This window comes from Suricata suricatta, chromosome 2 (assembly GCF_006229205.1).
Source record: "Suricata suricatta isolate VVHF042 chromosome 2, meerkat_22Aug2017_6uvM2_HiC, whole genome shotgun sequence".
Lineage (NCBI taxonomy): Eukaryota > Metazoa > Chordata > Mammalia > Carnivora > Herpestidae > Suricata > Suricata suricatta.
Window position 1 is genome coordinate 174,227,900 of NC_043701.1, and position 72,089 is coordinate 174,299,988.

Below are 72,089 nucleotides of genomic sequence, written 5' to 3' on the forward strand. Positions count from 1 at the left end.
AGGCTTACCCGGCCACTGAGTGGGGTTCTCGCGGGAGTTTCCGCCGCACAAAATGACTTGAAAATGAGCCAGTCAATGACAAAGCACTGTTGGCCACGGAGCCCTTGCAAGTCCGCTGAAAACGGACTCTTCCTCCTCGGAGAGAGGCCTGGCCACCTGGGTCAATAATGACGGAGTTGCTGACTGGAAGGACTTCGCCGGGGTCACCGGGCCGGTTCCCATGCACCGCGGCGGGATCCGTTCATTAGTTCAAACAACCTGTAATAAAGAGGTCCCTCCTCTCGCCCAGAATAGCTCCAGGGATAGAAATTCCACTGTCTTTGGCAGTTCCTTCCCTGTTTAGCTTGTTCTCTTGTTCTGTACATTCCCTGTGGGTTTTTTGTTTTTTGTTTTTTTTTTTTACTTCTTCAAGCTCTGAGCCCATGTTTTCCCTCCTGTAACTCAAGCCACGGGAAGCGATTCCCCCGATAACACCTTCTCACCCGTCGGGAGAGTGCTGGGGACCCCTTCTCCTGTTGTCTTCCTGAGGCAGAGCACCCGCTCGGCCTCTGCGCAGTTCTGTCTTCCAAATCTGTGTGGCTTTCTTCTTCGTTGGTTTGGGGTTTTCTCCGCCCCTTAGACAAACTCTCTAAAGCAGCTGCATCTTTTTTTTTATGTTTATTTATTCATTTTTGTGTGTGAGAGAGCACAAGTTGGGGAGAGGCAGGGAGAGAAAGAGAGAAGAAGCGCAAGCAGGCTCCGCACTGTCAGCGCAGAGCCCAATGCAGGGGCTCGAACCCACAAACCGTGAGATCATGACCTAAGCTGAAATCAAGAGTGGGCCGCTTAACTGACCCAGCCCCCTAGGCGCCCCTCTAAAGCTGCTGCTTTTAAAAAAAAAAAAAAACAAAACAGCTCACAAAAGCATTTGCTGGGGGGCGGGGGGCGTGACAAAGATGCTTCAGATTCTTGGCCTTCAACTCTTCGGACATTTTCGGGGAAACCTTTGAAGTAAAAGTGCAGGAAAGGGTTTCAGGTGGAATTCTCATGAAAACAATTTCTCTGCATGGATATTCAAGGGATTATCAAGATGATCTTACAATTCGGTGTTGATTAAAACACAAATGTGGAAGACATTTCCAAGTGTGCCCACTTGCTTCATAAATAAGGCCCAAACCCGAGGCTGCTCATTTCCTCCCCGCATCTCTCCCCCTTTTCTCTCCCTTCCTTTTCTCCCGCGGCGCTCCTCTCCGCTCCCCTGGGTGCCCCACCCACACATCCACAGCTGCCCTTGGGTAAACCCCAGGCTTCTATTGAAGTCCAGCTGTTTCTATCCAGGCAGCTGGAGGGCAGACTGAGGCGCCCCCCTCCTGGCCAGTCCAGAGCCCTGACGTGCACCCCGGGGACCTCGGGGCTAATCCGAGCCCTGTCTCATCTTCCCCCTGCATCAGCTCCCAAGGCAGGAGGCATGACTTCATCTTGTCTCTGCTGCCCCTTCCGGGCACCCAGTCCTGAAGAACTGTGCTTTTTGTTCCCAGAAAACGTGGGGCTCCCATTTCAATGGATTGCAATCCCATTTTTATAAGGTGAGGAGTGGAGATAAATGATCTTAGTTGTGACAAAGGTCAGGGCCCGCTCAAAACCTCTCCCTCCTTTGGGAAGGCCGCCCCCCCCCCCCAACACAACCCTAGTCCACTCTGACCTGTCTTCTCAGGGGATTTGTTTCTCAGCATGAGGTCAGGGCACAAGAAGCACCTGGAAACTTGGTAAAAATGCAAGTTCCCTGGCCTACTCCAGACTCGGTAAATCAGCCTCTCTGGGGCTGGGCCCCGTGTCCGCCTCTGTAACCCCCTCCTCAGGTGCTCCGTGGCCCAGAACCCCTGCGTGGAGCTGAGAGTGTGGGGGCGTCCGTCTTTGGCATCTACCTTACGCCACTCCTCTTCTGCGTGTCTGTCGCTCTGCATCTTCTCCCCCTCATCCTAAGGTGAGGTCTCCAGGGCAAGGCTGTAGCCCACCCACGTCTCCAAATCCCTTACAGACTGAGTCAACCCAGTGCAACACGCCAGGCGCGGCAAGGCCTGCAGTGTGAGCAGCCCAGCACTTTCCACAAGGATGTTGCTCAGGTGTTCGGGGAACTAGCGTTGATGAGTCAGTCTTGAGTGGGTCCGTCTTCTTCCGACGGACGGCTCCCATACAAGCGTATGGTACAGATGCCGGCCACGACCGTCCTTCCCAGAGCTCTTTTATCGGGCCAGCACTCTTCTGCCCAGGACCTGGGGTGGACATGGCCCTACTGCACAGGGTGATTGGAAGGCTTACATGGCATGCTGCATATAAAGTGCTCAGAAAGGCACCCTGACTGTGGGAAGCTCTCCCTATGGTAGCTTCTACTACTGCTGTGACTGCAGATGACAATGGGGAGGAGGAAGAGGACGACAGTGGGGAGCATCACTCAACTGAGTTTTTAGAGAACATAGTTCAAGGTCTTCATGCAGGTGTGCCTGACAGATGGAACCGGAGCCTCTGATCAGGACTTGGGCTCCTGCAGTCCAGTTGCAGAGGTGCTATCTCATCTCCTTTGCTCCTGTAGGACCTCGGAGGGGCCAGGAAGAGGTATGCAGGGCCACATGCCCACAGATGAAAAGGCAACTGATGCCACCTCTGTCCCCACCAGGAACACAACTCTCCCCGGGCCTGTCCCCACACCGGTGGGTGCCATCTCATTTCCTCACCAAGCTGCCAACCAGTTCCCCACCCCCTGTCCCAGCTCCTGGGCCCCCAGCCTTCACTGGCCCCCAAATGGTGTTAATCTCCTCAAGAATGTTATTTTCTCATAGAGAGATGGGAACAGTGTCAAAGTTCCAAAGAGTGCACCTCTCTAGGTAGAATTCCAGTAGATATTCCTTCTATTTTTTTATATATAAATGTTAACTTTATATATAAAGTTTTACTTTCCAAGTACTAGCAGAGGCTCACTATAGGACACATTCAACAGAACTTTAAAAATGAAAGAGAAAAGAGTAAGATCTTACAGTGCCCGGGGGCAAAGGGGGGAAACGTGGGAATGTCCCTAACCAGGCCGACTTGGTTGGCATAGCTAAGCATTCTGCTGAACCCCCCCCTTCCCAGTGAATGGAACAATTTATTGGGGAAAGAGACCTACTCCCTCAATTCCTGAACACATGGCCATTGTCTCCCAGCAGAGGTGGTGCGGAGAGTTTTAATAAGGCATGAGGCTGGGTGAAATCGATAGCTCGTACCTCCACCTGTAGGCGCTAGGGGTGCTCAGTGTCCGCAGATGGTGCTGGAGAAACAAGATTCCCCTGAAATCGGTTTATGGAGCTGTGCTCTCTGCCATGCGGCGGGACCTGAAAGTGCTGTGGACCCACATGGGCAGCTTGCGTGGATGGGGGACGAGGTCTTACCTGAAACAGAATGAGGACAGCAGATTCCTCCCTGGAGAGAGAGAGAGAGAGAGAGAGAGAGAGAGAGAGAGAGAGAGAGAGTGTGTGTGCGCGCGTGCACCGCACTCATCTTCAGCATGTTTTTTCTGTGATTAAAACAAGGGCTGATTTCAACGCTGAAAATGCCCCGAGCCCCCACTGGGAGGCTGGCCGTGGCCCTGTGTGAAAGCCACGGTCACCACGGCGGTGCTGTCCTCTCCCCTGCAGACATCCAGGACAAAGAAGACACACAACTTAGGAAGGTGAGATGCCTTTTAAAAATTAGACAAAATCTTAGAGGGTTTATTTCCTTTATCTCTAGACCTACATCCATTAACCCACAGTCGAAGACAATCAGTGCTACTGTCTGGGAAGGCAGCTCAAATGGGTCGAAACTGCCATTGTATATCCAGGAAAGATAGAGACACGACACAGATTTTTTTTTAAATGCCCGTTTCCAGGGAACAAGCTACTGCTGAATGCAGCCTGATAGAAATTCAAGATAAAACTCTCACGGATTCGGCTGAACCATAAAGTGCCACTTAACAGTTGATTTACACAGTCTATGAACTGCTTCGATTCGCTGAACTTCTTTTTTAGCCATTCTAAACTCCATCTCATCAAACTAGTATCTTTTCACTCTACAGAGCAGCATTTAAAATGACAAATTTCAGGGAGCAGGGAAGAGAGAAGGCATTTCATGAATAACTGGGACCAGACAACAGCCGGGGAGGTGTCTGTCTTTCTTAGGAAGAATCCAAACCCTGAACCGTGACTTATTCTAGGCCTGTCTGATCCTCGGCGTTCTCCTAGGACCTCTCTCTCCGCTGATACACTTGCAGATTTCCTGGTTGCGTTTCCAGGATGTTGTGAATATCCACCTTCCTTCACCAGAGACTGTGTCTTTGAATGCGTATAATACACATGGACTTTACTTTCTGGCTCTTATCGTGTGTTATTGTCTATCAAAAAAAAAAAAGATTTATCTTTCAGGAGTTGTTTTCTTATCTTCTGTTGCCTAAACAATCATCTTCTGTCTTGTTGAGAAAAATCCAAAGCTGTCAGCTTTCTTGGACATACCTCTCTAGCAAACTCCACCCCCCCAACTCCCATCTGCTTATAATTTAATGCTCTGTATGTTTTAATCATTTCATTAGGCATGTCTTTATTTTGAAATGCAACTAATTCTTCAGTTCAAACAAACAGCCAGTAACTCTAAAATGAGACCATTCTTTTCTTTTGGTTAGAGGCTCACTTAGAAGCAATATCACACCTATTTGGAGAGAGTTTGAAAAAATCCAAATGCTCATTTTATTTAAAAAAAAAACATCATTGCTTCTTAAAAGTGGAGAGGATCTTAGAGATTCCTCGATTATCTCCACAAGTGTGGCGCTAACTTTTGAAGAAGTCTTCTCACGTCCTTTTGAACACTTTGCAATAAAACCAGTATCATTATTAAAGCCCATCAGCAAACAGACTAAAAAATATAGATGCCTTGAAATATCTCATTCCTATACTTGGTGACAAAGGACACGAAAGAGAAAACTGACCCCACTGTAGAACTTGTATATTTTATTAATGTATTTTCTTTACAGGAGTTTACAATTTATTAAGGCAAGGGGGGTTATGTTTTGCTAGAAGGGGAAGTGGATTTACAAAGTGTTTCGTATGATTTTTTTTTTCCTGTCCCTGACATTCAGATTTACTCAACATCAGGAAATGGAGCTGCTGAAATTCTGGCCCATCTTTCTCTCTAACATTATATCGATGGCTCAACTGTGCCACGTGGAATCGGTGTCTTTCTTTGGTGATTACTTGTCTTAATTTCTGGTAATAAAATGTACTTTCAACATTTCAGAAGCGCAAGTAACATTTTGCATACAATAGCCATTTAATAAATGTGTGTTGAAACATTGGTAGATAAATGGGTAGGATACACAATGACATATTAACATTTATGTCTTAATTCAGCTCTAAGTGCCAGTGTTTATTAACGTTGATACATAGCATATACACCCAGTTGCTTTCTGATATAATCTCTTGTGAGGATTTCTTCTGCTCCCAAAACATAAGTCAGAACCATTTAAATTTCTGAATAAAGGTTGAAATGATGATAATAATCCAGTAGTGAAGTTGTCTTGGAGGAATTGTTTAGGACTCATTGGTGAGTTATTGACAGATGGGAACCAGAGTGTCGCTGATACAAATGGTTGTCATACGCCATCTAGTGGCGATATGTGAAACTGTGCTCATTCCGGAGGAAAGGCTTTTGGAGCAAGCCTGTCGGCTCTAAATTTCAGTGCCTGTCGGACCGCCAATATACATCTGTCCATCTTTAAGGCTTTCAACTAAGCTGCATAATTATCTTCCAAAATCTCTGTATCCTTGGGAACAACTAAGAAGTAACTAGTGGGGGAAATGGTTTCTTTCCGGATCCTGACAAGCTAAGGTACAAAGCAGTTGGAGAACACTCTGCCTGCAACAAACATAGTACAAAACAAGGTAAGTAGCATGACATTTTCCCCACAGGAACTTTCACTGGTTATAGAAATCTTTGATCTGGCCATGACTTCTAGAACTCGCAGGACTGGCTTACCATGGCCGAATTTGCACGGGGGTGGGGGTGGGGGGAGATTCTGCGGCAGGTGTCTAATTTTATACAGCATTTAGTGCTACTTCATAAGACATCTTAATTCTTAGATGTGTGCATAATCGTGATGTTTTCACTGCATTACAATGTCAAATTTCACAATTTCCAATAACTTGATATTCAACCGTCTAATTTAGGTCTATTATAGTAAAAGAGTTAAGAAATCCAAAATTAGTCGTGGAAAATAAATGTTTTCAGCTCTCAGTTTGCATTGCCAACTAGTCCAAAGCAGAGTGAACACTTTGAGTTCTTCTTCCAGTATATCCACGTTAAATGGCCTCAAGACAAGTCAAAGTGAGACAATAAGTCATTTAGGAGTGGATTTTGCAAAAGAAAAAAAATCGCAAAATAAGTGTGTGTGTGCAGAGTGGAATAGTTGGAAGAGCATTTGATATTTGAGAGTCAAATTAAGACAAAGTGTTTAGGAATCTCCCAGACCACGTAATTTTGCATCTGTCTAGTTTTCTACCTTAGCAAGTTTACCGTGCTTGAAAAATGCTGCTTTCAAAGTAAGTATTAAGATCATCAAATACAAAATGATTTAGCATATCAGTTCCAAAACTGAAAATACTACAAGATCCTTTCCCCCGCGTGTTGAGGTCAATTTCCACTATAAATAAATGCTTTCAGTATACAAGGCTCAGTCTAAAAGAGATTTGAATTTGCCTGATCTCTATGTTGTGATAAAGTTTCAGCTACATCTCAAACATTTATTTTTCACTTTCTTTGTCAAGGGAATCATTGGTTGATTTCAGGCACATATCATTTATTGTTAGAAAAGGCTGTGAACAAGTTAGCAACCTTAAAAACCCAACGGTTACACAGATGAAGTCACCAATCAAAAAAACCCTGAAATGGCTCATTGCTTTAGTAAACTAACCCTAATTAAAAATCCATTGTTTGAAAGCTAGAAGTATTAGGAAAAACATACTGATATGTAAAAACAAATCAGATCTGTGGGCTTAGGTATCTATGGTTGCCTACATTTTGGGATGTCTACAAAGAATTTTTCCCCCAACCTTTCTGCTTTCCTTAATCTTAAATGTTCAAAATGATTTGCATTATCTGGAATATTCACCTAATAACCAACATTATCACTTAAAAGGAAATCAGACTAAGTTTTGGCTGTGCTGGGCCTCACTCTAAATCCTAACTATTATGAGGGAGCAGAAAAATAAAATTTGCAAAATTCCAGTCTCTGGCCTTTGGCATTTTACTGGGTTCCCTGTTTTCTACCGGGTCTCCTGTGTTTATGTAACACAGCTCAGCTAAGGGCTGATGCACACAATTTTCCTCACATGCCAACACGACACCTCTAAGTGTACCTGAAAATAAAAATAAATAAGAGTTTGAAAATTCCCTGTCCGTGGCAAGGTAGGAGCGTGTGGTGGAAGCCATCTGGGATTGCCTTGATGTCCTCGGCCATCCAGCGAGAACCACGCCGTACTTTAAAATATCTGACTCTCTCCCCTGTCTGCTTTATGGAGATGTTGCTGGGATAGATGGAGACAATTTCGGGAAGGTTCGGGGCTCAGGAGGACATCAATGCAATGCATTGTTTTGCACGGTCTGGCTGGAGGGTGTAGCACAAAGTAAAATTAAGACCGCCTCTTTCATTGTGAAGCACAGTTGGGCTGTTTGATCTCTAAGTCCACGGGTAATTGGAGTCTACACAGCATGTGGAATCAGGGCCTGAGCAGCTCACCCGCCTGCCCAAAGCCCACTGCAGACCTGCCTGGGGCACCGTTTACCCCCGGCCAGACCGAGCCTATATTCACGGTTCTGCCTGGACACAGGCAGCGATTTTGAACCGAGAAAGCAAAGAGGAGGGTGTTAAATGGAAGAACCGGTGTTTGTTACCAGGAACACAATAGAAACCAGAAACTACCCGAGGTCCGGGGATGCGTCACATTCCACGACCCCGTGTCCTGATTCAACTTCACCACCGCAGACTGGTTTTTCACAGTGAATTGTCACGTCATCTACCTGCCGGCCCCAGATCACCATGGCTCTTTCTCCTCCCATCAGGTGCCATGGTTGGTTTCCACACCCCTCTTTCAACAGATAGTTACTGGGCACCCACCAGGCGCCAGGCACCCAGCTGCCTGGGAGCTCTGCGGTGAGTGACAGCAATTTGTCGTCCTCAGCAAGTAAGGTGACCACGCATCCCAATTTGCCCAGAACTGAGGGAGTTTCTGGGACTCAGTGCTTTAGGCACTAAAACTGGTACCCTCCCTGGCAAATCGGGCCGAGTTGGCCACTCTGTAATGAGCCTAGCATCCGCTGTCGACTATGGGTCCTTGCCCTAGAAAGAAGTTTATATCCCTTTCCACAGAGGAGGGTCCTTTACCCTTGTCTTCATGTCCAAAACACAGAAGCTTCGCCTTCTTGAGCAAGGCAGGACTGAAGCAGTTTTCCAAACCACATGCTTCCTTTCCTAAATAATCATGGGGTGCATCCAGGTTTTGAGGAGCTTGAAGTTTGTCTGAGACCCTCTTTAAGAAAAATAGACAAAATGCTGAATATGAAATATGCTGGGAGGGAATGTACAAGACAAGGGGCCCAAAAGGTTAAGAGTCATTTAGCGTCACGGTCAATCTGCCTTTGCATATGATCACAGTAATCAGTGATTAATGTTTATTAACTCGCTTAATCCTCACAGCCTATGAGGAAGATGAGGGCACCATTCCCATTTTACAGTTCAGAAAGTTGGGACCAAGGAGGTTGGGTAACCTGCCTGGTGTCATCCAGCAAGGTCTACCACTCAACTTCCTTCTGCCAGAAATGGTCAATGGATAGTGGGGGCAAATGACTCCGCCTCCCACTGGCCCAAAACTTGCAAAACAAAATCACCTCGGCTAAGCAGTTCCACAAACTCAACTGATTTAAAAATTAAATCCTTAAGATAACAAGCCAGTCAAATTTTGTGGACCCCAAGAGGTTCTGGGTGGCAGGAAGCCCAGGAGAAGGTGCGTGCTTCGGCGGTTCTCAGAGAAGGGATTTATCCTGCAAACATCACGCGTTTCTCTGGCTGATAATGGGAAGGCTGATGCGTGCCTCGCTAAGCATGATGGTCGTACCCGGAAGTCTACCGTCCCCTACTAACGGAAGACAGTGGATTCTCCCAAGTGTGTTGGCAAGTCTCTAAGAAACTGCTTTCTTGCCTTGTTTTTCAGCATGACCCTTTCCCTACTCCCCCCCCCCCCCCCCCCCCCCCCCCCCCCCCCCCCCCCCCCCCCCCCCCCCCCCCCCCGCCTTGAACCCAGCCTGTGCCAGATACACTGTGGGAATCCCGTGGTCCCCTAAGGAATCCACGGACCAAGAGCAGCAGACAAAAGATTAAGTGTGTGCACTTTGCCACCAAACTCCCGGTCTTGGAGTCTTGGTCCTGTGACCTCAGATGAGTCACTTAACTTCCCGTGCCTCAGTTTCCCCATCTGTAAAATGAGGGAGTTAAGAATATCTATCTCACTGGGCTGTTGTGAGGAGTAAATAAGTATATACAATGATTCAAAAGGGCCTGGTGCATCGTAACACTATATTGTTAACTATTTTTTAAACATTTTTTTAACGTTTATTTATTTTGAAGGAGAGAGAGACAGAGCGTGAATCCAAAGCAGGCTCCAGGCTCTGAGCTGTCAGCACAGCACCCCGTGCAGGGCTCGAACTCACAAGCCATGAGATCATGACCAGAACTGAAGTCAGAGACTTAACCAACTGAGCCACCCAGGCGCTGCAAATGTTAACTCGTAGTATCACCATCAAATTATGATTATTACTGGTAAGTGGGCCCTTCTGTGCAGAATCCCAACTAGGATGAAAGGCAGCCAGCCACAGCTGCAGGCCTACAAGCAGGGCATTTGAGTGGCCACTTCTGTTTAGAATCAGCAGGGACTTGTTTAAGAAAGTCTCCGTGCCCCGGACCCTCACAGAAGCAGGTCTGGGTCTGTCTGCAGGACACACACTTCGACTAGAAATGGCGCATTAAATAGCACCAGTTAGGCGTCACATCAATGGCTAATTAAAGTGGCATTAACCCTAATGGGCTGGGAAGCAGGACTCCCGTTTCGCCACAGTGGGTTTGCACAGGCCAGGCCGGGCGTTCCCCCATCCTGGGCTCGCACCCTGTGGGGAGTGGGGCCCTTGGGAGAGAGAAGCTGGGTGCGGGGGCCAGAAGTGACGCAACTTCAGAATCTGCTTATTGTTCCCGACAAATAATAATATAATCAAGCCAGAAATGTGCTTGTACCAATCAGTCACAGGTGCTGATAATAGTTCACCTAATTACTTCATTATTTTTTGCCACTCCAGCGAGCAGTTTGTATTTACGTCCTGTATATGGTTCTATTACTACCACTTATTGTGACGATTCCAGCAATTCCGAGGAGTCTCTGAGGGCCTGGACAAGTAGAATCTTGTTTTTCTTGATTTCCCCGGAGGGGAGGAGCTGTGGGGGGAAGGGGGAGGGGCCGGGGAGGAGTCTGGAGGGAAGCATCAGCATCGGCCTACAACTGCTCATCTCAGATGAGTGATAAATGATGGGTGATTATTGAAACACTAGAATTTTAAAACAAAACCAACAATCCGTATCCTACGAGTTTCAAGGCCGGCCGTGGTGAGGGACAGCTCTGGGCCCACACCCATGACCACGGAAAAGTGCTTGGACCCCAGCCCCGCATCATTAGCTGAGAAGCCCCGTGGGGCCGCAGTCCTGGGGGGGGGGGGGAACCTGCTGTCCTAATGAATACCAGGCCACAAATGAAAGAAGTTGGTTTGGAAAAACACTGTGAATTTTAGTCACTCAAGCATCAGTAAATCTGCTGGAAGTCAGGGCTGGCTGTTTATAGCTCGTTAAGATGTTGATTGTTTACAAACTGCATTTTCCCTTTGAAAAAGGGAGCACCTCTCAGGGGCTTCTTGTCACTCCTCACTTGCTGGGGCGCCTCCTGCCAGGGGATATGGGTGGCCTGTCGCGGATCTAATTGGGGCAGCTCTCCACTGTGGGGCCCTTTCTCCCCTCAGTTCCCTCTCCTCTCCTTCTATGTTTACAAATCATTCTTTAATTTTTTTATATATATTTTTATTTATTTTTGAGAGACAGAGAGAGACCCAGTCCCCGGGCCCTGGGCTCGGTACAACCGTCTATTTTCTCATTATTTGCAAATACCTAGAGGAGCCACTGCTGTCACTGGCTGTCTCCCCGTCCCCCTCAAGCCTCCTTTCTTTGCAAAGGGTCTTCAAGGACCTGACTGACACACCTCAGCTCATTTGCAAGGTCGGGAGCCAAAAGAAAGGAGGAGAAAAAAGGCACAGTCCAAAGAAAAGTGACCAAGCTATTAGACTACTGGAGGGCGTGCATTCTAATTCTTCCTTTCACGGAGATGCAGGGGAGAGGTGAGCAGGGGCTGCTTACAGCCAGGAGAGGAACTTCTATGTGCAAAGTGCCTCTCGGAGCTGCGTTTCGGAGTTAAACACGTCTGTGTTTAAACCCATCCATTCATTTACTCATTCGGCAGGTAATGGGCGGCTGGTCCACAGCGGACAAGCCCTAGACCTACAGAGATGGATTTTGGCAAACCAGGGACCCACGGGCTCCTTGAAAGCCCCACAGGGGAGACGGAGCCGTGTGGTGTTCTCACCGCACTCTGGTTTGCAGCTGAAGCTCCTTCCCAAGACATTTTCCCTGCGTGGTCCCTGGGACCCCACATCCCCTCTTCTGTGCTTTGCATGAGCGGAAGTCTGCTGATGTCACCGGAAGTCAGTCAGCTGCGCTCCGCTCTGGGAGGTGGGAAGGAGGGGAGCACACCAATTTCCTTTTGTACGTTAACCTGCTCAATAACGTGGGTCCTCATGCTGACCTGTCCCTTTACAGTCCTGCTGCTGCCTGGCCTGAGTGCTTTCTGTCCACGTAGGCCCTTGGTAACAGTTGTCACTCCTCAAACAGGAGCTTGGGTTGGACTAGAGTCTAAGGGCAGTAAATGAGTGACCGATCTCCGTTACAATCACCCTAGTCCCAGGGTGGGTGTGGATCTCAGGCAGAGCTCCTGATGGGTGATTTGCGGCCAGTACTGTGCTCAGAGGACCATTCCTCAGGAAAAAGTGAGGACTGATAGGAGATGTCACTCCTCAGCTGTCACCCCGGGGTCCCCTATGGGAAGTGTGGAGGGTGTCACACTGAAGGTGGCCCAGCAGCAGGTGAGCAGTCCACTCCTACTGCTCTTCTGGTGCCCTCTGCTGTGGCCTTCGGGGATGGCACAAGTTTACTTGGAGGGCATGGGTTCTCACTGTGTCTAGATATTTACATTGTGTTGTAGACACTCAGAGGAAAAAGCACCAGACACGCTGTGTACATTTTCTAGGGCTGCTGTAACAAACCCTCACAAACTGGGTGTCTCGAAATAACAGAAACTGACTCTCTCAGGGTTTCAGAGACTGAAAATCCAAAATCCATGTGTCAGCAGGCCCATGCTCCCTTTGAATGCTCAATGTGAGGATCCTCCTTCCCTTGCCCCTTCCCAGCTTCTAGTGGTTTCTGGCAATCCTTGGAGTTCCTTTGCTTTTAGACATGTCACTCTAATCTCTGCCTCTGTCATCACATGGAGTTATGGGTTGAGCTGTGTCCCCTCAAAATTCATATGTTGAAGCCCTACCCCCCAGGACCTCAAAATGTCATTATACTCGGAGACAGAGCCTGTCAAAAGGCAATCAAGTAAAAATGGACCATTGGGGTGAGCTCTGGTCCAGTATGACTTGAAAAGGAGATTAGGACCAAAAATATATCACCCAAATATGACCATACGAGGGCACAGCAAGAAGGCAGCCATCTGCAAGCCAAGAAGAGAGACCTCAGAAGAAACTGCCATCTGCCAACACCTTGATCTTAGACTTCCAACTTCCAGAATTGTTAAAAAACAAACTTCTGTTGTTTAAGCCACCCTGTCTATGATATTTTACCCTAGCAGGGTGGCAGCCCTAGCAGGGTAATACCCACGGCTTTACCCTCCCACACATGCCTCTCTGCACCTCTTCCTATAAGGATGCTGGTTACATTGGATTAAGGGTCCACCCTACTCCAGTATGACCTCATCTTAACTAATTGCCTTTGTAACAACATTATTTCCAAGAAAGTCGGCCTCCCAGGTTCCTGGAAGGATATGAAATTTGAAAAGAACACTATTCAATACAGTGCACTTTGCCTAAAAGAGTAGCTCACCTTAACCCACTTTTCATGGTGACTATGTTTTATTGACCACCATTTTCTTTTCTTCCTGGAGGGAGGTCAAGGGACAATGCACACCATGATAGTGGCTTTGCAAAGGACAAGAGGCTAGTAAGAACAGTCCATGCATCATTATTGATCCTTTATAGGCTGGGAGAACCAGTCTGAGAAGTAAAGAGATGTCACGCTAAGTCCTCCAACAGCCCATGCTTACCCACTAGCTGGGATGGTCCATGCTGCTTTCTCCAGCTCTGACCACCAGGAGCCTTTATAATCTGTGGTTATCTACACCTGTGATCTGTCGCTGATTCCAATTTTTCCTGAGCTGTTTGCCAAGAAATGGAATATGAGATGTGAGGCTGAACAACTGGTTTGATCCCTTCCCATCAAAAAAAAAAAAAAAAAAAAAGGCCAGATCTTCTCAAGGATGGTGGAGGCCGGGGGGTGGGAGTTGTTTACATAGGTGTCTCTTGCTCCTATTTATTAGAAAGAATAAGAATTTGGTGGTCCTCAGTCTTGGCCACCTGGAGTGGAAACACCTGGAGATTTTTAACAAATACTGATTTTTGGATTCCCCCAGAGATGTTGATTGAAATGATCTGGGACAGGCCTAGGCATTAGGATATTTAAAAGGTCCCTAGGTCATTGTAATGTGCAGACCTGGCTTGGCAGTACCGGCTAGAACACATACAGAGTTCTGAGTTACCAGGTAAATGGAATCGAGGTGAACTTTAGATCACGCATGCCAAGTCCCTGACAAAAGAGACCAGGAAACCAGCCCCTGATTGCCCAACCAGAGAACCCAGGGGGCTGAGATGAAAATCAGTGTTGGCTGAGGCTCCCCTCAGCCCCTGGCTTCTCCCAAAGTTTTCATTTCCTTGCTGTAAATTAACATATTTAATGATTTCAATCCATCCTGCTGATCCTCCTTTTAATGAGGTCTGCAGGCTTTTATTGACCTGATATTCCTGACCCAGATATCTTTTTCCATCCACATTTGAATATGGGCATCAACTTCCCTATTGCTTTGGTGCCTAATCTAATTGGCTTCACATGGAGAAAAGCAACACAACAGAGCCCTAGCCAGCCTTCATCGGGTTGTCACCAGTCACCAGGAGGCCCAGGTAAGAACATAGGCCTGGTTTTCAGCACACTACCCTACTCCACAGACATCCATGAAAAGCCTACATTCTCCCCACGACCTCCAGTGAAAATCTGTTTATAAGTTCTAGGCTCAGCTGGCTAACAATTACAGCCATAGGATGCCTCATTTCTCCCATCCAAACTTTCAACCTGTCTACTTTACCTCTACAGACTGAAGAGCTGTGATTTGCTTTCATATGCTCATAACCTGTTGCTTCAGGCCCTTTGGGTTAGCTTAATATTGGAGAGCAAGAAAATGGGAAGAATAATTAAATATGGTGTTCAATTCAGTGGGGATAAGGAAGTCAAGGGTCCGCTTTGTTGAAACCGGGAAAGAAAAGAGATCTTTGTGTCCCCTAAGGAAGGTCTTTAGAATAAGAGAATTTTGCAAAGTATATTTTTTTCTTAAATTTATTATAGCTTCTTTATTTTTTTTTCAACGTTTCAGACTATCTTCTTGTTGTTCCTTTGAAAACAGTGTTTGGCTCTCTTTGTCACTGTCTCTGACTCTTTCTCTCCTCTCTTTGAGAAGCACCCACATTCCTTGAAGAATCCGGATTCTTACAAGGTATGTTTCCCTGTGAATGATTTTCATACAATTTATTGCCAAGTCCTCAAGGATTAGAAAAGACTATACTTTTGCTGTAGTTCTCTAAGGAATTTCGTAGAGATCCGTGGCTGCAAATCACCCACTTAAAATAATGAAAGCCCGACCTAAGTGTTTCCTCGCTGGGGGTAATACACTCTTCTGCTTGCTAGAAGGCCTGGGGCACCGGGGTGCTGGGACCTGCCTGCTGGGAGAGGAGGAGTTAATTAAATTACCTTGTATTTAGTGTTAATTTCGTCCTAGGCTTGTCAGATGATAGACAACAAGCCTAGACTTGATGGGAGCATCAGCCTGGGCCTGAACAGAGTCTCCTCTCCTGGGTTGTCCTACTGTCAGATTAATTGAGTTGACATCTTGGTTGCGATTAGTTACAAATGTGGTTCCAATATTACTTCAACAGGTGTCAACTTGGGGGCTGTGGTCAAACTCACACCACCAGCTAAGGGAGAAGGACAGTTCGGCCACCCAGGGCCTGACCGGACTGAGTCTTGTCCAGCTGGGCGAAGGGAAGGGAAGGGAGGGGAAGATTGGGGATGTTTCTGGAGAACCATCACTTGCAAGTGTTTTTAAGACTCAGACAGGTTGGAGCGCCTGGTTGGCTCAGTTGGTTAAGTGTCTGGCTTCAGCTCAGGTCATGATCTCACTTCATGGGTTCGGGCCCCACATCGGGCTCTGTGCTGATGGCTAGCTCAGAGCCTGGAGGCTGCTTCAGATTCTGTATCTCCCTCTCTTTCTGACCCTCCCCTGCTCATGCTATCTCTCTCTGTCTCTCAAGAATTTAAAAGAAAAAAAAAGACTCAGGTTAAGATGTCAATTTGGCACACACCTGATCTGGGTTCAGCTTGCAGCAGGGAAGTCTTTTGGCCATAGAAGAATGTATCGAAGATGTTCCTGCATTAGGAGTGAATGCTTTTGATTACTGATTAAAATTTGCATCCGGAAGTGGTTTGTAAAAAGTCCTAATTAGCGTGAAATTGTATTTCCCTGTAATGTTGTGGTCCCCGATCCTTATAGACCAGACCTCTAAGGCTATAACTCCCTAGGTCAGGCAAGTGTTTGGATCATCCAGGCCCTCTGATTGCCAAGACCTGGACTCAGATAGCATTTCCCACCCTCACTCCCAAGTCCTGTTCCCTGATTCAAATGAGAAAGCATCCGGGGTGCCTGGGGGCTCAGTCAGTTAGGTGTCTAGTTTTGGCTCAAGTCATGATCTCATGGCTCATGAGTTTGAGCCCTGTGTTGGGCTCTGTGCTGACAGCTTGGAACCTGGAGCCCGCTTTAGATTCTCTGTCTCCCTCTCTCTCTGTCCCTCCTCCACTCATATTCTCAAAACATCTCTCAAAAATGAATAAATGTTTAAAAATTAAAAAAAAAAGAAATGAGAAAGCATCCTCACTCAACCATAAAGAACTTTCAAGGTTATCTCCCCTTGTTTTAGACAACTAAACACAAGGCACGACCCAAAAAAAGTACAGTTGACCCTTGGACCATGTGGGGGTTAGGGGCACTGACCTGACGCCCTGCAGAGCCAAAAATCCATGTATAACTTTTCTTCCCCCAAAATTTAACTACTAAGGCCAAATGTTGACTGGAACCCTAAGAAATAACATAAACAGTCAATTAACATGTATTTTGCATGTTATATGCATTATATACTGCAGTCTTACAATAAAGTAAGCTAGAGAAAAGAAAACATTATTAAGAAATCATAAGGAAGAGAAAATACTATATTTATATGTGGAAGCCCCCACACTATGGAAGAACGTCTGCCATTTGCAATTATTACTGAACCCAACAATGCCGGCTCCTCACTGTGAGAATGAGGAGAACGAGCCCCTGCCTGTTGGAAATTCAACTTGAACCAAGCATTTTCACATACTGGTTGGTATACTTTCCACACGTTAATGGTCCAGTAAGTCCTGTCCTGCACAAAGGTCTCTGCAGGAGCGCAAATCAAAGCATGTTTTCCGTTCCCTGATAAGCCAACGCCAAAGTTAACACAAAATATAGAGGGATTGTTTAGCTCTTCGCGTCTGACAGATCAAACAAATGCATGATGACGATCAGGCTGTCACAGAATACTCTGGTAGCCATAGGTCTTGAATTGTCCAACAGAGACCCACAGAGAGAATATGTGTGAGAGCCTGTGGGTCATACAAGGGACCACAGAGTCAGTGTGCATTCCCTGTCTAGCCTCAGAAGAAAGGCCTCAAGTCCACCCAGCGGGCCCATCAGTAGCAAAGATGTGCAGCAGGCATTCAGGCCGAGGCCCCAGTGCCCTGACCACCATTGCCTGCCCACCCTGGGTCTCCGGAACAGCCTGCTGCAGCCACCACAAGCCCAGGGCGGCTGGCAGAAGGTGACAGGGAGGGGAAGGGAGTGGGCATGGCCGGAGTGAGTAAATTACCACCCAACACCCACCCTCGCCACACCCCCACTGATGTCTCAGCAATCAGTCCGCCAGTGAGCAAATAATGATGGCCAAACACCTGGCTTTGCTACAGTTTTACACGCCTGCCTCGGGCGCTCTGCACACGCAGAGTCACATGTTGGGTGGAGGGTGGGTAACCCTCCTGAAAATGTATCTATTCATTATAGTAAGACAAGGGGAAATCGGGACGTGGTCCCTAACATTTGGAAGAGCTAAACTGGGGCCCAGATCTTCAGAAACAAAATGCCATTATACACAAAGACTGAAGGGTGACAGGTGGCCCCATTAGGGGAGAATTCACGAAGCTTCATTTCTGATAATTACCTGGAGACTGAAATATAATGATCCCATTTATTCCATCAGCAAGACGTGTCACGGTCTTGTAAGAAGAAAGGGTCTCCACCCTTTGGAAATTCAACATGGATTGAGCATTTTCACATACTGCCTGGTATAGTTTCCACATGTTAATTGTCCAAGAAGTAACTTCCTGAACAAAGATCCTTTTCCTTCCAAGCGTTGGAGCTGATGGGAGGCCTCTGAATAAGAGGAAATCAAAGCATGTTTTCTATTCCCTGATAAGCCGAGGACAAAATTAACATAAAATATAATGAGGTTGTTTAACTTTTCTTATCTCACTAATCAAATAAATCTAATATGGAAATAGAATCTTCACAAAATGCCCTGGTAGAGAAAAATCTTGAAGTAATAATCTGTTTCCTGGCTAATGAGTAGAGACCTTCAGAATTAACATCATCTCCTATGTAAACTGCATATTATTTATACATATAAAATTACACAATCATGATATAGATATTATATCCATTATAGAAATACATATAGATAGATAATAAAATAATAGAATTCTATTCTTAAATATTCTGAAGTCAGATTTTTATGATTAAATTATTTTCTGGCATTTTATCATTTATAAATGTATTTGTTTAGGTAGGATTTTTAACTCCTATAATTGGACATTTCATTGTACAACATGGAATCCTCAGCCCCTCTGGAATTAACAAGAAGATAAATGAGCGAGTGAATGAATGAATGGACCACAGGTGCTGCCCACTGTGATTACTCTCCTGGAAGGGGACGGTCTCAGCTTTGAGGGGCCTCTTCCGGAGAGTTAGGGTCCTATCCCGCTTCCTCCCATCTCCCTGTTCTAGACTGATAAGTAGACATTTTCCAAGAGCAGAATATGTCCTAGAGAAAGCACTATTTGAAAAGTATTTAATGATATTCCCTAAGTTACTTGGCCAAATACAACTGAATCTTTAGAACGCAAAGAGAAAACAAAATTATTTACTCATTCAGTATTCATTAGTTTGGAAACAAGGACCCAGGACCTGCACGCAGCGAAGGGCTGATGTTTGCTTTATCAAGGTACCTGCTCGTGCTCCTTCAGAACGCAAGAAGGAGAGGCTTACAGTCTCCGAGCCGATGTTGGCGCTTTGCAACACACTTTCTTATATTTTAGGGAGTGATAATTCTGATCGTTGATGCTGGTACGACAGGGATCTGAAATGATTTATATGTTTTCTGTCTCAATACAGGCTACTCAGTAGAAGATTCTAAGAGCATCCTCACCCATTGCTGCCACACCCTGGGGAACAGGGCCAGGCACAAAGGAGATCAGAGGGCTAGCAGAGATGACGGACGGGAGCACCACGTCTGAGCTCAGGCTTGGGGACATGCTAAGCCTGGGGCCACACCAGCCTCATCCACAGTCCGGAGCGAGTCACACACGGGGCAGCCCCAAGATGGAGTTTCAGTACAGGATGTGAGTGAGACCAAGGAGCCGGAAATGGGGCTTCTGGCTATGAGAAGTTAAAGTTGTGAGGTTCTGCCCATTCCAACAGAGCATCCGTCTGCCCAAACACCAAGCACACTGCCTATCGCTCCACTGCTCCTGGGGATTTTGAATGAATGCTTTAGGATTCCCTTTCAAAAGCCGAAGACATCTAACACTGGTAGGCTTTGAGCTGCTATACTTTGTTTATGTGATTAAGACCTAACTAAGACTAATTATGAGGATTAATAATGGGACATGGAACAAAGGAGAGAGGGAGGACAGGGAAGGACACAGGGACCTGTATGTATTGAACACCTACTATGTGCCAGGCACTGTGCTAGACCCTTTAACTATTTATTGTTTCTAAGTGTCCACAAGAACAGTGTAAGGTGGATATAATTATCCCAGCTTACAGATAAGGAAATTGAGGCTTAAAGAGGGTGAGTAACTTGTTACCACTCGCATCTCCGGAAGTAGGAGTGCTGGCCTTCCCACCTGATAGAACCTGACACAGTACATGTTCCTTCCCTTCCCCCATGAGGACCATCCAAAGGCACCCTTTACATTCCCACCTGTGATCCAGCCTGGGTCCCCCCCACCCCGGCCTCCCTTGGAGGAGACATGACTGGGAGATGTCCAGTGATGACCCCAAGAGAAAAACGGGTGCTACATTTTTCCCCCCACGTCTCTGTCCACCACTCCAACACAATTCCGTGTAAGATACAACAGAAGTAAGAAAAATAGTGTGAGAACTTGCAAAGCAAGCACAACCTCAAAGCAAGACCTCTGGAATCAGCCTCTAACCAGATCGCCAACTCTAAGCCCTCTCCTATGGGAAACTCAGGGACTTCCTCCACCTACAGAATAATGTGTTAATCTCTCTCAGGCTGAATAAGAATTGTGTCTACTCAACTTTGTGTTGCATGTGATCAGGCCACACTTAGTACCCGACCTATGCTAATTTCCCAATAAATATTGGTAAAATGAGTGAATGAAGACAAATCTATACCTTTTTCAGCCTTAAGCCAAAAAAGCCTGAGATCACTCACTGTGAATTTTCCAGGGCCCTCCCCTGTAGATCCTGTCCCCAAGGAAAGAAATGTCCCTGCTTATTTCTGATAGCTTCTAGAACATTCTGTACCCACCTGAGCCAAGAAAGGCCAGTGACATCCTTAGGACACCAGTGAACTACCAGAGTAGAACAAGTTTAATGTTCCACCGATTAAAAGAAAAAAAAAAAAGGAGACACTTACAGCCCCAAAGGTCGTTGGTATCGAATGTGTACGTGTTAACTGAACTGCTGGTTCTAGGGGTGGGGTGAGAGCCCTTCTCTCGCTTTCGAGAAAGGTACTGGTAAAGGAACACAGAGAAGCCCCAACAGCCTAAGACTGAAAAGAGAGTCATGCATAATTTATTGCTTCTCTGACTAAGAGCTGTCTTGGACAGACTGAAGTCATTAGCTGAGCAGGCTCAGGCGGGGGGAACCTCTAAAGTGCCTGGTACAGTGAGTCCGGAAAGGGCAAGCGAGTCTGACATGGGCGGCTCCTAAATCTCTAAACTGAAATCACTAAGGCAGAAAACCTCTGCACATTCAGTGCTGTCCTTCCCTCCCACCTCCTAGGAGCAACGTGTGCCCTTAAAAAAAAAAAAAGTGGCACAGATAAAAATCAAACCCATTTACTGCACTGTCTTTTCGAGAGTTGTAAAAGAAAGGCCTTTATCATCCCCTGAATTAGATCTGTGATTTTTTTTGAATGACACGTATAATAATTAGACTGTGAAGGTGTGCCGTTAATCCATTTAAAGGTGTAAAGAAGTCCATTTAATGAACATTATAGTCACATTAGACTTGGAAACATCCAACTCTTTTGTTGAATAAAAAGAAGTTCAATGAGATTAACTTCTCTTAGTTGGTTTTAAAGAATAATCAAACATGTCTCCTTGTGATAGTGTACTGCGCCTTCTCGCATGGATTCTGCATACCAATGTCTGCCAGCCCGGAAGGGTGAGAATAGGGCCACCGGACCTCACATTTCAGTTAAATAATTACAAATTAAAGAGGATCGCTCCTACTTCCTATACTCACTATAAAGTGATAAGAGGCTGAACTCCTTGAACTTGCAATTATGTAACAGAAATGTTAATCTTCTGGCTTGGCATTCTCTCCTGCTGCATTAAATGTATTCTTACAATTATCAAGTTTACTACTTGACACGTAGATATTTCTTCTGGGAGCCCTAGTAATGCTTGATCCTATCAGATTGTGACCACAAATCGGGTAATGGATTCTGTTTTCCAATCTCACGCTGTTTCACATCTCCGGATGAGGCCGGCCACGACGCCTGCTTCACTGGCGTAAGTGGACAGGTGCCCCTCTGTTCTGATTTAGAGCGGATCAGCATCCAGATGTCCTCGCTGACTCCTGGGGCTGTTTAAAGGAGCCACTTTAAAACAGAAATGGAGAAGTTGGGAATAATCCCAAATTGGATGAAAAACAAAACGCCAAATCTCAGTTGCTAGACTGTCTTCGGAGAATCCCCATTGTGGGCCCGGAGTTTATCCAGAAGATGGGATTGGTCAGATTTAATCTACTAATTAGTTTCTTCTCCCTCGGGCATCTGACTGACTACCCTCTTTTTAGCTCAGGACTATATTTTACCTTATACATTTGCTCCGTCTCTTATCTATAGTTGTTAAGGACTTAAAAACAGGCAAACAAATGATTGAGACGTACAACAGTCTGCATCAGATTTCAGAAGGCGGAGGGTGTAGATTTCCTCTTGCGAAGGAAAAGAAAGCTTCAGTAGGAAGGAGGGACACGCATAAGAAGAGCCAGTGTAAACGTGAAATTAGAGAGTTTGCTTGGGGAGAGCATGTCCGCTGCATCCTGTCCCCTCGCTTCGTGCCTCATGCCTCCCACTAACCAGTGACAGTGATGGATGACTCTGGAGAATGTCTAAGCCAAACTGCTAACCAGCCCTGCGTTAGATCTTTTTGTAGTTTAGGAAACAAAGCTGATAAGATCAAGAGGCAACGTAATCCTGGCTAATGTAGTGTGATCTGTCTTGTATAGCGCAGTTGGGCATTATGCAGACGTCGTGCCTTAAAGCAGCCATGGTATTTCATTTGTAAGATTGGAAAGGAAAACATCATGCAGTTTAAAAGAAGGTTGGGTTACAATAACAGTAACAATAATAATCTGATGGGCCTTCCTGATCCGCTGAAACTAACTCAGAATTCAAACCTGGAGGTGAGGACGCAGGCATCTATATAGTTTCACTTTTCCCTTCTGTCTTGCTCTGGCTTATTTATAATCCTCAGAGACGAACGCCCAAAGGGGACAAAACAGGGAGATATTGTACCAAAAGGTCACCATTAGATCATTGCCCTCCACCAGCCTCCCAACAGGACCAAGGAAAATCGTGCCTAGGGCCTTCCAATGCCCTTGGAAAGGAGGTAGGAGAACATTTTGTCTTGTTCCTTGTTGCTGTTGCCTTTCTTTATCCTGAGGTTCTGTTTATAACACATAAGAGTCATACCAGGTAAGACAAAAGGGCAAGAGTTCAGTCTCCAAGTGAGCCGAGAAGGACAAACACAGAGGGAAACTTGGTGGATGCAATTCTGGGATGATTGCCTGAGTGTAAAAGATGACGTGGTCTTTTTCAGTCCCTGTCTGGGTGTTTCGTGTGTAGAAACTGATGGAGAGGTGTGGGTAGCCCTAAGATATTCACCTAACACCACCACAGTCCGGAGCTATTTGGTAACTGCTTTCACCAGCCTCAAGGCTGAAATTACACTTCAGTGAAGAATATCTACAAGGTCTTCAGGGAAGGGAAGAAAGGGGGGGGGCGCAGCATACAAGGTAGTATCCATTCATATGCAGAGAAAGAGTCAAAATGGTTTTACTGCAGACAGCTCCCAAAGTAACATGTCCCTTTTCCCCCTTTCACTGAAAGGATCATTTAAATGTGAATACATTTTTGGGGAGTTAGGTTATTAGATCCTGTTCAGATGGTACAAGTAATTATAATACTTGGGTCCGATTAAAAGCCACTCTAGATGTCCCTCGACTGGATAAAAACGTTATGAAAATTAAACAAATGCGGAGGAGAGTAAAAATAGTTTGTCAATATGCTTGCCAGAGATAATTATCCTTGCTTACAAATACATGTTGGAGGTTTGCTTGAAAACGTGTTTGTGAAAAAGAGAAAAGTTATTATCTTGAAAGGAAGTAAGTAACGCCTAGAAATCGCTATCATGGTCTGGAGCGAACTAATCACTTTATCCTCATCCCTGAACACATTTATCCACCTCCTAATTCTTCACCTAATTAGAGGGAAATGCAGAGCCGTCCTGGTCAGGGAGGTAGGGATTAGGGTTAAGAAAACACTTGTATTTGGAACCCCCTACCTCCCCTGGTCAGTGTGAAAGATTCTCAAAGAATCTCCCAGCCTAGCTAATCCGTGACCCTCAGCGGGGAGGAAGTGTTAACAATTTAGTTTAAAACTCACACTCTCAGACAAATGCATCAAAAACAGCTTTTCTCCTTTGATTTGTAGGTATTAGTTGTTTTTCCAGGCCCCATTAAGGACTCTTCATCCTGTAGGGAAGGGGCATTAAGCCTTAGCAAGTTAGAGTTGTTCCCAGCTCTGTGTTATTCAAAGGCAATTTACACTAATTATTCGAGTCCACAGAGCTACCCATATTAGTGGAATGAACCATCTCAGCAGGTAAAAGTACTTTTGAAATGTTAATTTATTACTAAGGTATACAAAAAATCTTGAATTGAAGTAAAGAAAAAATAATAGCCATTTTAAAGGATGAGACTGAGCCATTCTGTACCCCCCTTTTTTTATTTTCACCAACTCCTACATAATTACTTGTCTTTTAAAAACTCAGGTTGTCAAGGCAAATGGCAATGCATTCTCTGACATTATGGTTAATACAAAGCTCTAGCCTTGTTCGGTGCCTTTTTCTATCCAGTTTTCCAAGAGAAGCCAGATGAATCCCCTGGCCAGGCCACATTCAGAAGCAGCGATGTGATTTTATGCCTCACAAAATCTGCTCATGGGTGTGGGTTGCTGCTTCTCAGTCATTGACGTTTTCAATAGCCTCCTTCATATTCCATTGCTTGTTCCAGAACAGCCTCTCTGGTCTGGAAGAAGCAGCAAGGCAGCATCAACAATTTCTCCGGTAGCATTTGCGAATCCATCCAACAAAGGCAGACTATGTGCCAGAGGCTCCCAGGGGACCCGGGGTATGCCAGGCTTGCATTCCAGCTCCATCTCTCTCCCCTTCCCCTGTGAGTGAGTGAGAGAATGGGGCAGGGGAAGGAGGTTCAGAAGTCAGACTGCACAATTGGGAGAAAATTGTCAGAAAAGACCCAACAGCTGGGCTCTTTCCGTTACAGGAAGTGCCAACAGCGACCCCTCCTGGTGACCTAAACAAGTCACAGGGTGCCGCTTCTGGTCCAGCGGGAAGATTTTCATGTCCTCCTTTCATTCACTCATTCCGCAAGCATTTATACACAAATGTATGAGAAACAACCTCTGCTCTCCGGCCGCTCTGAAGACAACACGGGGTACACTTGAGCGGCTGTAACAGAGATATGAGAAGGGGGTGGTAGCATCCGAGGGAAGAGAGATCCATGCTACCCAGCAAATACAGGAGACTGCTTACAAAAGTAAAATAAAGATGCACTGAGCAGAAGGAGAGAGAATCCAAAACTGAAAAGAGAGGAGGCCCTGAGGGACACACGGCACAGCATATTCAGGGACTTCCAAGTTGGGTGGGAAAATGGATGGAAAGGAGAAGGAGACCTGAGTGACGAGGGGCAGGAGCCCCCCGACTCAACTGTCCTGGACAATGTGGTGCATCTACTCAAAGACTACAGGTCTCCAGACTTTCCCGGTCAGGGATCCCCATCCCTAAAAAAAGATTCGACCATCCCCGGTATATGTATATTTATGATTATACGTGTACTGATTTCAACCCATTATAATAAGTACGAGCTATGCTTATCTTATCTTTTTGATCCAAACATGTTACACTAGTATTTTCTTTCCTCATCCCCATGTAGCGTTGACAGTGTCAAATGCCCCAACATCAATGGGCCCATGGAAACCCAAGCTCTGCCCTGAGATCCTCCTGTCTGTCTCAGTAATGCATATGCGCATCCACTTTCCTAATGCATCAGAAGCCTGGTCACTTGCCGAGAGTTCTGACCTACCTGTCAGAAGCAGGTGGTGTGCAATGACAGTACAGCCTGTACAGCCACTGGATGGACAGATGTGCTCTCAGCATCCACGAGGGAAACCGAGCCCTGTACCTCCTAGCATCTTTACCCTCTTGTCTTGGGGTCAGTGCATTCATGGCCCATAAGTCAGCACCCCAGGGAGCATGTTTCAGGGACCCTCAAGCCTTGAACACGCCACACAGGAGGGCACGCATGGGTCAAATCTAACATAAAATCATAACCAAAAAAGTTTCAGCATAAATTTAAAAAATATATAGGCCCCCATGGGGCTGGAAACTAATTTCTGGATTTGAATTATCTGTTAAATGCAGTTTTGCCTAGATTCTTTACAACCCCCCCCAGTACACACACCTTAATTTTAACCACGACCCACGCAGTTCTAGAGCGATCAGGAACCCATATTGGATGCCCACAAGAAACACGGTAGAGCAGCTACTGCGAGGAGCCATGAGCCACAGTGACAAGGCTCCTTGTGAAACTTGGCCCTGGAGCTAGGATTGGTGCTAAGGTCACTGGAAATCGTGTGTTCCTTTAGACTCCAGAAATGGCCAATGAGTCAGGATGTCTCATGCTGCCACGCCCATCCATCCACCCAACCAATGTTTATCGGTATTGAGTATCTACAGTGTGGTGGGCATTCACACACAGCATTTATAATTATATTTTATTTTAGCTTTTAATGTTTTATTTTTATTTTTGAGAGAGAGAGAGGCAGTGTGAGTGGGGGGGGGCGGTCAGAGAGAGAGGGAGACACAGAATCTGAAGACAGGCTCCAGGCTCTGAGCTGTCAGCACAGAGCCCAATGCGAGGCTCAAACCTACACACCATGAGATGGTGACCTGAGCCAAAGTCAGACGCTTAACGGGCTGAGTCACCCAGGTGCCCCCACACATGGCATCTATCGTGATAATAGGGAGGAATGTATGTCACCTGGGGTTTAAGTGGCACTGGGCAGGCAGCAGAAGAAGGTGGAGCATCTAAAATGATTACACAGAATGACTGTGCTTCAGTAGAAACCTCATTCCCCCTCAGTGCTCTCTTCACATCAGGTGTTCAAAATGCCAGGTGTTGTTTTTTTTTTCTGTTTATTTTGAGAGAGAGAGCACACATAAGTGAGGGAGGAGCAGAGAGAAGGAAAGCTAGAATCCCGAGCAGGCTTCACACCACGAGCACGAGCCGGATGCAGGGCTCGATCCCACGAACCGTGAGATCATGACCTGAGTGGAGATCAAGAGCCAGACGCTTACAACCAACTAACTACCCCCCAGGTGCCCCCAAATGCCTTTTAAATCAAATAGTCACATTATGTCCATCATTATGTCCATTTCTACTTGGAGAATATGGTAAAAAAAAATCTCATTTATTTGGAAATGATAATAACCCACTGTTCTTTGAACTAGCTCTACTTTTTTTTTTTAAAGAAATGTGTTCTATTTATAGATCATGTCAATGAATAGTGTATAAATAAGGACGTAGGGTTTAAGGAGAACATGAAATGCTTAGAGAACAAATCACTTCCCATAGTTTCATAATACACCTTTGCCGGCAAATAAGGGATATGAAATCACAAACCAATTGATTTAATCAAGTGCCCTAAAGATCTTTGGAGACACAGCCCAGTGTTAATTACAGAACGTCCATAGAAATAAGAATAGTACATTCCCATAAAAAATTTCTATGGTTCAAAGTATTCACTAGTTAATCTGGCTGCCCCCTCGCCACCACCATCATTTAGTTTGAATTAATGAGGATAGATCCACTAATGAAAGCCAAGATTTTCTTCATTCCGAAGAGACAATACGGTCATGGGGAAGAGCTCTGTAACACCAGTCACCACGTATGCTGAGAAGTTGGAGTTCTAAAGGTGACAGTGCCTGGCTCAAGGCTTCTGATCAGAAGGGGATGAAATTAAGTTAGGACTGAGAGTTTTTTACTTTAAAAAGCATAAAGAAGCAGCCCTCTCTTTTTCAGATTGAAAGACTTATTGAAAAATGTACCATGAAATTAAAGCGCTGAAAATCTTTAAGCAATCTTTCATTATCTTTGGACCAGTGCAAAAAATCGAAGCCTCGCGTCTGCAAGAAACAAAACATATGTACACAAAATATAACGTGTGTTGCTAAAGGTTGTGTTTATACCATGCATTTTATATACGTAATACGTATCTGGATACTTTTTAAATGGCTCGAAGTGGTAACCACATAGGATTTCTGTGAAACTGGAATTACTGGCCGTTGGGTCTTGAAGCTTCATTCATATAGGAAGGAAGGCAACACAATTCAGTCAAAAACAGCACGAGGCTTGAAGTCTGGAGTCTCAGGCCTCCCAGACTCCGCTCCAGCCCCGGCCGCTAAGGTGACTGCGGGCAGATCTCTCTATAGCCTGGCTGGAAAATAAAGCTCTGATCGGCTTGGCCTCCGAGGGCTTTGTCGGCAATGAAATCGTCAAAGTCCATATAGGAGGCATTTGATACAGCCCTCAGACAGGAAAGCGGTGTGTGAAAGCAAAGCTTTCCAAAAATAGACATACAAAGGGTTTTTTTTTTAATTTAGTTGAAAGAAGGGAAAACAGTTTTGTTTCAAGTACACAGACACACACACAAACATGCGCAGGGCTCTACGGTGTACATTTTGTGGGACGTGGCAGTATTTTCCCCCAGTTGAATAAAATGTGGCTTTGCAGGCATTCAGATCACATTGCATTTGTGCATCCTGCACAAGGCTGTTGGCTCTAGACAGCCCTTAATTCTAATTAATCCAAGTCCAGCTGAAGCCGTGGGTGGAGGAAGAAAGACCAGAAATGAAGAAAGAAAATGAGACGTTAGCACGAACGCCTATCACATTGTGAATATCTATTCATCTGCATAGTATTAATGATAGCGAATATGCAAACAGATGTTTCTCTCATTAAATTGTATATGCAAATACTACTGGTAGGAGTGGTAATGTTGTCTCGGGGTTGAGAGATCGTTGAGGGTAATTAAAGGTTAATCCAGTTTTCAGTTCACAGACTATTCGACAAGAGTGGTTGTAAAGAAAAATTGTCACTTAACCTTCAATTCATTACCAATGGCACATGGATTTTCGACTAAAATAACATAAACATATGCGCTAATCATCACTCCCTCCCTCTACCCCTCTGCAGTGGCTGATCACCAACAACCACGGGCCAAGACTTGTGAGTTGAGCTAAGTTGAGTGCCGCTGTGTGAGGCATTAATAAAGAAAATTATATTCCCTCAAACAGTGTTGAGAACTCATCCAGAGTCATAATCTCTAGTTTTTAATTTAAAACATCTGAGGTGGCTTACATCATTACCTCTTGAACAGAATTAAAAACCTCGTTCTAAGGTGCTGCTCGTGGTCCATGGGGCCATGAGTTGACCAATCTTGCCATATCTCACTCTCTCTTACCGCGTGAACTGAAAAGGGTGAATGGTTTGGGATTTTTTTTTTCACAGAAATATTTAACGTGTCAGCTGGGAGATTTCACTTCCTCTTTTGAGGAGGGGGGATAAATGAGCACTTGGGTCAGAGAGTTGCACACCGACAGGTCTGTGAGAAGAAATGCCAGGTCCATATAAACCTGGCATCTGCACGAAGACTTGAAGAAAAGCAGAGGGAGAAGAGGTTTCCCTGTGGAATAACAAAGAGGATTTCTTTTCTGATCAAGAGTTACAAAGGGCTTGCCTTTGGTTAGTGGGAATTGGGGTTCTGAAAGCGTAATCTCCTCTCCCCTTCACTTCTTTAGTCCTTGATTCTACGAAAAGTGCACAGTTATTCATTTGGTGGCATAAAGGCCCACACAAAGCCAGCGAGCTGAGTACCTGAGGCCACCGCTCCTGAAAATTAAGTGTGCACGGAGTGTTCAAAACGCCAATCAAAATGAAATCAAAAGTTGCATGGGCAGACAGATCCCTACCATTAATCCTCATTATGCATTGAGGATTTTTAGTTAAACTCAAATTTAATTTTAGTTCTTATGCCACCGGAAAAACCAAAGCTCCTTTCAAAGTTGCGATCCTACATTAAATCTAAATCAAATCTTGTATATAAAACTAAAAGGTCTTTTTTTTTTTGGTGCCCCTTTCTCACAGGAAACAGTGCTTGTTTAAGATTTTAGCAACTGCACTGGGAAGGAATGTACTTCTCAACCAAATAGGCTCTGCTTTATTTGCCCAAAGTATCGTCTTCATAAAATTTTGACAACATCTGCTTATTGACAAACCCCAAACGGAAGGTAGCTACCATGATTCCAAAGGGATCCAATCCAGTTTTCTTTGTCTGTTTGAGTCTGCACATTGCCAGAGGATTTCACTTCTTTCCCCTCACTATTTCATTTATTTTTTTTTAAGATTTTAGCTTTAAGTAATCTCTATATCCAATGTGGGGCTTGAACTCACAACCCCCAGATCAAGAGTCACACGTTCTACCAACTGAGCCAGCCAGGTGCCCCTCTACTTCATTTACTGATTTTTTTTTTCTTCTCACTTTTTTTTTCCATTTTTGCCAACTATTTGGTAGTCTGCTAGGTTGTGAGAACAGCAAAAGGGACTTGACCAAATCCTTTCCGGTGTTACCCATATCTCTCTTAGCAGAAAGTCAGAGCCTAGTGTGAAAGGGCAAACACCTGAGTGATTAGTGTGTGATCTATGCATTTTCCCCTGAGGAGGTACTAAAAGGGCTGCCCTCTAATTCTGGGAAACATTTGGAGATTTCCAGTCCTACTCTCGGGAGACTCTTGAAATAACATGGCCCCGTGCTTCGCTATTTGTTAAGTAATTGAAAGATAATGGCAATTATTACATATTAAGAAGGAGCCAAATTCCCCTTGCACCAAGCAGCCCCCACTAATCGTGTACTGCTCAAAACAGCAGATAGGTGATGTTGACCCTGAACCTGGGGAGCTAGACTTTGGTTAGAAAATTTCCAACTGGGCCAGATGGTTTATTTTGCTAAATGCAGTGGAAACACACACACACCCAGTGTGGAGGCTTTTGCTTCTGAGTGACTCCTGACCCCTCTCCCCCAGTGCCCTGAAATTCAAGGGCTACCTGGGGTTGATTTGGGCCACACCAAAGACCTGAACTTCCTTCTGACTCATTCTCACTGGCCGTCTTGGCTTAGCTTTGGCTCTGGCTTGACAGGGCACAATGAGGTGACTACATCTAGATCTCAACTGGGCAGAATCATGAGGACAAGCAAGAAATCTAGAACAACCCAAAGGAAGTGGCCGGCGGAGCTACCTCAGGCTGGTGCGGTAGGAGACAGTGTGAAGAGTGGCCACAGCGCCTTCAGAAAAGCCATTCAACTGCTCTGAGCTTCTAAACCTTCTTTTGCAAGCTAGGAAAGTAATTGTACTGGCTCATAAGATAGTTGAAATGATTCAGTATCATAAACACAAGACGTGCTAAGCATCCACTACCAAGCAGGCGAAAGTGATGGTGATCATTGAGACTAAAACATCAACCTGAGGCGCGGTATTCTAGGCCCCCTTGAAACACACCCTCTCAGAAGATGTCTCCAGGTGTCCCTAACGTGGCCGCTGCTGAGTCTCTGTGGAAGAGGGTTGGGTTTCTGTCCACTCAGAGAAATTAGCTGAACACCTCATCGGATTTTAGGGGCAGCCCCAAACATCTCTTTTAACGGCTTCCTACAGTGCTTATCCTGGCCTCCTTTGGGTCACTGCGTTGAATGAATAGATTAGCCTCTGCAGGGAAGTCAGATCTGTAAATGGAATCGTGGGATGTCGCCTTCACGCCAGTACGGAGGTGGGCTCTGGGCAGTTTGTAATAATGCAGCAAGTGCTGTGTGTGCGCCCAACCCAACCAAGTGTGTAACTGCACCAGCAAAACTGTCTGGTGTGGTGGCGAAGCCCCGGGTGCCAAGACCCACACCCAAATGCTCCTCACGACTCTGAGTGGACGCATCTCTACCCTTCTCTAAATCCTCAAAGTTCTCATCTATAAAATGGCAATTTTAGTTCTCCATGTCAAACGGGTGATATGTGGTTGAATATCAAAAAGGGAACACTTGGTCAAGGGTCAAACAGCCTCAGACTTGGGGTTGGTAGTGCTCGCATACATGCCCGGCCCTTGTGTCCGGCTCCATAATCGGAACCCTGTACCCCCAGCACACCACTATTCGTAACCCTAATGGTTTGTTAATTTAACTCATTAGGGGCTCTTAGCACGTGAGAGGTGCTTAAAAACACAAACCAACAATTAGTCTTTGGGGACCAAAGAATAACGCAAGCATCATGTGTCACTTTTCCAGGCTCAACAAACACCCATTTTGATGTGTTAATGGCCCCTGGTAAAGGCAGTAATTTTCAGTTAAATAAAGCAAACCGCCCGTCGAAATGCAACCTCTTCATAAAGACACAATCTGCCCTTCCCCGTGAGTCAGCCAGGAACAAACAGTAACCCAGCACCATTCATAAGTGATAACATAAAGTAATACATATACTATAAAATATACCGTCCACAACTACGTGTAACGTAAAATCAAGAAGTTACAAAGCCCACATCTAGGAACCCGAAGACAAGGACTGGAGTCCAGCCTTTCACACCAGTTCGCTCTGTGAACTCAGAAAATGTCACCACTATTTAAAAATATATTTTTATTTATTTCTGAGAAAGAGAGCGCCGGGGAGAGGCAGGCAGAGGATCCAAAGTGGGCTCTGAGCTGTCAGCAAAGAGCCCGACGCAGGGCTCGAACCCACAAATCATGAGATCATGACCTGAGCCAAAGTCCGACGCTTCACCAACCAAGACGCCCAGATGACGCAAAATGTTATCACTATTAACAGCGTATGCAACTACCACAACTAAGCCTACTTTCAATGATCCTCAAGTTTGTTATCTGCAAAATAGGAGCAATGTTTCTTGTTGCCAACCTCACAGTGTGGTGACGAATGTAGTTTTGGGTGAGTAAATTACAAAGAACTATTTGAAACTGCTTTGATTGTGATAAATTAATCATTAGAGTGACTGCACTGATTGATTCTGCCTTTCTGACTGTCAAGGTAGATATGTGATCTTGAAGAAGAGTGAACTGAATCCAGAGATGTGTGAAGTATATCCACTTTATGCAATTTTTTAATTGTGGGAAAACAGACATAACAGTTACCATTTTAATCACTTTAAAGTATAGAATTGAGTGGCATTTAGTACATTTGAGATGTAATGCAACCATCGTCATTGTCTAGTTCCAGAACGTTTTCATCCCCCCAAAAGGAAACCTCCCATTTGTTAACCAGCCACTCCTCCATTTGCTTCTGCCCCTAGCCTCTGGAAACTTCTAATATACTTTCTGCCTCTATAGATTCACCTATTCTGGACATATCCTATTAAAGGAATCGTACAACGTGTGGCCTTTTGTGTCTGGCATCATTCACTTAACAATGTTTTCCAAGTTGGAGCAAGTGTCTGTGCTCTTTACACAATAGTAAACCTAATATTCTTTAAGCTATATGTTCAAAATACCCAGTTAATAAAAATAATAATCTACCATTTATTGAGCACTTGTGTGCCAGGCACTGAGTACTTCCTATTCACAGTATCACACAATCCTTACCAGATCAGCAGTATTATCTCCATTTTACAGGTGAGAAAGCTAAGACGCAGAAAGTTAAATAACTTGTCCAAGGTCACACAGCACCTAAGTGGCTAGGACTCCAACCTGGCTTGTCATATCCTGGAGCTCTTTCTTTCCATCATCATATTTGGTGTTTGCACAGCCCAAGAGTACCAGGCCACAAAGAGCGGAAGTGTGGTCAGGCAGCCAGTTACGTGGACCCAAGGGAGCTCTGAGAAATCCCACAAAGGGGAGCCTGGAACAGAAACTTGGATCACCTCTCAGTCTTGTGAACTCCATCCTGGCTCGCAGCAGCTACCCACTGAGAGCCCAACTGAGGCACAACTGCCCCTAGGCACAGTCCCAGGGACTTCCAGGCTCCACCCCTGAGCCTCTCCCTGAAGTAGACATGGCAGAGACTGGCTACGGGACAACTGAAATGCTCTGATCCTGTTGCCAGAGCTCCAGGCTTGGCAGCTAGCACCTTAGTCCTGGAAAAGTGGTCTGTCTTTGGCTAAATATCCCATCAGCTTCCTCTCACATGCTGCGCAAACACAAACGCTAAAAACCTGAAGACTAGAGCCTCACTACATGAGCTGAAGAAATACATAGCACCCAACAAGGATGGGAGCCCTCGGGAGGAGTGGCCACTCCGCTAACATGTGTCAGATTTGCAGAATATGAGGAAATTGATGCTATTTTGCAGCAGGGGAACATCTGTAACAGGTGTTCATCTTTAGCCATCATCTCGCTATTCTTTAGCCTACCCAATCTAACTGATGTCAATGACATTGACAGAAATGTGATATGAAGTGTAAAGGGCATGGAATTAGGAAGAACAGGACTCTGATTTGCTAAATAAATGTAAGGAGACCTGGGGTAAATCACTTCCCCTCCTAACATCCCACCTTCAGAACAGGCCTGAGGAAGGGAGTGGTGACTGTTCACAGCGTCGATCGTCCACAACTGGAAGAGTCAAGCTTCTAGAAGGATTTTCTGTTCAAGCACCTCACGGGTGAATTTCTTGATTTGCTGTCAGGGCAAGGAGGGCTGGAAAGACACAAACTGTACTCACTTGCTCAACGATGAGGTTCTGCACCTCCTGGGGACCCAGGAGGATAAAACAAGAATCATGATTCTTTCCAAACAGTGCAGCAGGAAAGATGGGATGCCGTAACTTAGCGCCCAGTGTGCGGGCATGGGCATGAAGTGGGGGAGGGGGGGGTGATAAATGTCAGTTCTCCTACCTTGAGGATTCAAAAAGGAAAAAAAAAAAATCTTGGTGTTATTTTATTCAGTTTGGCCAATTACTTGAAGAACTGACCCCAAATGACAAAACAAGTCAAAAACCAATTCTGTACCATGAGCACCAATTCCTGAACTGGGAGCGGAGGCAGAGAGGATTGGCTCAAAGGACAGTTGGAAGAAAGGCAGAAAGGTGTCCCAGTTTCAGTGATGTGTTAAGTAAATCCCCTGCTTTACGTGGAAAACAAAAGACTTGAGAGGATACGAGTTAGCCCATCTGGTGATAGCTCAGTTCCCGTGGTCATTTGTGACTAAGAGCATGATTGATTGAGGGCATTGATTTATGAGAAACTGATGTCCTGATTCTGTGGGCATTAAGAGAAAATGAAACACGAAACGTTAGATCATGATCTGTGATTATCTTCCATCTCATGGATGGGTCTCTGAGTTGCAAGAGAGATACAGACTTCGTTTCATTGGGGTTTCAATAAAGCCCGGAGTTCCACACACATCCCCCTAACACTCTCACTTCCTCGAAGCCTGCAGGAAGTGCAGGAACCTGGCAGGAAGTGGTTGGGATTGGAGTAAAACCATCTGGCCTTGACACTGGACTCCAACTCTGTCTTGCTCTCCGTGTGACCTGAGGAAGTCCCTTAACTGCTCGGAGCCTTAGTTTCTTCCTTAAAAATGGGGGTAATAATACCTCCCAAGGTTATTTTAGGGCTCAGATGAGGGAAGGGGTGTCTAAGTTCTGTGCTTAAAAACAGGGTCCACCCTGAGGAGTTCTGAGCCCAGGCCCCAGTTTGGAGCCCTCTGCCGGGTGCCAGGTGTGGGCAAAAAGCAGACCTTGGCACAGGGGTTTTCCCCAATTGTCCAAAATTATATTTCCTGAGGAAGTTTCCCAGGAACAAGGTGAGGTGTGTGTGTGTGTGTGTGTGTGTGTGTGTGTGTGTGTGTTCTGAAGAGGATAAAATTTGTCAACAAAATCTTTACTAAAAATGGAACTTTTGCACATCTAATTGCAGAATTTTGCAAAACAAAATAGAAGATATCTTGCCTGCCTCCAGGCGTATCCGGGGGGATTAATTTGTCACTCTTCAAAAACAACTCTTTGGAGGGATACCCTCTTTGATTCTCTATTCTCACATTAATTAGTAGTAGAAGGAACACGGAACACACTTGGTAGAGGAGAAACGAGGAGAAATAAATCTGCCACCCCTCTCAAGAGGGAGAAGCCGGGAGGGGAGGGGGACACCCCCCCCCCCCCCAGCGGGGAGCACCACTCAAGCCGGCAGTTACCAGCCTCCCTCCCAACTCCGGAAAGGAGAAAGGACAATAGAAAAGGTTGCTTAACAAAAATGTGTCTTTGAAGCCTAAACCCCACCAACAAATGCTTTTGAGAGCACAACAGAGACCGAGCTGATTTGTTGTCTTTTACTGATTATGGAAGCAGCTGACTGCATTTGGAACCAGATCCCAAGTCAGAGACACACCAGAATTTGAGATCATTGTTGAGGCCCGACACTGAATGCTCTCTGGACTTCAATAACCGCCCGATTGGTGTGTCCTGATCAGAATCTTTTTCTGAAGGTATTTGTTTCAGATTCCTAAGAATTTATTGTAAGTGATGACTTCTGAATGGATTTTTTTTGACTAAAGTTTGTTTGCTCCTGTCATCTTGTGATGCCCGAATACAATGATTTGCCTTTAAGATGTTTAAACGTGTTCATCAATTTTCATCTTAAAAAAAAACAAAACAAAACCCAATGAATAGTATGTGTTTTGCTGGCTGGAAAGCACATTTGTGTCACTAAGTTGCCTACAACCATCTTTGCAAGGTGGACAGCTCTTTAGTCCCAAGTGAGCAGATGCGGGGCAGGCTGAGTCTAGACAGCAGGACACCACACTGTCCCCCACTTTTTCCCGGGGCCCCTACCGCGCGGCCCCAGAAGCCGAGTCCCCTGCCTGCTTATTTAAGATAATTACAACATGTGTTTCTTTCCTGCTGGCTCTGCTGAGGCAGAAAATACTTCATGGTTTACTTCAGTCATGAGAATAAAGCAAAAAATCTGGAACATAAACACCATTTTTTCAACGCATTCAAAGGCAGGGCTCAGGGTGAGTTTGTGAATAATAAACCGAAGTTGGCAATCAAGCTAATAAGTATGAAGTTGCTGGGGAGAGAAGTCCTGCGGGGGCCCTGAGCTGAGGGGGTGCCTGGGGCTTTTGTCCTCTTGTTGGTAAATAACAGCCCTTTATTTACATACAGTTGTGTCGGTTTCAAAAGATATTCAAAAGCCCCGGTAGTTTCTGTGGTTGATTTGCATGCAGAGGGATATATCTGTGAATTTTTAAAGAGATTTTGCCCTGGAGAGCTGTGGGCCAGTCAGCCGCTGAGGATGCAAAGGGGGGAAAAGGAGGCTCACGTGATTAGCAGGCAGGCCAGAGCTGTAAACAGGCCCTTTCTTCGGAAATCAGAATTACGCCAGTGGGTATTCTGCAGCCCCAAGCTCCTGGAGATCCCAGGGCCAGGCGCCTTCAGGGTTAAGAAGAGAACTTTGAACTGAATTTCTTCTCCTCCTCATAGCTTAGGGAAAGCCCCTGAGGTGGGGCGTCTCCACTGAAACTCTCCAGACTCGAAACATTTTTCATTTTAAGCTTGTAGCAATAAAAGTCTTCGGTAATGAGTTCTCTGCCTCGACAGAAGTCCTGCATCCAATTTGTACGCCATCCTGGTTGAAATGGTTTACAAGACGGAGAGCAAAAAAATCTAAAGGAATGTTCTAGAGAAAGAATGAAGTGCTCTCATGGAGATCTTTGTTTATGGGAAGAAAAGGAGCTAAACCGTTACCTCAGAACGCAAGATTACATCAGTCAGATATAAGGTAAATCTATTCTCGCCCTGAAACATCGGAAACCCATAATCCTTCCTCAAATCCCTTTTGTTATTTTAATGTCAGACAAATTATGCCCTTTTTTTAGAGAAGAAAAACACTTAGATTTGAGAGGTTTCTTTTGCTCCAGTAGAAGTAATTTCAAACTGGTTAAAAAAAGTTTTAATTTTCTGGAACCCAGTCTTTACTGCACTGGCCAAGCATATGCACCAGGCTAAGGTAATTTTTAGCTTCAATAGAATCGGGTGCAGTGACCATCAAGAGAGGCTTCAAGTTGCTATGGCGATGGCAGTCCTAAAAAGTCCTTAGCTAAGCGAGGCATTTTGGGGTTGCTAATTTGAAACTTTTGCCATTATGGGTTTTTTTTTTTTTTTTCCAGTGGATGAGTGTGGACAAGTAAATTGCATTACTCACTGTATTGTCCTTGCTGTTGACGTCGGTCATGTCACAGGCATCCTGGTTACATACCTTCTAAACGACTTTTAAAGAATAGTAAGCAATATGGAAATTTTGAAGAAAATTGGGCAAATGGCAAAAAAAAATAGAAATCAAGAAAGCCTATTTCTCTGTAGAAGCTCTTCCACGGGAAGTCCCACAGGAAGGGGAAGCCCATGACTTCTGTGCATCTGCCCTGGCTTGCTGCTGGATATAGAGGTCAGTGGGGGGAGTCCTGCTCTCCAAGACCAGAAATTAGGTGCCCGTTGACACCTTCGGAGGTCTCCGGTGATAAGTGTAAAAGCACATAACAAGGACTCTATTTTCAAAATATATGAACTACTGTTTGACCTTTCCGTGATAACTCACAGTTGGAGGTTAACCAACAGACATGTATGAGGTGCCTCGTAGTGCTCAGGCCACACGCTCTGTCTGGGAACAAAACCAAACCTGACATTTGTGGAAGTTATATTCCAGAGATGGGGTCAAGCAAAAGACATCATCAATGAAAGACGGTGATAAGTAGAAAGATGATAGAAAGACAGTGATAAGTAGACAGATGATAGATAAAGTGATAGGCAGATGATAGAAAAAGTGATAGGTAGATAGATGATAAAGGGATAGGTAGGGGCGCCTCGGTGGCTCAGTCGGTTGAGCGTCCAACTTTAAGCTTAGGTTATGATTTCATGGTTCGTGGGTTTAGGCCCTGCTTGGGGCTCTGTGCTGACAACTAGCTCAGAGCCTGGAGCCTGCTTTGGATTCTGTGTCTCCTTCTCTCTCTGCTTCTCCCCCATCCATGCTATGTCTCTCTCCATCTCTCAATAATAAGTAAATGTAAAAAAATGTTTTTTAATTAAAACATTAAAAAATAAAGTGAAAGGTAGATAGATGATAGACAAAGTGATAGGCAGATAGATTATAAAGTGATAGATGAAATATAAAGTGATAAGTTGAGTAAGATAAGTGTTAATAGATGATGATGATGATAGATAGATAGATAAGAAATAGATGAGAGATGATAAATATGATGTCTGAAGGTGGCAAGTGCTACAGAAAAAAATACAGGAAGAGTTCCAAGAGCCATGATGGGACATAAGTGAGAATAGGGTGGTCAGGATGGGCCTCACTGAGGTTGGGGACATTTGAGCAGAGGCCTGACACCGGTGAGTAGTCAGACCAGCAGAGGTCTGGGGAAGAGCATTCCAGGCGGAGGACATGAGCACATCAAAGCCCTTGATTCAGGAGGTCATTGTGAATATTGGTTATTCATTACCATATTCGACAAAACAACAAACCTCAAGGTCATGAAGTATGTAGGGTTTATGCTCCTCCACTAAGTGACCTCAGACTTCCATGCACAAATGCTTCATCTCTTACCTCCTTCCTCCAAGTCAGCCCCTCTTCTTCAAGGAGGTTTTGTCCTGCCCCAAAAAGAGCCCTGCTCATTTCTCATCTGTTAGCTCTGAAGTCATGTAACTTGGGAAAACATGACCCAACCTGCTGGACTTGAGTCTCAAGAAGGCTGAGGGTCTGGACCATGAGGAATCCCATCACTCACCTAACTGTGTGTGATGGGCCTTTTACACCAGGACTCTCTTCCCATCAGGGCCACATGGAATCGCATGCGAATCCTTTAAGACTCACTTGCACCTGGCACATCTTGCAGCAGGATCAGTAGATGTCCTACAAAGGTGTGAGTCAACTGTGAGTTATCTGTTTTGTGCTCAAATGCCTGTCCCCTTCCTCCTGGGTCTCATCGCTTGCGGATGCCGGATAAGTGTCGGGTGGACACTCGCACGCACTTTCAGAGCCGTGTTTTCTATCAGAGCATTTCCAAACCCGTGACCTCCGCTGCATCCTAACAACAACTCTCTGAGGTCCGTAGAGAAAGTGCTGTTCGCCTCCACCTGGAGATGGGCTGGCAGATGGAAAGAAGTTAAGTGGGTCACACCACAGTGACAACAGACTCCTAGACTAGGGGCCCTGATTCCACGTTCCCACGTGGCCAGGGGCTACCTCCAGAGTGGCCAATGACAGCTGGGCCAGCAGAGGTTAGGAATCGTTTCAGGAACATGAGAGCTGGAGGGCATGCGCAAGAGGCAGAGCCACCCCCCCCATGTATGTTACCCAAATTAGCTTGGGAATTAACCTGGTGGGTGCAGTGCGTGGAAACGTGCCTAGAAATGAGTGTGGAGGGCCCCATGCTGGAAAGTCAGGGTTCCTGAGTGCTGGTCTTGGGCGCAGCAGTTACCTGAGCCTCCATCTCCTCCGTGGTGAGAAGGAGCTGTCCTAAACCCGTTTTCTCCCAGGTGGCCTCAGAGCCCTGAGGACACACAGCGTGCCCCTGGGGCAGGGCCTGTGAGGGTGACTCCTCTTCCTCTTCTCTTTCCATCCCTCAGCTCAGGACTTGAAGGCAGCAGCACTCAGCTAAAATTTAGTGACAGTGTTTTCACTGAATTTATTTTTACATGTACTTTCTATCTGTGTGGCAAATGATGCTGATTTTTCACCCCTAGTGGAAATATCAAGATTTCATTTAAGATAAATGTATTTAAGTAGACATAGTGAGTTATTAGAATAAAAAGGTTAAGTTAATGACATTAGAGGTGGGACACAGACATTGCAAAGATCCTAAAGATGGTTCAGGAATGAGTGACGGGGGAGGCAGAACCAGATGGCCTCAGGGATGCCCCCCCTGCTTGGAAAATCTGGTGAATGGCAGTTATGAATAGAGGCTCCGAAGCCGGGCTGTCTGGGTCTGCAGTCCTGGTTACTTAGACCTGGATAAATCTGGGCAGGTTACTTAATCTCCATGTGCCTCACTTTCCTTATCAATAAAATGGGAATAATAGCATATCCACCTCGAACGATTGCTACATATTACACTTACCAGTGTACACGGCTCTGTCCGTGTTTCCTGTTATTACCGCGCGATTGGACCACACACACCAAGGGCTATTGGAAGAGCGAGTGGGGCCCCAGTGACCATACCCAACGGTTTACCAGATCCCCCTTGCTCATACTTAGCATCTCCTATCCCTGAACACGTAATCCCAGCGCCCCTCCCACCCCCTCTCTTCCGGTTGGAAAGTGAGGCCTTCCCTAAATAAAGAGGGTGGAAGGGCTGCATCTGGCTCCATCTCCATCCACACGGAATGCAGTAAACGTGTCCAGGTGGTATTTGTCTTCTCGTCGCTTCTCTGAGCTCCTATAAGAGTCAGCTGTGAACCACATGCCAAATTATCTCCTGAGCTAGAAAGAAAAAAAAAGAGAAGAAGAATTATGAAGTTAGAGCAGCGAAAATAGCAGTGCTCCCATTCACCGTCCTCCCCACGCGGTTCCCTCCAGGGCCGCCTCCCGGCTGCTTGTCCCACTGACTCTCTGTTGGTTTTCCCCGCCGAGATTGGCACTGCGGCATCTTCTGAGACCCCCACCCCGGCCTGAGGTCCCAAGGGTGAGGGACTGTGCGGGTGACCATTGCTTGTTCCTGGGACATCCACTCGCTCTCTTCTGGTGTCAGCTAACAATCTCCTGGGGTCAAATGTACAAGCTGGGCCATTCTGAGCAGGCTAAGTTTTCATTTATGACTTACGGCTCCCCACTCTCTCTGGTGGCAGAGAGCAGGGAGCGTTTATAGACCTGCAGGGAGGACTTATTTAAAGGGAAATGCTAATTGTATTCTGTTCCAAGCAGGTGTGAAGATGCCCAGTGGCATGGCTGCTGCACACACCCCATCAGAAGGCATCCGGGTTGCTCCTGGGCCGCGATGGGAGACAAGGGGCCAGCTGTCACTGGCACCGTGTGCAGAGAGGGTCACGCTATGGATCACAACCTTTCCCGCAGAGCAGGGGTTTCCGGATCCTTGAGCTGCTATTCTCAGGCTGGTGGCAAACAAGTGACCCCATTTCTCCAGCTCCCTCCTATCCTTGATATTTCCATTTCCACCCCCACAAAACAATTATAAACCAAGCCGTAGTGGCAGAATTCAGTATGACCAAGGGGTGGGATTAGAGAGCACTTCCGAGTGTGGCTTCTGAAGCAGGATGGCCTCAGTTTTGATCCCGGGTTTCCTGCATACTGAGTGAATGACGTTTATTCAAGTCTTAGTGCCTCAGTTTCCTCATCTACAAAATGAGGACAATAGTACAAGGGTGGTGGGGAAGACTAAGGACTAATACACATAAAGCACTTTCAACGGCATCCGTAACCTAGCAACAACAAGGCATATGTTAGCAACTATCCTTTACTGGAAAAAGTCTTCCATTAGGCAAGTGCCGCACTCCAAGATGGCTCCCAATGGTTCCAGTCTCCCGGCACTCACACGCTCACAGTTCCTTCCAGGTTGAAGAGGGCTGATGGTGACCAATAGGACATTGAGGAAATGGTGGAGCATGACCTCTGAGGGAAGGTCACCAAAGTCACTGTACTTGCATCCTTTTCAAATAGCTGAGATCTTAAGGCTGGAGGATCCACTGCCAAAGTGGCTTAGTCACATGGCTGGCAAATCAGTGCCGTCCATTGCAGGAGGTCTCCGTCCTCCCCACACAGGCCTTCTCATGAGGCTCTTTGAGGGTCCTTGCATATGGCAGCTGGAAAGTGACCCAAGAGAGTGCATGTTGTCAATACTGTTGTCTTATCTGACATTTGATTTCTTATTTTCAAGAAAACAGTCTGTATTTTCTTGAGGTTTATTACAAGTGCCCAGCAGAAGCTATCTGAAAACTCTTTTTGTTGTTTCCTTAGGTACATATTTTCCAAAATAATGGTCCTGTGCATCTTCAGGCTATGTTCTCCTCTTCCTAAGTGATAGGTTGTCTCTTTTTTTTATTCTCTCAATAAATGCCTCATATTCTTTCTTTTCCTCTTTCTTTTCTTCTCTTCCTCCACTCCCTCCTTTCTGTTCTCCCCTTCCTTCTCCTTCTCCTCTCCCTTCTCCTCCTTTCTAATTTAGGAATAAAGAAGGTCTCTATCTGTGTTTGCTATTTGCCTCAAACATAGTAGATGGACTCTCTCCAGCCCCTTCATTTAGCAGTTTTCTTGCTTTCTGATAAAAACTCTCTTATAGAGCCTGTGGGAGGTTGGTATCAGTTAGCGTTGCTGCATAACAAACTACCTAAATGTCGGTGGCTTACAATCTCAAAGATTTATTATTGTGCACATCTGTGCTTCTGCTAGGATGTGGCTGACCTGGGCTGGGCCCAACGGCTCTGCTTTAGACATCTTGGTGGCTCTCACTCAGGTCTGTTAGTTGACTGGGACATCTTCATTCCATGTATCTTTCATTCTCCTCTGATCATCTTCCTCTGCCCTCTGTTGTCTAACGTGGGCGTATTTTTCTTACAGTGATGTAGATGTGCCAAATGACAAGTGGAAACATGAGCCTAGTATCAGAGCTGGCACACTGTCATTTCACCTATGAATCATTAAGTAAGCATAGTCATACGGCCAAGCCCAAGTTCAAAGAGCATGCAACTATATTCTGCCACTCTGCGTGGAGATAGAGGAAGAATGCAAAGTCACTAGGAAAGAATGAATACAGGTGGTGTAAAGAATTGAGGCCAGTAATGCCCCACAGTGGTTCAAAAATGAACAAGAAATCTCTTGACTTAGAATCAGCCTTTAAGGATTCAAGATAGAAGAATGTAAAGGGATGGTCTGAGAGCAAGAAGGGAATCAAGAAGAAAGGGTGCACAATCTGAACAAAAAGCAGTCCAGACTCTCTTCACCTATGTCTCTCCATGCTCATGTCTTCATTGACCCGTCCAGAAGCCGTTCAAGCCTGCTATTATCAGAGCCTCTCATGAATCCCAGCTCCAAGCTCCTGATTCTTGCTTTCTCCTGCAGTCTTGCAAGGAAAACCCACACAGGGTTGAGTACTTCCAAGCTAGTCCAACCACACCTCTTAGAGCGCATAGTCCTCACATGGATCAGTTCTTATACAAATGCATTTGTGGCAAGTAGCTTCCTGGAAGCCTCATTGTTTTTCATTGCAAGGACATCCTTTGCCAATTGGTGCACATGAGCAGCTCCCCAATGGGCTTCATTATGACAATGAGCAGAACTTTCTGTACAGGATCAAAATTAGCCTCCCCAAAGGCCAGAGCCCAACCTACATTCTTCATTCCAAGGACTCGGTCTTCACTCCCCATTGTCCCAGAGAAAGACACTCACTGTCTGCTTGGGAGTTCTTTAGAGGAGACCACATTTAATGCAGATTTGTGTGTTCTTATGCTCAGCAAAGCATGGAGGTTTCCTGATAGAAGGATAGTACAGCTTATCTAGTGTGGGGTCAGTAAACTTTGTTGTAAAAGGCCAAATCATACAGATTTTAGGTTTTGTGGGCCACTCAATCTCTGGGGCAACTGGTTCACTCTGCCATTGTAGCATGAACAGCAGATTCAGACCACACATGAACAAGTGAGCATGGTGTGCTCCAACAAAACTCTACAGAAGCACCTGGTGGGTCCGACTTGGTCCATAGGTCACTTGTAACTGGCTGCTCTCTGTTCTAATCTAACCCCACCTTTTGCATAAGTGGAAACAGAGACCTCGGTCTTCGTCTCCTGTCATCACTGAATCTTACATCACTGAATCTTACATCCAACTGTGGCAATGGTCTTCTGGCACCATGCTTCTTCGGGGGGCTGTACTCAGCAGGGATACCCCAGTGTGAGCGTGTCGAGTCATTAGGCACTCTCTGGCTGTTAAATGTTTTAAATACCACGCTCGCTTTTTTTTTTTTTTTAATGTTCAAGACTTCTGCAATACTGGGTGCTTTTTGAGGTTGGACCTTGTGTCATCCATGTTGTAACCCTGGTGACTTTGCAGCTCAGGCTCTGATGCATCAGAAGAGCACAATTTAAATGAATGAAAAAGATCCAGAAAAGAGAAAGGATTTGACCAAGGTCATGTAGTCTAATAAACAGCAGTGCAGGGACCAGATCCAGGTCATGACATTGTAATCTCTCTATGTTAATACAGTGTAATCTGCCACTGGTGAAAGGTAAGGCTGCCTAAGGGGCTTGGGAATCACAGGCACACTGGTGAAGCCAGCAAGTACCTACCAAGAGCCCTGCAAATTGCAAAGTCCTATGCGAGGTGCTGCAGGCAGGGAGGGCCTACCTTCCCTCTGTACAGGGAGATGGAGACCAAAGTAGCTCTAAGTACTGTACTTATCTCTACCTACCAGTAGATGATGGAAGACTATGGTTAACTTCCATTTCCCTGTCTTGGCTCTTCACTACATTTATGACTACACACACACACACACACACACACACACACACTCACTCACTCACACACTCATTCTCACACATATACTCACTCATACACGAACTCTCACTCACACACATACACACTCACACATTCACTCACATCACTCACACTCACTTACACATACACACACTCATTCACACATGCACACTCACACACACTCACTCACACACACACATAGAGCCTAAATTGTCATTGAAGAGCCTAGTGTCTAGACCAGGTTTCTTGACTGGAAGCTTCTAAAGCAACCCCTTCCCAACCTGGGGCTTTCTCCATCTTCCTTAAATTATATATACATATGTGTGCATTTTTTGAAAAAGAGGGTGCATAGATACTTTTTCAGATTATTATAAGAATCCATGATGCCCCACATCTTGACTATAGGTAAGGTGACTTACGATTCAGTCCTAGCTTTACTGTACCAGTGTAGCGGAGGTCTGTTTCGTTGTATAGGAGACAAAATAGTGCGTAAGTCTTATAAGGTGGGGGTCGGGGAGAAGCTTACAGTGATTTTCATTCAACCTCCAGTTGAGCATGCTTATTTTTCAACAACTCTTGGGTGTTTGAACTCAGAGTTGCAGACCCCTCGTTGGCTTCCATCACGAGGGTTGAACATTTCTGCAAAGTGGTAGAGAAAGCATGAACTTGGAACCCAAATGTCCTGCAGCCTGATCCCAGGTTGCTACTTCCCGTTGTTCTGTAACTCACTAAACCTCCCCTGGTCTCCTTAACATTGCAGTGTCTCAGTTCACCTACCTGCAAAATGGGACTGAAAATACCTGGCTCACAGACTTATTGTGAACATTAAATAAATTCCGTATTCTAAGAGTCTAGAACTGCACCTGGTAGGTGCTTCACCAGCTTGGCACATAGCAGGCATTTAGCAAACATTTCTTCATTTTCTCTATCTCTCTCCTCCTTTCTTTTTCATATATGTGGCATCTAGAATGAATGGTTTGTAATACATTCCCCACATTGTTTTCTTTCTTTCTTTCTTTCTTTCTTTCTTTCTTTCTTTCTTTCTTTCTTTCTTTCTTTCTTTCTTTTTAACTCAAGATGGATAAAAGCAAAGAGTTGGTTGCCAGCAGGTTTGGCCACGCCTTCTTCCCTCTCTGGCCTTTGGAGAAAGCAAGAAGAGGCAAGTGCAAAAAACATTGCCGGATAAACTGCAGGGGGAGGAACCGGTATTTTGTCAGGCTCGGCAATTTCAACAAGACCTCTTTGTTTTTGTTTTTGTTTCATTTTGTTTTAAACTAATGCACTAAAACATATTCACTCAAAGGCACACAATTTCACTCAAAGAGGCAATTAGCTTGGAAGATTTCTTTAATTCATTGCTGAAACCATCTTAGAAGTTTCTCTTTGGAAACTGCCTTCAAAGTCAGCCCAGGAGTTAAGCATGACCATTAACAGGGAAGCTTCAAACTCACCTGTGTGCAAGCTTGGATGGCACAGTAATTCCTGCTGGCTTTCAACATGCATCTACAGAGCTCTGCCTGGGCACCGTGCCCAGAGCCAGGAGCTGGCGATACAGCTGTGGACAACGCAGAAGTGTGGTTCTGCCCCCACAGACCTTCTGGTCCAGCGGGAGAGACAGACACAGGTGAGGAATCACAGCAGAATATGCCAAGGCTTCTGATGAAGCCTGTGTGGGTCACAGGACAGAGGCACCCAGTCAGGATGACAGTTGGGAAGACTCCTGGAAGGAGGGACATCAAGGTGCCTGGATGGCTCCCTCAGTCGGTTACACATCCGACTTCGGCTCAGGTCATGATCTCATGGTTCGTGGGTTTGAGCCCCGTGTTAGGCTCTGTGCTGACAGCATATCTTTTGAAATCTTGCTTTTCTAAATTAGACATCAGCCCATGTGGGCAATACTCTGCCCCCCAAGCCCACCCCGATCCTGGTTGGGAAATCCCTGATTCCAGAGCAGTCCTTAACAGAGGATCCCAGCTTTGCTTTTGCATTCCATTTTGCCTTTCCAGAAGGTGACCTCTGTGCCCATAGGAAGGACCCCTCGACTGCTTGACTAAAGCTGCTTCTTTGAAAGGAGGAGCCCCCAGCCTGCTGCTGTCACATGCCTGGGAGTGAGACCCTCCCTCAAAGTCCATGCGCTGAGAACAAGAGAAATGTCAACCGTGCACAGCAGACAGCACCTGGGAGAGAAAGCAGTTTGGGGCCGTCTCCCTCCACCAAGCACTCTATCTTGGAAAGTATTTTTTTTCCTAGAATATCCAGATGCATCAGTTAGAAAACCACCTACATGGTCTCAACATATGAGGATTCACTTGCGTGCAGCAAGAGGCCCAGGAGGAAATTGCTGGTGTGACTGATCAAGGCACACATCGGCGACCCACCTGCTCTGTCCCCCTGCTTTCAGGGTCTGTTGGTGGCAGACCGCCAACGCCGTCATAAGATGATACGACCCTCTTTGAATTTGGTCTGGGAGAAAGATGAAAAGCTAGAGGCCAAATGCCCTCTCCACTGGATATGTGTTTCCCAACATTTTATTCTGAAAAGAAGTTTTTAACATTCGGCGAAGTTGAAAGAATGTTACAGGAGGCGTTTGTATACCAGATGCCTAGATTCTGTTATTGACATTGTCCCCTACTTGCTTTCTCATGAGCTATCCTGCTGGCCTTCTGTCCATCCACCCATCAATTCCTCGGCTTGATCACTGGGGCCTTTCAAAGTAAACCGCAGACATTGGTGCACTTCCGCCTAAATACTTGAGCATCTTCATGAGGTTTTGCTGTGCCCATTCATTGGCCAAAAATGTATCAAATGGCCACATTGCAACATGGAAAGCTGGGTGGTTATATATTTTAAGTTGTCTCTGCGTCCTGAATAAAATTAAGATTACATAAATAAGAAAGAAATGCCCATGGACATTGGATAGGCAGCCAGGGCTGTTTGCCCGTAAAGAACAGCTCTTTATGGGATTTGGTCTCACTGGAATCTCTACTATTCTTGCCTGAAAATGCCTCCAGAGCCAAGCACTGATGTGGAAGATGATGATGGGGAGCTTTGGGGGCAGAGCACATACAATCTGAAGGCCCAAGTTCTGGTACATTTAGTAGCTGACCCCTTAGGGGGCCGCATACACACCAAGAAACCTCCCTTTCTCCCTTGGCCAGCCGCTGGCTTGGTTCTCAGTCTCACTGCCTCAGAAAAGTTCACTGAAGACCAGGAGGTCCATGTGCATGAATATTTACAAAGTCAAATCACACTTATCTGACAGCGATGCTTCCAGAAACTCAGCCACCCAAAATGTAGGATAAACCAGAGAAGAATCATGCATTTGTATTTACTGAAAACAAATTGTGAGGGAAGAGTTAAGTCCCGTGGTGAGAGCACTTGGACTTGGTTTTCTGGTCTCGGTTCTGCAGCTAACCAGCAAGAAATCACCAACTCACTTCTTCCTGGGTCTTCTTTCCTTTGCTCAGGCCATCATCTACGTGAACTAACAGCTCTCACGGATGAGCCATTTTTTATATTGTGCCTGGGATGATTTTATGGCAACCACATGATTTCTATCTTTAAGAATTTGATGTCAATGCAGTTGAACAAAACCTACTTCTTTACCCTGCAGGCCACACATTGGTAATTATGAGTCACATACGGCCGTAACGAGGCACAGTGCTGTAAGAAATGACAGCCTAATGGAGAAAGGAAATAAAAGTACAAAAGGATCGCCATATGGGGTCATTTAGGTGAGGGGCAAAAACTCTACACACAGCTGCCCTGCGCATTGTACCACAACACAAATCTGTAAATGATGATTATAGTGATTACCCTGACCCATTACAATGTCTCAATTATGTTCAGTTAAATCTGGTTCAGAAGGTAGAGGCATTTGTAACTCATCTGGAAATATTTCCATAAAAGGTTCAGTATTTTCGATGTGAATTGCATTTAAGTTACCTGGATAACTCAGTTACATGTTTTGTTTCATTTCCCAATGATATGACATAAACCGCATTCTGCTATGTTGTGCGCACAGGTTATAAATTTACTCACATGTTTACTCAACAGGCAGGGTGCCACATGGAAGACCTATGGCCTCAGGAGAGGTACAAAAGAGTGATGGAGAATTAAAGGAGGGATCAACAGCCGGTGTGAATTTGAACTTCAGGAAAGTAGCCCTTTTTCCATACCTGAAAAGTTTGCAGAGGGATGGTTGGACAGCAGTGGGAAAGGGGAAGAGGAGGGGAAGGTCCATGGGTCCGAGCATGGAGGGCACTTCCAGAGAGGAGTAGGGTTTGGTGTGGCCAGAGGAAAAGGGCCAAGGGGTAGGTTATGAGGGATGTGGAGAGATATTTGGACGTTGGTGGCAATAAAGGGTTTTGATTTACTTAAAGACTATGAGACCTCAGTAAAGGTGTGACAGCATCAGAACTGTGCCTTTGGAAGAATGTTCTGGGAGCCCTGTGTAGGCTGTATTGCCACAAAGAAAGACTAAAGACAGCGACTCAGTAAGAAGTTGGAACAGTTCAGTGAAAAACTCGTGGAAGAGTCCGTACAAGGGCTCGAATTGTGTGCATGAATTCTCAGAGCAGCTTAGCCACAATTGCCCCAAAGGGAAACAACCTAACATCCTTCTGCAGGAGAATGGATAAACAAAGTGTGGTAGACCCACAGAATGGAATACGACTTGAGAATGTAAAGGCATGAACTATTGCTAAAGGCAATGACCCGGATGAATCTCAAAATCATTATACTGACTGAAAGAAGCCAGACCCCCCCCACACACCAAAATAGAGTACATAATGTATGATTCCATTTGTATAAAATCACAGAAAATTCAAATTAATCTACCATGCAAAAAGCAAACCTATAGTTCCCCAGGACACACTGGAAGGGGGTATGGATGGCAAATAGGGCAAAAGAAATATTTCAGGGGTGATGGAAGGGTTTTATATCTTAATTGTGGTACAGATTTTATAGGTATATACTTCAGCTAAAACTAACGAACTGCATACTCTGTTTTGTTTTATTTTAAAGTTTGTTTATTTATGTATTTACTTATTTATTGAGAGAGAGAAAGAGAGAATGAGTGGAGGAGGGGCACAAAGAGAGGGGGACAGAGAGAACCCTAAGCAGGCTCTGGCATGTCAGTGTGGAGCCCGATGCGGGGCTCCATCCCACAACTATAGGATCATGACCTGAGCTGAAATCAAGAGTTGGACACTCAACCAACTGAGCCACCCAAGGTTCCCCTAAAATCACTTTTTAAAAAGGCACATCTATAGACAAGGACAGCACCTTGAAAAACGAGTCATTAGCAACAGAATCAATAGAAACTGGAAAGGAGTAAACCTGAGATGATCAAATCCTAAGGGGCCAATGGGAAAAGCCAAGGCCAACCAGCTGTACAACGGGTAAGGAATTAGGATGGCCCCAGTTTCCCCTGAGTATGGAGGTGAAAGGAGGTTGGGTTAAAGAAGACCAACTGAAAATTTGTTCATAGTCATTACCTTGATATCTTTCACCACCCTCTTTCTGGAGAAGACAGTGTCTTTGCACTGACAGATTCTAGACATGGTTGAGGGAGGAGAAACATTCCAAAGCCAGGGCAATAGGAGGATGTAGATGTGCTGAGAGGAGATTCCCCACCTATTTGTTCATTTCAGTCCCAGAAAGCTGGTAGCCAAGGCTTCAACCTCCAATGAGAGAATAGGGTCTTTGGATAATGTGACCTGTCTGAGAGGAAAGACCTAAAATACTGTCACCATATTACAGCCCAGTTAGGCCATCCTACCATGAAGAAGGCCATGGAGTTCGAGCTCCGCTCATGCTCTGTCACTGTAAGGAAGCATCTCATCCGTTCACTCTGAAATGTAACTAGATAACCAAGGATTACAATGCAAAGCATAGAAAACTAAATACATGGGAAAAAAAAGTAATTTGGTGGAGATAGACATATGCAATTAGAAGCAACCCTCCAAGAGAGAAAATACTGCAACCATGAAAGAAGAACGGATGGGTATAAAAAGGAACATTCTGGGGCGCCTGGATGGCTCAATCGGTTAAGCTTCCAACTTCGGCTCAGGTCATGATCATATGGTTCATGGGCTCAAACCCCGCGTCGGGCTCTGTGCTGACAGCTAGCTCAGAGCCTGGGGGCTATCTTTGAATTCTGTGGCTCCCTCTCTCTCTGACCCTCTCCTGCTCATGCTCTCTCTCTCTCTCTATCTCAAAAATAAACAAAACATTTAAAAAATCTTAAAAAAAAAAGGAAAATTCTGAGGATTACAAGTAGAGCTCTAAGACTTTCAAAAATAGCAGAAATGAAACCTTCAGTTGAAAACGTAGAAGATGAAAATGAAAATATCACCTTAAAAGTAGATTTAAGGTGCACCTGGGTGGTTCAGTCAGTTGAGCATCCAACTCTTGGTTTTGAGTCAGGTCATGATCTCACAATTTGTGAGTTCAAGCCTCATATTGTCAGCATAGAGCCTGCTTGAGATTTTCATTCTCCCTCTCTCTCTCTGCCCCTCCCCTGCTCTCTCTTTTTCTCTATCCCTCAAAAATAAACAAACATTAAAAAATATATTTTAAAAGACTAGGGATTCTAGAAAGATAGGTGAATGTTTTTATAAAAAAGGAAAAAAATCAATAAAATATTCTGAGAACATTTCTGATAATTGACAAATATTAGTTTATGTATTAAGAGGACCCACTAAGTACCCAGGACAATATATGAAAAAGATTTTGCAAAAGCACATCAACATGAGCTTTCAGAACACAGCAGTCAGAGAGAAGAGATTGCAAGCTTCCAGAGAGAGAGAGAGAGAAAGAAAGAAGGAAGACAGGAAAAGAAAAGAAAAAAAAGGAAACAGGTCATACCCTCAAGAATCTTGACGTCTTCAGATTTCTCAATAACCATTGGAAGCCACAAATAATGCAACAAGACTTTAAATTTCAGAAGGAATATTAATTTCAATCCAGAATTCCAGATTCAGCTTATTAATCAATTACAGGGTAGAATAAGGCATTTTCAATCATGCAAGCTCTCAATAAATTATATATCCTCGGGACTCTTTCTCAAGAAGGTCTGGAAGATGTGTCCCACCACGAAGGGGGGTACAGGTGATGAGAGCTCAACGCAAGAGGAAGGAGGAGGAAATTGCGTGAATATGAGTGATGATTTAGGGAGATCCCGAAATAATACCATTGGTCTTCAATTAATAGTTGTTTTTCCTATGAGGGACTTATAGTCCAAATAGCATCTCTTGTGCATTAAAAGATTTAAACACACACACACACACACACACACACACACACACACACACACACACTGAGAGAGAGAGAGGGCATGCGCAAAAAACAAAAACCCTAACCATAAGGTAGTGGTATTTAAAAAAACCTTTTTTTAATGTTTATTTATTTTTGAGAAAGTGTGAGTGGGGGAGGGGCAGAGAGAGAGAGGGAGACACAGAATTCAAAGTAGGCTCCAGGTTCTGAGCTGTCAGCACAGAGCCTCACGTGGGGCTTGAACCCACCAAGCCCGAGATCATGACCTGAGCCGAGGTTGAATGCTTAACTGACTGAACCACCCAGGTGTGCCTTAAAACACTTTTTGTGTGAAAGAATTACCCAAGAGTTCATTAAAAATGTAAATTGTTGACCCAGCAATAGCACTGCTGGGGATCTACCCAAAGGAGACAGAGTGCTGATGCATACGGGCACATGTACCCCAACGTTCATAGCGGCACTTTCAACAATCGCCAAATCATGGAAAGAGCCTAAATGTCCATGAATGGATCAAGAAGACGTGGTATATATACACAATGGAGTACTACATGGCAATGAGAAAGAATGAAATCTGGCCATTTTTAGCAAACTGGATGGACCTCGAGGGTGTCATGCTAAGCGGAGTAAGTCAGGTGGAGAAGGACAGTACCATATGTTGTCACTCATAGGTCTAACAGGAGAAACCTAACAAGGGACCATGGGAAGGGGAAGGTGGGGGAAGAGGGAGAGGGAGGGAGGCAAATCATGAGAGATTCTTGAATACTGAAAACAAAAACAAACCAAGGGCTGAAGAGGGAGGGGGGAAGGGGAAGGGGGGTTATGGTCATGGAGGAAGGCACGTGTGGGGAAAAGCACTGGGTGTTATATGGAAACCAACTTGGTAATAAACTATTCAAAAATAAAAAAAATTTTTTTTAATTAAAAAATAAAAAATGCAAATTCTGTTGCTCCCATTCTTTTTTAATGTTTATTTATTTATTTTTGAGAGAGAAAGAATGAGTGAGAGAGAGAGAAGGAAGGGCAAAAAGAGGGGAGGAGATAGAATCCCAAGCAGGACCCTCACTGTCAGCACAGAGCCCGATGCATGGCTCTAACTCACGAACCGTGAGATCATGACCCGAGCCAAAATCAAGAGTCAGACACTTAACCAACTGAGCACCACCAAACCCTCCACAGGCACCCTCATTGCTCCCATGCTAAGAGATTCTATTTGAGGTCTAGGATGGGAATCCAGGGAAAATGCATGTTGACCAGTTCCCTCAGGTGATTCCGCGTAGGTGGCTCATGGACCACATCTGCGAAACATTTGTCCAAACAATAGCACCAACAACTGAGTAAATGTAAGCTCGGTTGTCATATTTATAGCCTGCCAGCATTTACTCTTCCTTCAAATTGAGATGTAACTCACATAAATAAAATGCACCACTTAAAAGTACAGTCCAGTGGGTTTTAGTTCAGCCATCACCACTAATTCCAAAACATTATCATTACCCCCAAAAGAAGCCCTGTACATATCAGCATTTACTCCCCATCCTCCATCCCATCCCCTGCTTGGCCATTACTCATTTCCTTCCATTCTCTGTGGATTTGTCCATTCTGAGCATTTCATATCAATGAAATCATATATGGTCCTTTGTATCTAGCCTTTTTCACTTACCCCATGTTTTCAAGGTTTGTCCATGGTCATGTGTATTAGTAGTTCGCTCCTTTCTATGACTAAATAATATTCCATGATATGGTTATATCACATTTTGTTGATCAACTCATTAGTTGATGGCCGTTGGATTGTTTCCAACTTTTGGCTGTTATGAATAATGGTGCAATGAACATTCACATACAAGTTTATTGTGTAAGCATCTGTTTTCATTACTCTTGGTTATACACCAAGGTGGAGAATCGTAGGGTCATGTGCTAGCTCCCTGTTTAACTCTTGAGAGAACTGCAGAACTGTCATCCACGGTGGCTGCGCCAGTTTATACCCCGCTCCAGAAATGTGTGAGGGTTTCAATATTTCACATGCTCACAACACCTATTTCCCTTTTTATTTTTTAATTACAGCCGGCCTATTGGGTGTGAATTTGGATTAGGAATTTGATTTCCCCTAACCCCTTGCTGGGCTTCGCTCTTGCTCACACAAGCCCTGTTTCTTTCCAGTTTCTGTCTGTCTCATACACGCATTGTCACATCAGGTCGCACACTGCCCCTTTCAACAAGATAGGCACTTGCTTAACGCCCTTTATTTTCAATTCTCCAAGTCATTGTGTGTAGAATGCTCACCACCAGGTGCTCGTGTCTCTCCGGTCTAAAGCTTATCCTTTACTAAATTCCATAGGAAGAGCTCATGAGAACAATCTTCCCCGAGTTTTTGCATGGCAATAATAGTTCATTGATGACCTTTATACTTGAAGATCAGTTTTGATGGATTAAAATCCTTGGCTTACTTTTTCTTAACTGGAGTATCTTAAATATGTTCCTCATTATCCCATTTTTGTTATGACCTAAAGTGTCCCCTGAAAAAGTCAGATGATGACTAATTTTCTTCCCTTTTAAGTCGCAGACTCTTTGGCTAGAGATTCCCAAAGCAGTTTTAGTTTTCTTTAAAGACAGAGATTTTACTACATTTTGTAAGTTGGAAGAGGTACAACGGGGCATCAGTGAGTTCCCACCTCACCACAAACACCAAGAACCTGAATATAGGTTAGTCTCAAATGATTGAATTACAACTCTACCCTTAAAAGATTGGAACATAGACACACAAAGTCCCCTCAGAAAGGCCTGGAGGACAGGAACCTGATGGAATGTATTCATATAGCAAAAGGAAGATGACATCCACCAGAAGGGTGGTGGGTGGAGGGCAGGGACCAGCTGTAAAACTACAGGGAAGGATGTCATCCCGGCTAAAGATGGCAGGTGTGATTTTGGTTCCCTGTGTGCCATTTTCTTATAAGAGACTCTGCTAACTGATAAAAGCGAGAGTCCAGTTCCCTGGGTACTTTCGTTTCTCAGTGTAAATTCATACATTAGCATCTGGTTTACATAAATCAGGCTCTTATAAGTTTGATCAACATGAGTCAACTTCCCCACCAAGGAATACCTCTGAGACTTTGGCTCGGCCAGATAACTGGATCTGCACGGTGAGGGACAGACCGGGACTCTGGAGACGTACCCGAGGTCTGGCCTTGCAGGAAAACTCTTGGTGGCCTGGGCAGTCTTCGGATGGCCTCAGCCTTCGGCGTCACACACCGCGGACCTTGCCTGCGCAGCGGCAGCCCTACCTTGTGCCATCGGGGTGCGTGTGCCCCTTCGGTGTGCGGTCACAGGAGAGGCAGCTGCCAACAGCTTGGTGCAGGCAAGCAGCGTCCCAGCAGGGATGGATTGGGAAGCAGCCTGGCTGCTGGCAGCTCCAGTCGTGGGCCGTTGCCAGGAACCCCTTAAATATTGCTCTTCAAGGCCAAATGCTCAGGCTTCAAGATGTACTTACTGCAATTTAAAACCACGGCCGCCATTCCCCTAAAACTGTCCTGATCAAAAATGCTTTATCCTTTCCTAACAAAGTATTATTTAATGAGATACTGATGACAATGGGCCACTTTCAAAGTTCTAATACAGCAAAAAATGAAGGGGATTTGGGTTTAGATGTTATCCGTGGCAATGGCTTTTTGATTAAAAACTGAAACTGGAGGGAAAGCCCAATTCTAAAGAAACGGCTCGATATCCATGATCTGGGTGGTTTACAACAGTAAGGCAAGCTGTAAGTCAAACTGATCATTTTTATTTATTTATGTATTTATTTATTTATTTATTTTTATATCTTCTACTTATTTTTGAGAGACAGAGAGAGACAGCACAACCGGGGGGGGGCGTGGTCAGAGAGAAAGGGAGACACAGAATCTGAAGTAGGCTCCAGGCTCTGAGCTAGCTGTCAGCACAGAACCTGACGCGGAGCTCAAACCCATGAACCATGAGATCATGACCTGAGCCGAAGCCGGATGCTTAACTAACTAAGCCACCCAGGTGCCCCAAACTGATAGTTTTTATATTTGCCAACACATATCACATTATTCTACAATAATTTTGCTAATGGATCACCACCTGAACAATGCTTATACAATAACTACCCAGGAGTTTCTTAGAGTAAATCCTTTTAAGTAATTGATGATAAGAAAAACATAGAAATGCTGGTGATGGAGGTGTTTTCCAGCATGGGGAAGGATCACATGTCTGCTTGGCATGGAAGGCCAGTGAACTATCCTCCTCCCAGAGTGCAGGGGGAGGCTATGGGGAGCCTACTCATTCTGAGACTTGAAGGGCAAGTTCTTTGGATGGTCAGTGGCCAAGTTGTTGCATTCCTCAGGACCGTATCCTCCCACAGTGTAGCCATTTCTAGAACAATAGCCCCTTTTGGGGAAGCAGGGAATCGCAGCAGACATAAGAGCCCCAAGTAAAACCCAAGAGAAACACAGGCTGTGATTAAATGATGGTGCTAAGAGTAGGTGGCAGGTGTACAGAATGGCAGGCCACCAGCAATGCCCCCAGAGGCTGAGAACATGACAAATGCCGCTGCTGGGGGATCCAGGGGAGGTCCAGATGTCAGCCCACGGCAGCCGGCAGACCCTGCGACCTCAGAACCCGGACACTGAGTACGCTTCACAGATGTTAGTGATTACGGAAGTGCTTGGGTCTCTATCCTGCTGAGCTGTTGGGCCTGACTTATTCTAACCCCACCCTCCAGGCTCATCTCAGACCTCTTCCCTCCTGGCTTTCTCTCCTCAACCCACAACCCTCTCTTACGCCTCTAAGTGAACATAGCAGAGGCAGTTCCCTCTGGGAGAGTACTCTTCCAGGTTCTCTTGTTCCAGCTCCCTCTGCCTTTAGAGCTGAACTCCATTCTCACATCCTCAGGGAGAGCCTCCCTGGTCCTCCTCAATCTGGTCACATCCCCTTATTAGATTCCCTCCTGGAGTTTCAAATTCCTTTATACACATATCACTTATCCGAGGTATACTTTTTATCTAGTGAGGCGTCTCTCTAATAAAGACTCCTACCCTGGACTGTAAGTGACAAGAGGGAAGTGTCCATCTGGAGCAGGGAAAGTTGCATTCTTTTGTTTTCTTTTCTTTTATTTATTTTTGAGAGACAGAGAGAGAGAGCATGAGCAGGGGAGGGTCAGAGAGAGAGGGAGACACAGAATCCGAAGCAGGCTCCAGGCTCTGAGCTAGCTGTCAGCACAGAGCCCGACATGGGGCTCGAACCCACGAACCAGGAGATCATGACCTGAGCCGAAGCTGGATGCTTAACTGACTGAGCCACCCAGGTGCCCCACAGACTTCATTTTTAGAGTAGTTTCCGGTTTACAACAACACTGAGAGGAAGGTACAGAGATTTCCCAAAATCTCTTCCCACAAAGATTTTCCCGCCCCCACATAGCCTCCCCATTATCAACACCCACCCACCCTCCAGGGTGGCTCATTTGTTATATTTAATGGGCCTACACTACACTCTCATCACCCAGAGTCCTAGTTTACATTCGGGTTCCCTCATGGTGTTGTACATCCTGTGGGTTTGGACAGATGTGTAATGGTATGTTTCCACCATCACAGTATCCTAGAGAATAGTTTCGCTGCCTAAAAGTCCTCCGTGCTCTGACTCACCTCTCCTTTTTCCTCCCCCGCCCTGATCAGCACCCACCATTTTATTCTCTCTACAGTTTTGCTTTTTTCACAATGTCATATAGACTTTGGAATCATGCAGTACATAGCCTACTTTCACTTAGTAATATGCACCTAAGTTTCTTCCATGTTTTTTTTTTTTTTTTTGTGGCTGGATAGCTCATTTCTTTTTAGCACTAAAAAAGCATTCCATCCTCTGCATGTGCCAGAGTTTATTTGTCCATTCCCCTACTGAAAGACACCTTGGTTTCTTCCAGGTTTGGGCAATTATGAGTAAACAACCATGTGTAAGATTTAGTGGACATAAGTTTCCAACTCCTTCAGTTTGAGCGCAATTGCTACATCATATGGAAAGAGTATGTTTAGTTTGCAAGAAAGCACTACATTTTCTTCCAGAGTGACAGTACCATTTTGCATTCCCACCTGAAGTAAATGAGAGTTTCTATTGCTTCATTTAACCACCAGCATTTGGTGGTGTCAATGTCCTGAGTTTTGACCATCCTAATAGGTATATAGTGGCACCTCATTGTTGATTTAATTTGTGTTTCCCTGATGGCATGATGTGGAGCATCTTTTTATATGCTCACTGGAAGTCTCTATGTCTCCTGGGATGAAATGTCTGTTAATAATTTTGGCTGGGGTGCCTGGGTAGCTCAGTCAGTTAAGCATTTGACTCTTGATTTCACTTCAGGTCATTATCTCTCAGTTCCTGAGATTGAGCCCTGTCTGAGGCTCTGTGCTGTATGAGGCATGGAGCCTGCTTGGGATTCTCTCTCTCCTCCTCTCTCTTCCTCTCTAAACATTAAAAAAAAAAAAAGAATTTTGGCCTATTAAAAATTTTTTTGCATTTAATTTTGAGAGAGAGATGGAGTGTGAGTAGGAGAGGGCGGAGAGACACAGACTCTAAAGCAGGCTTCAGGTTCTGAGCTGTCAGCACAGAGCCGGACACCGGGCTCAAACCCATGAACCATGAGATCAGATCATGATGTGATCAGAAGTCAGATGCTTAACTGACTGAGCCACCCAGGCATCGCTCGCCTATTTTTTAATCAGTTCTTTTATTTTCTCATTGGATTTTGAGAGTTCTTTGTATATTTTGGATAAGAATCCTTCATTAGGTGTCTCTTTTGAAAATATTGTCTCCCAACTTGTGGCTTGTTTTCTAATTTTCTTGAGCAGAGGTTTTTATTTTAATAAAGTCCATCTTATGGAGTATTTATTTCATGGTTCATGCCTGATGCTGTATTTAAAATGGCATCACATGGAGAACCTGAGTGGCCCAGTCAGTTGGTTAAGCATCTGACTTTGGCTCAGGTCATGATCTCCTAGTCCGTGGGTTTGAGCCCCGCATCGGCCTCTGTGCTGACAGCTCAGAGCCTGGAGTCTGCTTCAGATTCTGTCTCCCTTTCTCTCTCTCTCTCTGCCCCTCCCCTGCTCACACTGTCTCTCAAAAATAAACATTGAAAAAAAAATTTAATGGTGTCACCATACCCAAGGTCACCTAGGTTTTCTGCTGTGTTATCTTCTAGAAATTTTAGAGTTTTGCACCTGGAATTTAAGTCTATAATCACTTTGAGTTAATCCTTGTGAAGGGTGTAAAGTCTGTGCCTGGATTCATTTTATTTTTTTCATGTGAATATCCAGTGATTCCAGCCCTCTTGTTGAAGACACTGTCCTGTCTCTGCTGCATTGCTTTTTGGTCCTTTGTCAAAGATCAGTAGACCCTACTCATGTGGGTCTATTATCCGGGTTCTCTTTTCTGTTCCATTGATCTGTCTGCTCTTTCGCCAGTACGACACTGTCTTGAATACCGTAACTTTACAGTTGAGTCTTGAAGTCAGATAATGTCAGTCCTCCAAGTCTGTTCTTCTCCTTCAATATTGTGTTGGCTATTCAGAGCCTTTGCCTCTGGTAAACTTTGGAATCAGTCTGTCGATATCCACAACTAACTTGCTAGGCTTATACAGTGCCTGGCATCTATTGGCACATAGCAGCGAATCCATGTTGAATGAGTAAATAAATGAATAAATGTTTTCATTTTGCTGGATCTAGACACCAAATTCCTGTGAGTCCAGTTTTCCTACCTCTCCTAATCACAATTTATTTATCTACCTCCTTTTACCCCCAGCCAACCATCAACCTTAAATGCACATCACTTGTAAATGTCTCCTGTCAGCTGTTATTTTTGAGCTAATAACCTGAACAAGGAGGTGCATGTTGGCTGTATGGGAATTCAAGTTATACTTACAATTCTGCTGTCAACCATTATTTGTACTGTACGTCATAGACCGATCAGAAGATGGGAGGCTTAAAAATTCTGTGTGGGTGTGACTTGCACAGGTCGCCTTTTCTCTGATCACCAGATGTCCCAACTCATCGAGACCACAGTCATTCTGTCAACACAGCACTAACAGGGCTTTGGGCTCTGGACTTGCCATTTGCCATGGTCTGGTCTTGGCAAGTTCTACAACATCTCCTCACTTAAACTTCCATATGTGCAAAATGAGGATAATAGTTTCTATTTTACAAGTTGTACAATTACACGATAATGCATGCGAAGTGCTTAACTCATGTCAATTTATGGTGGCTATATCTCAGCACATGGGCATCTGCACTGGCAGCAGACTGACACCTGTCATGCCAGGGCAGGCATCACGTGGCTGATCCACCTTTGTCTGAAGGGGTCAGTTACTCCACAGGCCAGGTATCTAATGGGTATGGAGTCCCTTGCTGTTAAAAGGTCCCGAGCATTATTATGTATGTATATTTCTATGTTCTTGCTATCCAGATGAAGTTGCATTTGGAATACCCAAGGCAACACAGAGGAAGAAAAAAAATGTCTGAGAGAGGCAACATGAAACATTGTTTCTCTACTAAAGAGGAACTGTATTAGCAGTGCAGGGAATGATAATAGCAACAACGAAGTAATAACACTGGTGACTGCCATCTACCGTCCATCATATTGTTTGGTTCTCGTAACAGCCCTGACGAAGCAGACGTTACTACCTTCACTTACAGGAAAGTTACCCAAAGTCATACAACTGGTGAACAGGAGAAACGGGCTTGGAACCTCTTGTTCGCATATTCCATTCTCCCAGGCCGCACACACGCTCCTGTCTCCTCTATCTTGGGTGCTTGTGGGACTGAGAGAGCTAACTCCATATGTGTGCCTTTGAGTATCTGAGCCCAGTCCGTGGAATCAACCTATCCTCTTTGCCCAAATCCTCTCCTAGGCAGGTCCTCTGAGGCAGACAGTAAACCCATTGGAATTTAAAAACACATGTGTGTTCAATGTGCATGACAGGCCAGCAGTAACTTTCCTAATCCTGATTTCACACCATTTTGCTGGAGACCTCCTCATCCTCTTGTGAAAGTCATAAATGTATGTAGCTCTAAACCTTGAATGCAAATGATTACGAGTAAAGACTCGCATTTTTTTCCTTCTAGGTACTTCTTATACTTATGTCCCAGAAAGTGTCCCTTATGTAAACAGGTGTTATTTTTGTGCATCTATGCTCAGAGACATGAATAACATGATTTTAGCTGTCTGCAAAGCTGATCAGACTCAGAACTTCATTTCACCACCTCTGACAACCATTCTTTTTTGATAGAGAGACTTGCTTTAGGACAAGTACTAGCCTGGGATAGGTCATAGCAGAGCATAAAGAAGAATATATTCAAAATGGATCAATATAAAAAATCTCTGGTCTTAAGTTTTGCAGTGTTCAGAGATTATCATGATGTCTTCAGTGTTGTTATTTTTGGCATCAGGAAACATGAGGTCAAACAGTGGAATTTTGGGGGAAAGAGGTTTCAGTCAACTGTCGCTATCCTTAACATCTCACCTGGGAGTGATCTAACCTTTGCAAAGCCTTCACCTCAAATGCATTTTTATTGTTAGGTCGCACTGGTAATTCTCCATTGCATTACCTTTGCTATTTAAAAAATAAATTAAAACAATCTAAGAAGGCAGATGATGTTTAATGGAAAAGGGCAGCGATGGGCTAATGGTTGCCTAGCAACCACTAGACATTGTTTTGCTGCTTCACTCTAGAGAAGCCAAAATGGCGGCTATAATCCTTCCATAGCCCCCTGGACAGTGTATATGTGAGTGACAGTTCCCTCTGGGCCCAAATCATTTTCTTCTTTGTCTTGGGCAGCAGATCATTCCTTTTTCAGCTTCCAAATGGGGAAAACTCACTGCCTAATTCTTGAAAACGCTAATGCCTATACTTTCATCTTCTCAGAAAATCTATGGCTGGACTTTTCAGGTTCTTCCTTTGGGCAGTTCTACTTAAGTGTTTTCATACATTCCCCATTTACCCCCTTTGAATTCCCCTGTCAGTCAATTACCAACCCTGGTTAAGTATTTTTCTGAGGTCAAGCAAGGCACTTGAGATGATTTAGTTTTAGAAAGTCTTGCCTTATCCTTCTTTCTGCTTCCAGAAGGGTCTTGACTGCTCAGTTCCCTAAGGGCCAAGAGAAACTTGGTTATTCTTTGACCATTGGATTTTCTCACAACTATAGAATGGAGGGGAAGAAGAAATATGGTTATAGAAAGTATGTTTAGAATTTTCAGAATTATAGGAATGATCAGTAAGACTGAATTACTTATTTTTACAAATAACATTACCATTAGCTTAGCTCAAAAACCGCAAGTCTATTGTAAAGAACCCAAAATACGTGAATCACTTTAACTCTTTGCTACCCCTCAGTCACAAGTAGATTGGAAGTAGGTCTTGTGTGGCCTTGACAAGAGAGAGGAAATGGCTACTCTGATGTAGCTTGTCCATGAGAGCTTGCTGATTTGGGACAGGATGTGATTTCATAGCCATCTTGGTGGGCTGGGTACCCTAGAATAGGAGTGTTTAACCAGGGTCCTCTAGATGGAAAGAGTTTAAGAGGGCTATGAACTGATGGAATCATGTCAAAATGCAGTGTACGTGTTTACATGTACGTCCCTTCTGAGAGAGGGTCTATCTATAGCCTCCAGAAGGTTAAAAACCAGAGGCAGAGAAGAAAATGAGAGAATGAGGAGATTTGTCAAGATCTTGTGTTTTCAGACAAATATAGTGATGACCCATTAAAGCCAAAATGCTTCCAAAGGAGAAAATAATAATTAGTTAACTCGTTAGTAGGTACTTTTGCTCATGAATTCAGTTAGCAAATACATATTGAACACCTGCTATGTACCTGTCATTGTGAAAGGTCCTAGGGATACAATCGTGAAAGGAGAATAATCCATTAAAGCATGGTGTTGAGCCCTAAGGGACTGAATAACATTAGCTGAACACATATTATGTGCTAAGGGTTTTTTGCACATTCATATAATCTTCACAACCAACTATAAAGACTTCAAACTATTAATATTATCATATCAAACCTCAATTTATATATATGAACTGAGAGTCTTTTGATTTGAGGCCAATTCTTTATCCAACTCACCTATAGGAACTTAGCTTTGGGGATTTCTTTGGACAGAACCCAGAGATACACCAAGTTGGGGTTTGGTTAGTTCCACATAGAGCAGCTTCTTCCTGCATTACAGAACAGAATAGGGGTCTTATTTCCCTAAGGATCCAGGGAAAGCATAGAAAATGCCCTGACCATATTCTCTCCACAAAATTAACACAGTAATACCAGCTAGTGGTGTTTACTGCATGCCAGGCTCCTCCACTAAATTCTCCACATGCATGATCTTAATGTTCCCAGCTCCACAAGGTAAGCATTATGATTAACACCACCTTCCAAATAAGATTTTGAGGTTTAGACCTTCCCATATCTAGTCAGAGTCCAGAGCCTAGATTCAAACCCAAGCTTTATTGTCTTCCATGTCAACTTTATGTAAATATTTAACGTCTTTGGGTCACGGGGAAACTCTTTGAAGGCTGGAGTCACACTTCTGTTTCTTCTAGAACCGGCACACAATGGGGAGTAATAACAGTTAAAGCGACACATGCTTACATACACCTTCACACAGTGTCATCAAAAACTGTGTGGGAGCAGAGATTTCACCCTACGTCAAGGTAGCAAGTTAGCCTGCCGCTGTTTCATGGCTGCCGGTGGAAGGCCGTGCATTCCTGGACATTAGAAGCAGCTAGATTCAGAGACAAAGGGACAATTTCTTTCTCACGAGCAGTAGCCACGGCCTCGGCATTGTTTGTGCCGATTCCCTCAATGGGATACTGACAAGGCCAAATGCCACCTGCTTGCTGCATGGCTCTCATAAAAGGAGAGGGACCCTGAGCTTAGGCAACTGAATCTCTTACAATGGGAGTGAGCATGGCTGCTTTCGCTCCAGAGGGAGATGTTTGCTTTATTACACTGGACAGTAAACATGGCTGCTCTCTGCCCCAGAGGGAGGCACTATCTCAATCTTCCAAGGCGGTGTATGTACAAACATCCTTGCAAAGATAGTCCGGAACAAAGGGCAGTCACCGCCTTGTTTGCAAGATGTGCAGAAATGCAGGAGACCCTGGAGAGCGGTCTCCCCACACGGATATGATTTGCTGCATGTCGGGATCTAGGTACTTTCATATTCATTAATTCCTTTAATCCTCACTGCCCTATCAGATGGGTACTATTATTATCTCCATTTTTCAGAAGGAGAACCCAAGATGCAGGGAGATTAAGCGACCCGCTGAGGTTACACAACTCCTCGTGGCAGAACTGGGTCGCTCCGGAGTCCAGTGTGTCACCCCTTCACTCTGTGACCATTTGCAGGGGCAGCACCACCCTCTCTGGACCCTCTCTTTTTCTCCAGAGCTTCTCGTCCTTTGAGAGCACAGAGGTTCTCAGATGTGAGTGTGCATTAGAATCACCTGGAGGATTTGTGAAAACCGTTTCTGGCTCGGGCCTGGCCTGGGATGTGGGAACTTGCCATTTCTAAGTTTCCCAGGTGCTCCTGGTCAGGGGACCCACTCTGGGGACCACTGTGATGCTATACAACTAAATTACTATCTGTCCTCTCCACTAGAATATGAGATCCATGAAGTTCAGAAGTGGTCTTCTATTTATTTATTCCAGTGTCATAGCCTCAGAGCTTACAATAGTGCTTGGCACATCCCAAGCCCTCAACACATATTTACTGGAAGAATCAGGAAAGAAAAGGGGGGGAGGAGGTCCATTTTTTCCAGGTTCTGTAACGTGCCCTTAACTTTGGAGAACACCCTAGTGCCACCAGCCGAGTGGTCCTTACAGCCACGAGGCTAGACGTAAAGAACCAGGACACTGAATCCAGATGAAGGCAGCTTGTTGCGGATGGAACACCCAATTTACACAGCTTCCGACCTCAAGAATTGTTGGAGCCACTTCTGGTAATTTGTGGATTTCATAAAAATGCCTTCCAAGGTGCAGAGAAACATCTAAGGACTTTAATTAAGCCCTTCCACCATGGGGAATGGAACTTTTATGTTCAGGGACTTTGGATTTTCGTTTTCTTTTTTATTTTTGAGCATTGTTGGCAAGGAGGCACGTACCAAGCAAGGATTGGAATTGAGTTCTTTGACACGGAACCTTTTCTTCCAGTACTTTTTTTTTAAACATTTTGAAAATGAAAGTGGTTTACTGAGTAGAGCCAGCCAGTCAGGGGATATGACCACGTATATTAATGGAATCAGACGCAGTATTTATACTACATAGGACACCTCCCCTCCCTACGGTTTGTGACAAGGCGTGTGCAAGTTTCAGTGGCTTGTTTTCCTTTCCCAGTCCCACTTCCCTGTGGAGCAAGAAGATGCTACTCCAAGACGATAGTTCTTCGGTATCAGTATGCACAATCACAGACAGCACATTAAAATGCAGAACCCCAGGCACCCACCCGGAGCGGGGCCTCAGAATTGTTTAACAAGTGATTCTTCTGCCTGCGGGTGGTGCATGGCTCACACTTTGAGAATCCCTGGACTAGGGAGAAAGAGCACAGACCCAGCCTGGGTCTACTCCCAACATTTTATGCTACATGTATGGCTTCAGAGTTCTCTCTGAAAGCTCCCAGCATCTGCTTCCTCATCTATAAGACAAGTATAATGGGGCGCCTGGGTGGCTCAGTCAGTTAAGCGTCTGGCTTCAGCTCAGGTCACAATCTCGTGGTTCATGGGTTGGAGCCCCGCGTCGGGCTCTGTGTTGAGCCTGGGGCCTGCTTCAGATTCTGTATCTCCCTCTCTCTCTCTCTGACCCTCCTCTGCTCACGCTCTCTCTCTCTCAAAAATAAATGAAAATATATTTAAAAATATTTAAAAAAAGACAAGTATAATGTGTGTTTGGCTTCCAACAGCATTGTACATAATGTGAACACATTAGCTTCTCAACCTGCTAGACTTCTGTGATATATGACTAAGGTGTTGCTTTTAGGAAGAAGCAAAACAACACTGAATTCTCAAAGAGTTTTTAAAAACATTCAGTAGATGAGTTCCTTGGAACAATAGTTTCAAGGTTTATGTTCTCAATCAGTCTTGAATATTTAAGACTTCAAATGGTTTAACTGGAAGGACCAGGTGTGTGTGTGTGTGTGTGTGTATATATATATCCACCCACCCATTATCCATCCATCCATCCATCCACCCATCCATCCATCCATCCACCCATCATCCATCCACCCATCCATCCATCCACCCATCCATCCACCCATCCATCCATCCATCCATCCACATAAAATGTTGGCCTGCAATCCTGTACCCAGCTAGCTGCATGAGAATCAACTGAGAGTTTTAAAACAAAAAAATTCAAGCCACACACTCATTCCCTAGGTCTGGGCTGGACTCAGAAACCTATAAGGGTTCCAAGGATGTGATTTCCATGCCATGGAGGGAGATGTCAAGGAAAACTTGGCAGTATGAGAATTTAAGATGAGCCTCAAATAAATGATGGGTTCTACTAGGTGGGGATGGCAGGCCAGTATAAACACAGAATGGAAAATGCACACAGCCTCTTCCCTCTTCCAGATCAAGAGAGCTGTAGGTCTAAAATGTTACTATTCCAGTTATTGTACAGTTAGATTTGTGTTTCCCAGAGTTTTGCAACTAAATACATGGACTGTTAACAAATGGTCAGTGAGAAAAAAGAATTTATATTTTAAAACAAATTTGAGGGGCGCCTGGGCGGCTCAGTCGGTTGAACAGCCGACTTCAGCTCAGGCCATGATCTCGCCATTCGTGAGTTTGAGCCCCGTATCTGGCTCTGGGCTGACAGCTCAGAGCCTGAAGGCTGCTTCGGATTCTGGGTCTCCCTCTCTCTCTGCCCTCCCCTGCTCGTGCTCTGTCTCTCTGTCTCTCAAAAATAAATGTTAAAAAAAATTTTTTTTAATTTGATAAGCATCATGACATGTATCAACAGAGGTTTACTTACCTGTCAGAGCCTTCAATATGCTGATGATGTGCACTTTCAAGGTCACAGTGACAACAGCATTCGATGTCTCCCAAACATTTGACCACAGAGATCTGTTTTGTCTTTTTTTTTTTTTTTTTACGGGATGAGGTTCCACAGAACTTGTTTTGGAAGTTACTCCTTTCTTGGTTTATATCTTTATTTACGTATCTTTCTGTGGATATCTATTTATCTACATATTTAAGCACATATCCAAGAGTAGTAGGTGATCATGAGGGGTTTTACTTTTTATTTATTTTTTAATCTTTAAACAGCTCACTAATTTACATACTATCTCAGACGGTTCGTGGGTTCAAGACCTGTATCGGGCTCTGTGCTGACAGCTCAGAGCCTGGAGCCTGTTTCGGATTCTGTGTCCTCCTCTCTCTCTGCCCCTTCCCGGCTTGCTCGCTCTCTCTCAAAAACAAATAAACATTTAAAAATAGTTTTTAAAAAAGAAAGCGTTTAACTTATTCTTGGAACCAACAGTCCCTACACAGAGGATCTCACTCCAGCAGCCTCCCAAGTAGCATAATCAGTCTTGTCAATTCTCACTTACTCGGGTCACCAGGCAAGATGTGGATTATTACATCCTTCTGGCCTCAAGTCCACCACCCCGCAGTGCTGGTCCCAACAGTCTCCCTCGGATAGACCCGGACCAAACGCCACGCCCAGACTGTGTGCGCACATACCCGCACACATATTCACACTCCCGTATCTCCCCTTTACTGGGTCAGTGTACCCACCCCCAGCTGCTATTTAGGCTGCTAACAGGGCCTTCCTTCTGGAGAAGTGCCCACCAGGGGAGGGACCTTGCCCAGGGAAGTACTGCCCCTCTGCCCCATAGCCGCTGATGGACCGACATGAGGGGGAGAGATACCGGCTCCTTTGCTTGAAGGCCGGGGGGGGGGGGGGGGGGGGGGGGGGCCGGAGCGGGGTCCAGTTCACAGAGCCAACTCTCTACTGGCACTTTCCCTTCCACGTCAGCTTCACTCCCTCCCTTACAGGGTTTTCCGGAAGCACACACCTTTAAAAGAACTTCCATAAGACATCCGAGACATCAGTTCTAGGAAATCAGAACAAAGTCGCCATCTATTGCAATCATGCCTTGATCTTGGATTTGGCCAAGATACCGGGGGCCCTGGGATGCTGATTCCAACAGCTGCCCCCCCACTGTTACCTTGCTGATGGCATCCACCAGGACCCTGACACGGTGAAATTCCACCACCCACACTGCTGAAGACAACTCACTACTAGATGTCAGATTTGGCAGGACTGAATGGGAATTACTAAACACGACCTGCATTACTTCCTCGAAACTCACCACCATCCAGAGGCACCCACCCCTCCCAGGCCCCTCCCACCCCATGCAGTCACCCAGTTTTATGAAGTCTGCTGCCTGAACACCTCTGAGACTCACGCTTTCCATTCCCACAGCCCAGGCTTAGGTTCTCATCTCTTCCTCAGGCTACAGAGACAACCTAAGTGGCCTGTCTTGCTTTACCTTCCAACCCATCTCCTCCGAGAGCAGGCACATTTCTTGCTCGCGTACTGTGTGTCCATGCCCCCTCACTCCTGAGACTCAGTCCACACTTTCTAGCGTGTCTCCCAAGCTGGGCAGGTGGGTTCCAGCCACCCTCTCTAGTTGTCGCTCAGCTGCTTGACCGCCAAACTCCCCGCGGAGCCCCCAGTGCCACGTGGCTCCTCCTGGGAGGCTCATGCTTCAACTGTCTCCTTGGTAAAGTCCCAGTTGCCCTTTATGACTTGTGCCACACGTCGCCTTGGCCACAAAGCTCGACGGACTTTCTGCAGGTGGCAACTACATCCTCATTTGAGCCTCACTGAGCGTACAACTCTATTTCAGCACTTACACATCAGGGTAGATCCTGGGACCTCTGCCACGCACATTACCCAGTAACTGAGTGCCTATTTTGATCAGCTCTGTCAACACACGCGAGGAAAAATGCCTCCGTCAAATCACAAAGAGCAGTGAGTGCCACTCAACATCAGGCCTCGGCAGAACTTAGCTACTGCTCCAAGTCAGGGTCACATGTGACCGAGGCAACGTGGCAGACGCTGTGGAGTATTTACTAAAATGTGTTTCCTCTTCTTGAGAAACAGCGGTCTACGCGTCACAGCCTCCCTTGCAGGTAGGTGGTGACAAAATGCAGCTGTAGCGAGTGCAAAGGAAGTGGCGCCTTTCGCTTCCAGGCGGGGCCCCAAACTTCCCTCGAGCGCGCGCTTTCCCACACTCACTGAGGTGGTGACACCAGGGTTACTAGGTCAGGAAGGTGACAGAACTGCCGCAGGCTGGGTCTCTGGAGGACCCCATGGGGCAGAGGCCCCACTGACAGAACATCCGCCTTTGTCCTCGAGCAAGAAATAAACCCCTACCGTGTTGACTCATGGTATTTGGGGGCATGTCTGCGGCAGCAGTAAACCCCACCCTGACAGCGCAGACACCAGGACACAGTCATCCTAACGTAAAGGACATGTTGATGCCATTTAAGAAAAACAAAGCTTAGGATGACCAGGTATTGCGCAAAAACAGTTGCATTCATTCTTGTCCCTGACTCTGCCAAAGACCCTCACCTCTGTAGCGAGTCTAGGAAATAAAGTGAAAGTCAGGTGGCAACACCTCTCGCGTGCACACGTGTGGATCAGTCACCAGGCTGGCGAGAGGCTGTGGCTAGTTGTCCATCTAGGAAACTTCTTCCTAGAGACAAGCATACCCACCGGTGGGACTAAATTTTTAAGTTCAGTACCCATCACAGGTAGATGGCTCCTTTGTGTTTGGCAAAGGAGAAGTCACAGGAAAGAAAAATTCAAGTTGTCTAAAGCACGGGTTACAACTATTTCCCATCACGCCGTGGTTATTCCTCTTTGCAGCCACAAGAGGTGGCACACTGTCTGGCATACAGCAGGTGCTCAGTAAATGTTTCTTAGATTCTATGTAGGGAGGAATTCAACAGCAGTGCAAGGCCGCATTGTTTCCCTACTCCTGTGACATTCGTAATTACTTCTTCTAGTATTGCCACATTACAAACGAAAACTTTTTATTCTGGGCAGTCATAATTATACGCTATCCGTCAAGCAATAAAATGTTTATAGCTGAGGCACAGTCAGCCTGAAGATGAAGTGATATATTAACTTCTTGATCAGCTGCCAGAACTTACAGAGGAATATGAAACAGACATCAATAATTACAGCTTGTCCTGTAGCTGTTGGTGTCTAACCCTTTCAGTTCAATGAACAAGTAATAACTGGACAGACACACCCTTCAGAAATTAGAGGTGGGAGAAGATGACCTCATTCCAGACCCGTCCCACAGCAGGCGCCCTGCAGCCACACGGCAAGAGGCCGCCGTGGCGCCTGGGGGAGCTGCGGGCGGGGCTTCCAGAGGGGGGCACAAGCGGAGACCTGGCACCGGAGCGCCCAGGAGCCAAGGCTTTTCTTGCCCCTGGCCCTCGGCCCTCCTTCCATTCCCTTTTGTTCTGTGCCTCCTTAAGAAACCTGTTCTGGAGAGAAGAGGCAGGCACCTAAATTCTAGGTTTTAAAAATGTCATCTCACTAAGGAACATGATTATGCCTTTTCTACTTAAGTATAAAAAGCGGTTACTAAAACTAATAAAAAGAAAAGTATCCCTCAGTCTAATTCTTGATTTTACAAGCACATCTGAGAACACAGCAGACGGCCTGGCATTTCACGGAGAGTCTTCCCGAAGGCCCGTAGCCGTGTTCCGGGGCTCACAGGGGCCGGGGGGGCAGGGAGCTACTGTGACGGCACCAGTGTATTTAAAGAAGAAACTCTAGCAAAATGCACACTTATCTCCTTCCACTGAGTCGCAGCAGAAACTGTTTAAGAAGCCGTGTTAACACTAGCGCACAGCGGTCTGGAGGCTCCATTCCCGGTCTCTCCGTGGCCATCACGACTGGCGACACGCTGCCCGCCGTATTCTTGATGGAAGTCACGAATCCCTTCCCCACGGAGCCCCGTGCTTCGGACAGCTCGCCATGGAGAGGGTGGGCGCGGGGGTGGGATTCTTTCAGGGTGGGCAGGATGGAAGGCGGATAAGGTAATAAAGACTAAAGAATGCGGTTCTGCTCGTTTTATCAAAATCTATAGAGCGCATCCCTACCTCAAAAATGGAAAATGGGTCGTATTGTCTCAGTATGCCACAGCGGTCATGAATAGATATCTGCTGATAAAGCAATCTTTTGACAGTTCATTGAAATTTACGCTAACATACATTCCACTTTTTGCAGAAAGCCTCTCACTAATTTAAATCTGAAAACCTAGAAAGATGCTCTGATTACTTCATAATAAAAATTAAATTCATTGCCCTGGGTTTCTAATGCTTTTTAGACTTTCAAAGTACTTTCGGATCCATCACCATGGTAAAAGGCGCTGATGCCACAAATACCAATCTACATTTGGTTTTGGAAAAAGATTTGCATGTACATATTTTGTCCAAATATTACTATTTGTTTCATGAAAGTCAGGACTAAGACTTTTAGTAGACTGTAAATTTTAAGCCAATGAATAAACAGTTGGCTTGAAAAAATATTAAATTGACATGCAAAGCATTTGTTGCTCTGCCAGATACTAAAAATAAAAGCAACTTCTGCCAACATGGAAAAACTTGAATTGTTTCAGTTGGTTCTGAATTTGACTACTGGCTTTCACGAAGCTAATTTTCCAAAATGAGGTCTGACATAACATTACCCTGTTTCCCCCAAACCTTATCTCACAAAAAAACACACACAATTGGCATCTTATTCAAATATCAACCTCGTACAGTATTTTTTTAATAGGCTAGCAGGACATAACATTTCTAGAACAGTGCTGCCTTTACCTAAC

The 72,089-nt window shown here is 45.2% G+C and overlaps 1 long non-coding RNA gene across 1 annotated transcript; it reads left to right on the forward strand.

Moving 5' to 3' along the window:
- The first annotated feature begins 9,819 nt into the window (after window positions 1–9,819).
- Window positions 9,820–19,076, forward strand: LOC115274209. The gene is made up of 3 exons (XR_003901142.1): window positions 9,820–9,853; window positions 14,967–15,002; window positions 19,026–19,076. It is a non-coding gene; the product is annotated as an uncharacterized LOC115274209 (long non-coding RNA).
- The last annotated feature ends 53,013 nt before the right edge of the window (window positions 19,077–72,089 follow it).